Below are 72,089 nucleotides of genomic sequence, written 5' to 3'. Positions count from 1 at the left end.
ATGGACAATCCATCATTTAACCTTGGTAAGACTATGTTAAATGCAGTGCTTGAATCATAAACACAGATTGTTGAAATGCATGCTGTTGGCACTGAACTCCCTGTGACCAGAGCAGCTCGAATTAAAATCTGTCTTTTATAATTCATGATTTGTGAATTATTTTTTATTGATTAGCTGACATGCGCTTTCACCTCCACTTGGTATGTTATTTCCCCCCCACATCCTGGGATATAGCCTGAAGGCTAGCTAAGGAACTGTTTTACATAAAAATAACTTTTTATTTTGGCAACTCATTTCCTGACTTTCTTGTTCATGCAGTTCCTACATCTTCCGTTCCTCTTCTCTGAAGCTCTTACAAAAGGCAGATACATCTCACATTATGAAAAGAGACAAGTGACAGGCAGCTGCCCCCAAAACATCTCAGTTCAGTTTCTCCTGTCCCCACCTTGGGTTTGGGATGGGGCAATCAGCATCAAACACACAGCTTTGTCTTAAGCCAGCCTTCCCCAATTTAGTGCTCCCCAGATGTTTTTGCTGGGAGTGGTTGTAATTGTAGTCCAAAAACATCTGCAGAGGACTACATAAGGGAAGGTTGTCTTAAATCACAAGCATTTGCTAATGTATGTATATAACACCCTCTGGCATAATATCAGGGCTGCACATAGCAATATGGTGGTATTTTATTAATGCACAGTGTTTTACCAACACTCCCTGGGAAGAGGGATTGATTGTTAAACCATGCTGGGAATTGTAGCTCCGTGAGGGGAACTCTCAGCACCCTTAACAAACTACAACTCCCAGGATTCTTAGAGGGAAGCCATAACTGTTTAAAGTGATATCATAGTGTTTTAAATGTAAGGTGTGAATGTGGCCTCTGGCTACAACTGGCGGGGGTAGGAATTCAAATCCGTTCGTGTTTAAAGCCGAATCTACCAAATTTGCAGCTTATGAAAAGATGAAAAGACAGCCGTCGTTTGAAATTCGCACTGCTCCAGATTTTGCAAAGCACTTCTCCTGTCAACTAATGTGTACAAAAAAATAAAAAAATAAAATCACAGAGTGAGGCAAATTTTCTAGCATACAGGGCTAGATTGCCCACTAGGCAGTCTAAGCACGGTGCTTAGGGCAGTAGCAAAGCAGGGGAACCCAAAGGAGAGAGAGGGAGAGAAAGCGAGAAAGAGATTTGAAAACTTTTTTAAAAGAAAAAATTGGGATTTGATATTTCAAAAAAAGAAAAAAATCACCAAAGTAGCCATCAGGGGAGGAATCAGAACCTTGTTACACTTCACACTCTTCCCCAGTTTTTTTGTTCTCTTTTTATTACTTATCTCCACTCTTTATTACTTATCCCCACCTAAACTAGGGGCATCCTACTGACATAGGTCAAAATAATGCAAGGAAATCAGATCCTGACATGTTGCACATGACACACATGCCCATATGTTTCATCATACATTTAAGTTTTGTGTCATTTTGGATTTTTTTAATTTTATAGTTTAACTTGGTTTTTATTTTGAACTACATGGGGGAAGGGCACCCTAATTTTTCCAGTGCTTTGGGCCCCTAAGGGCCTTGATCCAACCCTGCTGGCATGCATGTGGCTCCCAGGTCCAATCCCGGCATCTCTCTTACATCTCTTGCAGGTACCAAGGATGGGAGAGAGACCTATATATGACTTCGCTTCAAGGCAAGAATGAACATAACCACAACTAGCTGGTCCATTGATCTGATTCAGTATTAGAGGACAGTGGCAGCTGTGAAAAATGATGCAGATAGTTTCTGAAACAATAAACAATTGCATAGTCTTACATAACCAGAACAGTAGAGGGCAGCTCCACCCAAAGAATAATTGTTTATGGAACAGCAGCTGCTTGCAGCAGATCCAGAGACCTGTTAACCGGGCAAGATTCAGTTTCAGGCTCTTTAATCCTACTGCAATCAATGGGATCAAACAGATCTAGTTTATCAGGACTCATCCAGAGATACTGTGATAGCCTGGGAATCTGATTCAGAGGCTGAACCTGAGGAATCCCAGCCTGCGCAGGAGTCCCCGCCTCCAGGACCGGCTGTGCCGGGGCAGGGGCTTGAATCTGAAGGGCCCTCACCTGTGCCGGATCCTCAGGAGCAGACACCAGCTGAATCCGCTCTGGCTCTGGAGGTGATCGAGGACCCATTGCCTGCAGGTGCTCCTCTCCCAGCCCTGTCAGGGGAAGGTGAGGTTGCTTCTGGGTCCAGTAACCCTCCAGCCTCTCCTGAGCTGCAGAGGCTCAGGGCAGAGAGGCGGAGGGAACTTCTCTCAGGAGGAGTGTTCGCCTCCAGGCCAGGGGAGGCGAGGCACCTGTGGACCGGGGCCACCCTATTCCTTGGAGGAGATAAAGGCCAGCCCGCCCAGTCCCAGGTTGCCGGAGCAGCATCGTTGGTACCCTGTTCCTGCTGGCACCCTGACCTGCTCTCCCAAGTTCCTGACCACGCCCGACTCCTCGCTTTGGACCTCGCTTCGCCCCTGACGGACAGCCTCCTTACCCTCGACCTAGGACCAGACTTAGACCACACCGCACAGTAAACCCCCCCCCCTCCGGGACCAGCACAGCTGCTAACAGCCAACAGTCAACATTTCACATTCATTTTTTTACATACATAAAGCGCAATAGGAAAAACTTCCAAACAACCACCGTGATTCTCGTTGCCAGCCCCTTTCCCAGTGCTGTGGTTTACATAGACAGACACTAAAGAGTATTGTTGGCGCAATCGCATTGTGTTACAGTCTCTGCATTGCCCCAGAAGGAGACCTAGGACTCAGCTATACAGCTGCAAAGAGAACGTTTCAAATGTGCAATATACAAATGTGACACTAGATGGCGAAAGTGAGCTATGCCAAATTCAATGTATTTTTTAAAACTTTTTTTTAAAAGCATTTTCACAGCATTTTTAAATATGTGTGTAGATTATACCCTGTACTGCTGGAGGTGAAGCTTGTGAAGTTTCCTCAGCTACTATATATTTCAGAAAGTATTTTTCAGAGCCCTGTTGGAGAAGAGGTGGTGTGATCCAACTGAGTCTAGGAATCTAACTCTGTGGTCTTATCCCCTTCATGAATTAACTAGTACTCGTGAATATTTATGATTGACTCCAGTTCCCCACAGATATATAGTCATTCTTATATAATCAGATATATAGTCATTCTTGAGACTGCCAGGTGGTCATGGAACCCACTAAATTTCTCTGTAAAGAGCATGGATGTAGTTTGGGAGTGCTCTTAGATCCATTGCTGTCACTAGAGGCCCAGGTGAGCTCAGTGGCTCAGAGCATCCATTATCAGCTTTGTTTGGCACACCAAATCCACTTTAATCGTGCATCCTAAATTTGCCAGCATATGATTGAATCATACCTGCAAGATTAGTCTGGAAGCAGCCTAAATCTTTATGCACAGGGGAATTCCGAGAATCTTTAACGACAGATAACAAGGCCATGGGTGAATCAATAGTTTAAATTGAGAGCTCACTGACAAGCCTGCTGAGTAGATGCTTTGTGTGTGAGCCACTCAGGCACAACTCTCCTTTTCCTGATGCTGTCTCCTTTACACAGTAAAATATCTTGAATTGTCATGACAACCCGGAGGGAGAGATAGAGAGAGAGAGAGAGAGAGAGAGAGAGAGAGAGAGAGAATGTGTGTGTGTGTGTGTGTGCCAAGAGAACCTAGAATATCAACAGGGAGAGGAAAAAATTTATCAGGGGACAAAGACAAGGACTTTCTGTTTATTTGAGATTTCAAGGGAAGAGCTCTGCAGCCTGAGATTAAAGGTGCTTCCAGGTGGGTGTTTATAGTGGGATTGATGCTCCTGGAGCATTGAGAGCCCCTTTAATGCTTTGTTATCTTAATGGACCAACACTTGAGTCTTATCACCTCAAGAGGAAGCTAGCCTGGCTTAATTAGCTGTAAACAGTTGCTAGATCCAGCGATTACAGTAGTCTGGCACACATCTTAACACCCCCAAATTTGATTACATTCTAACACTTACTAAATCCAGGAATTTACAAATGTCTAGCACCCACAAACTCATAACAAGACTCTTGGGCTGGGGTATTGTTGGGGGGGGTGTGCTGCGGTTGATAATGTTAATTTTTTATCTTTATTTTGGCTCCTCTTATGATTTATGTGGAAATTGATCAATTCGGTTGCTTACTTTTGGATGCTTTATTAATTGTTTATGTCTGCTTTTGTTTGTAATTATGTTTTTTTTTTAGTATGTGGTAAGCCCAGTTCGAATCCCCACGACGGGATGAGCTCCCGTTGCTCAGTCCCTTCTCCTGCCAACCTAGCAGTTCAAAAGCACGTCAAAGTGCAAGTAGATAAATAGGTACCGCTCCAGCAGGAAGGTAAACGGTGTTTCCATGTGCTGCTCTGGTTCTCCAGAAGTGGCTTAGTCATGATGGCCATATGACCCGGAAGCAGTACACCGACTCCCTCGGCCAATAAAGCGAGATGAGCGCCGCAACCCCAGAGACAGTCACGACTGAACCTAATGGTCAGGGGTCCCTTTACCTTTAAGCCCAGCTGAGCATGGTTTTAACGTTGGAAAGGTGGCATACACCTCAGTCTTACTCTCAATCATTTAATGAGAGGCGCTCACAGCTACTGGCCAGAGAATTGCAGTTTGGTCAGGGGCACGGCCGGCCCTCCCATGTGGTAAGGTGAGGTGACCGCCTCAGGTGGCAGGACCAACGGGGCAGAAGATCTGACCTCCAAGGAACACATCCCATGTAGAGCTTTACTCCTCCCCTGTTCCTGATGTAGAGCTTCACTTCTCCTTTCTTCCCTGATGGCTTGAGACGGGCACCATTTTGTGGCTTGCTTCAGGTGCCAACATTTTTTGGTCTGGCCCCTGGTCAGTGGATTGCTCAAGAAACTTCTAGAATGTGCCGTAAAGTAAGCTGACTGAGGCCTGGTGCACACAGGCTGTGCAAAGAGGCACTTGAGGAGTCAGAGTGGAGCATTTCACTTCAGACTATAGGTGTGACATATCGCTGCCAATTGTTGTGCTGGGTTAAAAACCAAAACATTGTGAAAGGCAAGAACCAGCACACCACAGAAAAGGTGCCAGCCCTCTCCCTATTATGCTAGTTTTCCACTTGCAAGGAATTACTAGACACAACCAACCATGCAGAACTGTGACCTGCAGTCTGAAGTTCTATAGTCCTCTCCCTTCCTTGCTCAAGCCCAAGTCGCACTGATGTGCTTGTTATGTACGGCAAAATGTGCCTGCAATTCCCAGCTCTACGAAAGCTGTGGTTGCTGCATTTTCCACAAAACTGTCTACTCTGTGTTTGCCGGCTGCCACCCCACAGCTCAGCACTTTTTCAGGAGCCGGCACTAGGAAATGAGGAACATAATATTGCAAGGCCTGAGCTTCATGGAAGAAAGAGCCAAGATAATTAGAGCAAACGGATATTTGCACGTAGCTCTTTAGCAGCAACACACACACACACACACACACACACAACATATCACATCAGAAGAAGCCAAGCGATGGTGCCATATGCTGATAATGTGTTAATCTTCATTGCCTTTAATCTTCGCATGCTGGAAATAGATTCTTCAAAGTCCCCTCCAGAGGGCTGCATGTGCCAAGCTGAACCAAACAAGCTGGCAAAGAACACTTCCAGCCTGGTGCTATTTTGGGGTGGGATTCAATCACAGACCAGCAAATTCAGGTGGCACAATTGATGTTGATTTGGAGGTCTTGTGTAACAGTCATGATCCACCTCCCCCATCAGACTTTTTGTAACAAGGAAAGTGATGGAGAAACATACAAGAAAGTATGGCATGACCCTTGCTCTGATGCAACGTCCCTGCAGGGGAGTGTTCCGCATTCAGATCACCTGGAAGCAACCAGAACTATAAATTAACAGGGCAGCCATTTTGGAGTTTTCAATGTTGAACATAGCCCAATCTGAAGTATATTAAACTTCAATATGTCCTGTGGTTAAAGACCAATGGAAGGGTCTCCAGACAGTCTCTTTCTTGTGCATTCATAGCATTGGGGTGGTCTATGGGTTAATGGTCAGGCAGTCCCTGGTTCCCTATAGGGCTGGGCAGTTCTTTCTTTCAGTTGCCACAACCAGGGGGCATAGGATTCCCACTGCCTTAGGGTGGTCTCCTTGAGAGTTAGGGGAACAGGGACTTCCGGCTCGAGCAGTCATGGTGAACAGCAGCTCCCATGATAGCGGAGGCTGGGCATGCAACCAATTAAGGATAATCTGAGAGTAATTATCTTTGCAAGCCCCCCACCCTGGTCAGGGGGGTGAGGTCTCACTCACAGATCATCCAATACCTGCTTCTCGCTTCTACGATGCGGGGGCAGGAATCACTGAGTGCATAGCACTGCACCTATTGGTAACTCTCCAACGCAGTCACTATGAGCGGCGGTTCCTGTATTTTAAGATAGATATGAATTTGAACTTAAGAAACAGACATGTTTTGGAGATAAGATAACCTGCTAAATGAATCAGCCACTGAGTGCCAAGGTCTCGATCTGGAGAGGACTATGTCATAACTGGATTGGAAGGTGGGTGGAGGGAAACCTTTGTTTCTTCTCTATATATGCACTACATTGTTTTATGATTTGGCAACCCTTCACGGAAGAAAGAAAGAAAAATTCTAATGGAATATAATTATCAATGGATTGCAGCTATTAATGGAATGAGAGAGGGAATCAACAAAAGCTTCATAATTTTTATGGACTAATTGAAAGAGTAGAACTGTGTGGAATATGGGATGTTTTGTATACCACCCTAATGAGGACCCTGACTTTAATTTATTACAGCTTGGGAGAGATACCAGCTTGTTAACGGACGGTAAGAGATCAAAGAGAAATGCTGGAAGTCTGCCCAGAGCAAAGGCTAGAAAGAAAGATGGTGGAGAGGATTGTGCAGTAAGAATTAAGTTCTCGGAGCGGGGGGCAGGGAATGCCAGAAATAACGGATTGCAACAGGAAAGGAAAGACAAACATTAGAATATAGAAAGTTATAAGATGTAAACCCCTCTGGCAAATTAACAGATATGGAACAGTTAAATACGAACGGAAGTCATTACGTCAGTGGCTGCTTAGATAAAGGATTAACATTGGAATTGTATTATTTGGATTAAATAAGAATGGAAGTAGGAAGAAGGAATAACAATAGCATCTCTCCAAAATCAGAACATGGGAAGTCACCCAAACCTGTTTAATTTGGAATGGAATAATTGGCTCATTTAATTGTATTATGATTTGGTGTTTTATCAATGCAGCTGATATTGGATTATTATTAATAGAAAATTAATAAAAAATATTACCGTATATTAAAAAAGAGAGTTAGGGGAACAGGAAACTGAATCCAAGTCTCCAGTTTGGCAGCTTCAGCATCACACACACACACACACACACACACACACACACACACACGTACGTTTAACATCTAGGACAGTGTTTCCCAACCGGTGTTCCGCGGCACACTAGTGTGCCGCCGGACGTTGCCTAGTGTGCCGTGGGAGGGAGGCGGGCGAGGCGGGCTAATCCTCCGGCCCCGCTCCCCCGGGGAACGTGCCCCGTCATCCGCTTCTGCCTTGCTCCCTGTGACAGGAATTCCCCAAACTGCATCAGCATCTGCCGCTTGCCCAGCAGCCCCGGCGCTGCCTTGCGCCCGGCGCCCCCGCCATCCTCGGCGCAGGGAGCGAGGGGCGCGCAGGCAGGCGCTGCCCGGCGGAGCGACGGCTCCTTCCGAGCGGCTGGCAGTGTCTGGGCATGACTGGCCTCCCGCCTGGTCCCGCGGCGGCTGCAGACGCGGCCGAAGCAGTGCAGGGAAGGAGACGCCCGGCCGCCCAGCCCCGCCCCGCACGCTCCCACTCTCTCTCGGCGGCCGGGGAGCGGGGCCAAAGCGGGCCCCCACCTGAGTGGCGGCTGCGTGAGCCAATAGGCGAGCTGGGGCAGAGGGGGAGGCGGGGCTCCGGAGAACAAAGGAGGGAGGGGGCACCCGGGAGAAGGGGGCGGGGCGGGAGGAGCGGGGAGCGCGGCGCTGCGCCCGGGACGCCCCAGTTCCGCCGGGTTAGAAGCCGGCGGCCTACCTCTGCTGGCCGTGGAAGGCAGCCGGGTCTGGGTCGCGCCCCGAGAGTGGCGGGGTCCGTGCACAGCCTGCCCTCCAGGCTGGGAAGTGGCTCCTAGGCTCCGCCTGAAGCCACGCAGAGCCCGCAAGGCGCCCTCGGCGCAACTTGGCCGGGGCAAAAGGCGAAGCTCTGGAGGGAAAGGCGGCCGGATTCCCCTCCTCGGCGGGTCCGGTGGTCTCCCGCCTCCTCTGAGGAAGGGTCTCTTCTTCAGCTTTTCTGATCCTTCGTGGCCCCGTTGGGAGAAGCCGAAATAAATAATGGCCGTGCCATTAAAGTTCTCTCTTTTATAAAAGGGATCCTAATAGAATCGTAGAGTTGGAAGGGATCCCCAGGGCTATCCAGTACTGTACAACCCCTGCAGTGCAGGAATCTCAGCCATAGCATCCATGGCAGACAGACATCCCACCTCTGCTTAAAAACCTCCAAGAAGGGAAAAACCTCCCGAGGGAGACCATTCCCCTGTTGAACAGCCCTTACCAGCAGAAAGTTCTTTCCCATGTTTAGTCAAAATCTTTATTGTAACGTGAATCCACTGGTTCGAGTCCTACCTTCTCTACCTTCTATGCTGTTACTATTTTTTTATATTTTTTTACATAAGTAAAAAGTGACCTTTCCCCATCTGGCATGGTGGTGTGCCTCGAGATTTTTTTCATGAAACAAGTGTGCCTTTGCCCAAAAAAGGTTGGGAAACACTGATCTAGGAGCACAGTCACAGCAGGATAACGAGCCCTACAATGCAACCAGTACAGCCTAGTAATCCAATTAAGCAGTTCATTGATAGGAGTGAGGCAGCAGTAAATGACACCAAGCAAGCTTGAGTTTATTAGCAAAATAGGATCTACACAGGAGTGCCATACCTGAGGAGCACAGCAACCCATCTCCAGTAGGTCTTTCGTCCCTGCAACTGTCTAGGTCTCTTCCTCTCCAGTCCCTCCCCCCCCCCCAAGCAATCAGAGACTGCGCCTGCATGCCTGTCTCTACCCCTCCTGCTTCATGCCTCTCCTGGTTCTGGGAGGCCAGTGGGGTGGGAAGCTTGTCGCTGGTTCCTCCCACCATCCTCTGCATCCAACCAGTCCATGTCATCCATTCAAAGGAGCATGGGCAAAAAAGCAGGCGAGCGGTAGTAACTATGGATCATCTCTTTTTTTGCTCTCTAAGCCAGCTTAGAGAACAGGCAAGGAAGAGGCGACATAATAGAAGTTTATGAAATTATGCATGGCATAGAGAAAGTAGAGAAAGTTTTTCTCCCTCTCTCATAACACTAGAACTCGTGGGCACCCAGCAAAGCTGAATGTTGCAAGACACAGGACAGAAAAAAGCAGGGGAGGGTGGCGCTGTGGTCTAAACCACTGAGGCTAGGGCTTGCTGATCGGAAGGTCAGCGGTTCAAATCCCTGCCATGGGGTGAGCTCCCGTTGCTCGGTCCCAGCTCCTGCCAACCTAGCAGTTCAAAAGCATGAAGTGCAAGCAGATAAATAGGTACTGCTCTGGCAGGAAGGTACACAGCATTTCCGTGCACTGCTCTGGTTTGCCAGAAGCGGCTTAGTCATGCTGGCCACATGATCCGTAAAAACTGTCTGCAGACAAACTCCCTCAGCCAGTAAAGCAAGATGAGCGCCGCAAGCCCATAGTCATTAACTGTCAGGGGTCCTTTACATTTAACTTTATTTTTGTTAATGAAGGGGAGAGTGCTCTTGTGCTCAGATCCCGTTTGCAGGTTTTTCCCACGGGCATCTGGTTGGCCACTGTGAGAACAGAATGCTGGACCAGAGGGGCCACTGGTCTGATCCACCATTTGGTAACACCACATCTTCCCGGCTGGCACTCCTGTATGTTGCACTCATTTTCTCTGTCCGGGTCCTGAAGTGTTACCTGCAAATCCTTGGAGTAATTCACTTAGCCTGTGTGATATGGTATTTATAAACCTCTCTTGGAGTTGCTATGGTTTCCATTACATGCAGCCCATTTGGCATACAGCTCATTTCCTCTCACTTTCATCATCACAATGACTCCCGCCCACCCCCCTCACTCAGCTCTTGCATGCAATTGTCAGTTCAGGTATAATCGTTGCCACAGACTATACAAGCGCACCCGCAGTTAAGAAAATATTAGACACCCCCCCCCAATAGGTAAGAGAAGGAACATTGGTGATGAGAAATAGAAATTTTCAGTAATTTCAGACAAACAAGTGACTCATGAAGGACAACACTTTGGCCTATTAAGTTACATAACCTAGAAGTGATTTTGACTTCCTCCTAGAGAAAAGTATTGATACTTTTTCGTACTTCTATGCGGACAAGACAGAGACTTGGATGTAGTCCTGGCCCACGCTTGAGGCAAGGTGAGGCAACCACCTCAGGCGGCAGGGACAGCAGATCCTGATGTCAATCTTTCTCGCCCGCCCCTGCTCCTGATGTAGATCTTCCCTGATCCCATTTTTTCTTGGTGGGGAGCATTTTAGGGTCTGCCTCAGGTGCCAAAATGTCTTGGGCAAACCCTCCCTTGAAAGGAGCCATACAGATCAGATCATCCAACTCCATCTGGTGCAGAAACAGAGGACCCCCAACCAGCCTCTGTTTGAAGAACTCCAGCAAGGGAGAGTTCACCACCCCTCTAAGTAGTTAGTTCAATTAATAACAGTGCCTGCTGTCAGGTGTGCATGCAGGAGCCAGGCCCTGTGACCAATAGGACTTTGCAGGACTGGGGCCTTCCTAAGTTTGTTCTGAAGAGGCAAGGTGCGGCTGTTGGAAATCTAGCCCGTCTTGAGGTATGTGCCTATCTTTTCAGGCACCGGCTGAATTCCTTAGACCTCCCTCCGGCGACTCCCGGCAGGAATAAACATACTCGAGGTCCGTTCCGGCGATTTTCCTCAGGCTGTGAGGAAAACACACCAACTGCTCCTCTCTCCCCTTTGGTGTCCCCAGGGAGGGGAAAGAAGCAGACAGAAATCTATTTACATCTTTTATTCCTGTCTTTTACTTCAGTACAGAGAAAACATGTCTGCACTCATCAGCAGTTAGAATACACTCCACACCCATGTACATCCTGTACAGGTCATATGACTAACCCACTGAGCTAACATCCGGTGCTCAGTACAGAATGGACTGCCCCTTTGTTCCCATGGCAACAGTCACAAACTTCCTGTTTGGCTTTCCAGCCACAAGCAGCAGTCTTGGCTGCTATAGCCTTTGCTTGCTGCCGCATTGCTGCTTTAGAATAACATACTCCCCCTAAAGTATCAATGCGTGCTGCGAGCAAAGCGTCATCCAGAGAAGAAAACAAACAGTTGTTATACTTATAACATTCCCCTGTTGTTTCAGTTCCACCCTTGGAACTACCCGCCACTGGTTTTACCAATGTACCTCTCTGGTTGTGTGACTTCCAAGGAATGAGTGCTTCTGCATTGCCTTGGTTAGCAACTCTCTGTTGTGCCTTTGTCTCTGAATCAGACACAGCTTCAATCTGACCTTGGTCGTTTACAACAACAACACATAAGTTAGCAAACTCTTGTGAATACCTCTTGGGTGGTACACCCTTCGTTGCTCTCTCAGACCTACGTAAGAGGTGCTGCTCTTCTTTGATTTCTGGTTCAGCCTCTGAACTCTCTGGAGAACCAGTACTAAGCTTAATCAGTGGTTCATCCTCCTCTTCTGAGGATCTAGACATTATGTGAGATTTCCTCTCAATGACTGTGACAACTGAGCTGTCTGAGCTATCGCTGTCATCATCAGTACCACTGAACTCAATAAGATCAAACTCATCATCATCATCATCAGAATCATCATCACCTGTGGGAAATGTGTGAACAATCACTCTCTCCTGTTCAGGAGCACGCTCTAGAAATTTTGTGAGAATCACCTTTCCAGATTCAGACAAAATTACTCTGTAGAGACCCTTTTCATAACCCACAAAAATGCCTCTGGCATTCTTTACCCCATCTGGAGTTTCTGTTCTCACATGAGACCCAAAAACCTTGAAATGGGCAACAGAAGGTTTTCTGTGGAACAGTTTCTCAAAAGGAGAACTTCCCAACTGCTTTGAAAACTTTCTCAACCACGTGTAACAGAATGACATTAGCGACTCAGCCCAGTACTCATGTGGCAGATGTGAACTTAGCAATTGCGCATGCATTCCCTTTTGCAATTCTTTGTTCACCCTAACACAAACACATTTCTTCCAAGCTTCTTCAGAACTAGCAGTTTTGTGTCTTATCCCTTTCTTCTTCAGGAACCTCTGGAACTCCTGTAAAAGAAAAATTGGCTTCTCATCTGTGCAAAGACAATCTATGTCAGCATCATGCATGTTTTTAACCTTGTCACAAAACTCTTTAAACCTTTCTAAGGCTTCTTTCGGTCTCTCCAAAAGATAAATCCAGACAAAACCTGTGAAAGAATCAACACATATTAGGTAATACGTTGCATTGCCTCTAGATGGTGCTAAAGGACCAATCACATCAGCATACACCCGCTGAAATGCCTTGTCGACCCTCGAGGTGACCTGCTTGGTGTTCTTCTTGGCTACACCTGTAAAAGAGATCATGTTAGAATCACAAGAATTACATTCCATGTAATCACTTTGATCAAAAGTCAACAAATACAGTCCATCTTTCTCTTTGGCAGAAAGATACAACTCTCCATCTTTGTAGATCTCGCAGTTCTGATCATCATAGGACAGTTTTAGTCCCTTCTTGGCAATCTGCGAAACGCTGAGCAGATTATACTTCAACTCTGGAACCAAATAAACATTGCTTATAGTCAAGTTCAGACTTTTAAGATACACAGTTCCAATTCCGGTCGCTTCCAGCTCTTGACCGTTGGCTAGTTGCACAGCGAAGCTTTGCTTCTCAAACGTAGAAAATAGTCCTCTGTGTCCTGTCATGTGAACCGTCGCGCCCGTGTCTAGGACAAAGAAGTTTCCCACCTCTGGTGTGGCTTTTAGCGACATCAAAGCCTTTGCAGTCTTTGCCTTTGGCTTGGTGTGACCTTTGTCTGACGCCTCAGACTTTGCGGAGCTCGCCTTAGCTCCTCTGTTCTTACGTGGCTTCTTGCAGTACCGCTGAAGATGCCCAGTTTGGTCACAATTGTAGCATCGGACAACGTTCAAAACTTCGGCGTTTTCTCCAGTAGCAACAGCAGTAGGGGCGTTAGAACTCCGTTCTTTGCTCCCCTTGTCCTTCACTTCCAGGGCGTTGCTTCTTTCCTGTTCATTCAGAACCACGGCAAAGACCCTCTCCGAAGTCAAATCCGCTGCTGGGAGAGACCCCAGCTGACTGGCAACCGTTTTGTAAGTCCGATTCAGGCTGTTGATCACCATGAAGCAAAACACTTCCTCCTGCAGACGGAAATTGCGTTCCACCATCTGTTGACGCAGAAATTTTATTTCCGTCAGGTGCGCTTGAACATCTCCATCAGGCGCAAGCCTCAGGTTGGTCAGCTTCTCAAAATACAGCAACGCTGAAGAACCTGCATCTCTCTGATGTGTCCTTCTCAGCGTGTCCCAAACATCTCTCGCGTGGTCTAAATCTTGTATGTGGATCAACTGCGAATCTGACACGCACAGAATTATAGCAGTTCTGGCCTTCACATCCTGTGACTCCCAAGCACGCGTTGGTGCTGCTGGAACGGGATTTTCAATCACCCCAAACAGTCTCTGATTCTGCAGCAGGGCCTTCATCTTGATAGACCAAGATGCATAATTGTCACTGGTCAGAAGGGGCGGAGAAGGCAAAGCTCCCTTCTTTGCATCCATCTTGAGTCCTTGCATTGACTCTCAAACACAAGCCTCTAAAATCCAATAGCTGGCTTGTTTACACTCTGTGCCACCTGGCAGCTCTCAACGCTAGCTGCGTTGGAATTTTCCAAGAGCTCTTCAGACTGTGTAGTCAAAACATTCCATTTTAACTTTCACTTCTCCTCTCTGAGGCATGGCCTTCGTTGAAGGGCGTCGCTTAGCAACAGTGCATTCCATCCCTTGGACAGGATTAACCACAGGAATGTTTGGAATGCGGTTTCTCTTTTGACTGGTGCTGTTTTACCCAAACGCTGCTCCCCGTGAAGCAGAGAATAACTCAATCTGCATTCACTCTTCTAAGCCCGAAAACACATACCTGGGCTCCGTTGCTTGGCTTTCAGATTCTTCTGGTCAGCTTCTGGCTGCAGAGAATCAGCCTTCTCACCTCAGGCTTCCATGGAGGCCACTTCTTGATGCAGAGGTCGATGAAAACAGCAACCATCCTCTGCTACCACTGTTGGAAATCTAGCCCGTCTTGAGGTATGTGCCTATCTTTTCAGGCACCGGCTGAATTCCTTAGACCTCCCTCCGGCGACTCCCGGCAGGAATAAACATACTCGAGGTCCGTTCCGGCGATTTTCCTCAGGCTGTGAGGAAAACACACCAACTGCTCCTCTCTCCCCTTTGGTGTCCCCAGGGAGGGGAAAGAAGCAGACAGAAATCTATTTACATCTTTTATTCCTGTCTTTTACTTCAGTACAGAGAAAACATGTCTGCACTCATCAGCAGTTAGAATACACTCCACACCCATGTACATCCTGTACAGGTCATATGACTAACCCACTGAGCTAACATCCGGTGCTCAGTACAGAATGGACTGCCCCTTTGTTCCCATGGCAACAGTCACAAACTTCCTGTTTGGCTTTCCAGCCACAAGCAGCAGTCTTGGCTGCTATAGCCTTTGCTTGCTGCCGCATTGCTGCTTTAGAATAACAGCGGCCTCACAGCTGAGGCTGATTGGTAACTCACAGCACCTGGTGGCAAGAGCTGGGAAGAGATATAAGGTCAGCATTTCCCTTTGGCACTGCCACAGCAACACGCTCCCTGCCTTGCTGCGTTTGGCTTCTTGCTTCCTGATCCTTGAACCTCGGCTTCTTGACTCCCTCCTTCTTGATCCTCGGACCCCTGACTTCGTGCCTCCCAGCTCTCTGACCCTCGGACTCTTGGCTTCCTGACTCCTGGCTTCTGGACCCCCGTTCCTGCTCCCACCCTGCCATCTTGCTCCCGGTCCTGATGTCCCCTGCCAGGACTTCATGAACCTGCTGAATCAGGCCCAACTAGTCCTGTTCTCACTGGGAACCCAGCAAGCAGGATCTGAGCACAAGTGTGCTCTCCCCTCCTTTGGTGTCCAGCAACAAGAGTTCAGAAGGACTGCTTCCTCAAACAGAGGAGGCTTAACATATCCTTCCTGGCTAGCAGCCATCAACAACCCTCCCCTCCATGAATTTATCCAATCCTCCTTTAAAGCTATCCAAGTCGGTGGCTATCACTGCCTCATGTGGAAGCAACTAACTAATCACTGCATGAAGAAATTGTTTTAGCTGTTGTGAATCTTCCAAAATTCAGCTTCGTTGCATGTTCTAGTGCTTGGGGAGGGGGGGGAAACTTTTCTCTATCCACTTTCTCTATGCCGTGAACAATTTGATCATGTCACAGCTTACACACCTTTTCTCTAAATTAAAACACTCCAGACACGGCAACTTTTCATCACAGGGGAGTCTGCCATGGTCAAACTGCTGTTCCTACTCACATCATATATTTCAAGCATATCTTCCTCCGAAGAATCCTGAGAACTAGTGTGTTAAGGATGCCAGGAATTGTAGTTTGGTGATGGGCAAGCTGCAGTTCACAAGATTTGGGGGGTGGAGACTAATGTGTTTTGTATGTATGGTGTGAATGTGACCAATCAACCAGTGCCTCCCCCCAAAAAAATCCTACTTTGCAGGGGTGGTTGGACTAGAAGACCCTTGGGGTCCCTTCCAAGCCTGGGCAGTGTGTATGGAGGTCCTGGGATGCCCAGATGACAAGACCCCCCGCCTTGGCCTTGCTGATGTGGTCCAAAGGAAAGCAGAGCAAGACATTTGACACCAGCTTAGCTGCAGGAACAGCCAGGAGGTATACAAGGCATCATCCACCCCAAATTTGTGTAGGGTTTACTCCTTTGCCTTTTCTTCTCCCAAATATATTTTGCAAGGCAGCAGAAGTTTAGGATCAGAGTTTTCCTTCTCCTAGATGGGCTACCTTCCCAAGTTGATAAGACTCATCTGCCCCTCACTTCCCTCTACTGCCTTCTTGACCACTGAACCCACTGGTCTCATCCGCTCAATCCACCAGAGCCTGTCTTTGCATGCAGGGGGAAGTTCCTAACTCACCAAGGATTTGAGACCCATCAGATACCCTCACCTGGTTTAGCCGGCCAATCAAAGCTGTTTCTCAGGGCGTGACCACTGTCACATGTTGACAGCTTCCAGGAGCCACAGGTGAGAGCTGAGTGCAGGATGGAGACCAAAGGCAGACAAACTAGCCCAGGAGGAGCATGACATGTCCCCCACCAGAGGTACTACCCCTCCCTTCACACCCCATACACACACCCATTTTAACTTATTCACAAATACATTCTATTAAACCTAGTCACAGGTAGCCATATCTTTGCAATGTCCAACGTATTACATCCTATTTGTGCACACAATCGACACCAGATACAACAAGATCAAAACCATCCTGCATTTATATTCACCAAGTTCTGCCATTTCCGAAGTACACAAATTGCTACTGGCATGAATCAGACAGCTCCTACTGCGAGAGGGAAAGCGGTGGGTCCCAAGAGAGTGTTGCCTTTTCCATGACAGCCCTTTCATTCCTCAAGTACTTTGATGATGTTGCCAGCTACCTTCCCAAAGGGAGACAGCGAGAAGAACTACTGGAGATAATGCTGGCAAAACAGGGGGAAAGCTCTATAAGGTGTCATGCTCCTCTTACGCTCCCAAAGCAGGAAATCCAACTCAGCCACACCAGGAACACAACAGAATATGTACACAGAACACACAGCACCACATAAAAAGAAAAAAGCGAGTCACCATTAGGACATTTATTATTATTTTCCCCAAAGTAGAGCTGCCTTTTGTTGGAGATGAACACAGTGCATCATTCACAGTCTTGACCCAATACATCTTCTTCTATGTTAAAACAAAGTAAAGAAACCCAACACAACCTTTATAGCTGGCTGCATACAGTATGATGGGACTCTGCTAGGTAAACACTCTTGCTTCTCTTATGGAACCAAGTCACACCTGTAGTTCTGGATGTGTCTAGCAAGTGCTATGCTGACGAGGTGGCTATTACAATGAGTAAGTAACAATGCAGGGAGCCCTTGTAAGGAAAAGCTCCCTGTTAGTAGTTTGGAGATCTAGGTGGAAACTAAACTAAGGCCGGGGCTAGGCGGAAGTTTTCCTGATAGCTGATTTAGCACTGCAGTACTGAACTGGGGGAAAGACACCTCCAGGAAAAGACACCAGGTAATGCAATGTCTTGACCACTCTTTCTTTTTTACTGTGCCACACACAAAGCATAGAACATACTTCTCCTTGGTCTAACACAGCTGGTGGTGGCAAGACCAGTAGAGATCTATACAGGGAGTAGCTCTACTCCCAGGTGACTCACTGGTGTCAGAGAGCAATATCCAACTGAACACTTCTGCCAGTGCAAGAACTCTTATCTACACCATAGAACTTCTCTGTGTGACCCCTAAATCTGTTCTGGTTTTTTTCCCTACCTTAATCTAGAGCAAATTTAGGAGATGTGCGGGGATAAGGGACGGAGGGAAATTTCCAAGCACAACTAAACATCCTTGCACCAGCATGCTTGACATCTGAAAACCCCTACATCTTGCAATGCCTTAAAGGGCAGAAATGCAAATTATTTTAGATGAGTTGCCAAATGAACAGGTGGCTTGGAAATGCCTATTGATCATTTCAAGATGTCTAAGACCGATTTACATGACATTCCTGTTTTGTTTTGTTTTCTAAACTTGAAACCTTGCCTTGGGTTTAGGTATTCATGTAACTCTCCTACAGCCAGATTCAATTGCAGTTCTGATCATATACATTCATTTCCAAATACATAACTTTTGATAACGAGTTCCACACACATACACCCAAAACAAGTTCAAGAAGTGAGCTATACATTATTTTTGAAGGGCCCCAAAGAACAAGCCATTGTTGTGTGCCTCTTTTCATGTCCGTGGACCCTTGGTAATATTATGCAGAGATGAGAAGCAATTTGTCATATCTGAAAAAACAGATGAAATATGCAAAAGTAAGTTTAAATGCTAGAAAGCACCAGAAATAAGGGTGGGGTGAGGGAGGAGGAGAGATTATTCCTGGATGTCAAGGATGACGGCTCTATATCTTCAAGTTTAGTTTCCACAAGTGTTCAACCTTGGTATCTTATACTGCAAAGGTGCAACTGGCACTAACAAAGCATGAAAAAGTGCAAGATGTACACACATTTATCATGACCTACTCTGGAGAGTTAAGCCACTATAACCTCTGGAATTTATCTGCCCTTAGCAAACTTTTGCTTACAGTGCTATACAATGAGAAATCAAAGACAGCAGTAGATCCAGCGAAATCCATAGATCAACACAACTGTAAAACTGCAATGAGAGCAGCCCAGAGATTTCAAACATCAAGGTTGTGATACATGATTTCTATGACGGGCTGCTCCACGCTTTAAACAGCGATTGCATTCACTGCACTTCTCCTGGTGCCAGCTGCAGCGAACACAAGAGGAGAGAAAAGTACATGTGCTTTTCTTCAGAGCTGGGAGCAAAAGATGGCAAAGAGCTGTAACTGGCCACACTGTATATTTTGGAGGTATGCACCTCCCTTTCACATTTTATATGATTATTAGTGTTCTAGCAAATACGACTGTAGCCATGACAACGTGACTGCAGTGTAAAGTGATCTTGGTATTTTCAACTTAGATCATACTGATGAGCTCTCTAAACAGAGGGGGAGAGGCAAAGAATAAAAATGCCAGTCCTACGCTCAAGGAATCAGGTTCTAACTAGACAAACAATATGATCCAACAACAAGAGTACAGAACAGTAAGTTTTGTCAACTTTTTCCTGCAGAGTCCTATATCTGATTGGCAGATAAAAGCCAGGAAAGACTAGAACGTGAAAATCAGGACACTGAGAACTAGTGTTAAAAAAAAGTGCAGACAACCAAAAACACATAGGATTCCCTTGCTACATTTACAGCTTTTAGTATTCATCCATGAAATACCATGATTTCATTGTGTAACATTTTATTTTGTTCCCTTTAAAGTGCAAAAAAAGTTTAAAAGGGTCCTTGTCCGTAGGAAAAACTCAAGTCTTAAAAGATTTCTAAGTCTTTGTAATATTTTATAACTGAAAAGCTAAAATCCTTTGTGAGATAATGTCTGTTAAGCAGATCCAAATTCTGACATCCACTTTTCATATTTCTCTAGGTCTGCCGCTGAAACAGACTTTGAGATTTTCTTCAGAGCCAGGTCAAAGTCTCCCTTGGTAACAGGCATCTGAAGCTCTTCTTTAGATAACGCACGGATCTCTTCTGGGGATAAGCCATTAATGCGCCGCCTCATTGCCATCAAAGAAGCATCCCTGCAAAGGAAAATTCGCAAGAACTAATTACTAACACCGTGTGCTAGGAACTATATGGATTTTGATTACCTCTCTTGTGTTGCAGGCCTCTAGCAGAAATGCAGAAGCATTTATTCTTAGCTATCTCAGCGTTCCCCTGTGGCGAAACAAGCTTGCACATCTCCAACACCCCCAACATTAATGTAACATAAAACAACACTTTGGAACGGAAATCCACTAAGGCATCTGGTAAATGTGCAGAGGATAATTAAAACGATAAAAAAGACCCACCCGCCCCTTTTTGCAAGGATTTATGGAGATGCTGAGGCAATTGTTCAGTTCATGAACTACTCTTTTGCATGTGCCAAATCTCCCAACATCCAGCTTTATTGAATGTCCATGAGTGCTAGTGTTATGAGAGGGAGAAAACCTTTTCTCTATCGGCTTCCTCCATGCCCTGTATAATTTTATTAACTTCTATCATGTCACCTGTTACTTGTCTTTTCTCTAAACTAAAAAGCCCCCAATGCTGCAGCCCTTACAGGGTTGCACCGTACGTAGTGATGCTGCACATGCACTGTATAGCGGTTTGCCGCCAGCACCACTCCAGCGCTGTATGGACGGTGCCAGGATCTCTCTGGCACCGCTACAGTCGCAAACTGAGGATCCCAACACCATCCGTATGGCGCTGGCGGCAAACCGCTATACAGTGCATGTGCAGCGTCACTACGTACAGCGCATATGCATGCGATGCTGCACATGCGCTGTACTTAGCGGTTTGCTGCCAGTGCCAGGATCCTCTGCTCGTGGCTCCAGCCGCAAACGGAGGATCCTCCAAAAGCGGCTGCAGTGGTGCGATAGCTGCAGTGTTGTGATAGCTGCAGTGTTGCGATAGCTGCTCGTGCCGCCACGAGCCCCCGGAGGGTGACTTCTTGTCACCCCCACAGGCATGGAACCTGGGGTTTACCGCCCCGCCCCCATTATGATGCCACTGGTTGCTCCATTCCCTTGATCATTGGAAATACCCTGAGTTCTAGTGCTAGGAGAAACTTACATTCCTCAGACACCTATTAAGGGTCCTTCAATGAGAAGATCCATAGTGGCAAACAAGCTTCCCCTTATCAGTTCACAAGGAACAACGGTAAGACCTAAGAAACCTAATCTGCCTTCTGTGTGAACGGAGTGTATGGCCCGCCAAACGGTTCCAAGATCTTATGCAACACTCTGGGCTTTGTGCTGGTTCCTCAGCAAACTATTTGATGCAGAAAGGGTTTCCAGGGAAGGAGAATTTTGAAAGCACTGACGTAAAGGCAAAAGATTGAGTCGTCAGCAATGTACTCAAAAAAGCATTCAGTATGTGTAGTTTGCCTAGCAATTCCATTTTTCTTTAGCTTGCAAACCCAGGAAATAGGATACCTGCAAACATTAGTGATGTCAGCACCAGAGTAGCCTTCGATCTTCTCAGCAATTTCTTCCAGGCTGATGTCAGGATCCAGTTCTACTTCCCGAAGATTAATCTTAAGCAGCTCTGCTCGGCCTTTTGCTGCAAAAATAAAAGTTGTTTGATCAGAGCAGGGCTTGCAAACATGTAGATATTCAATAACACTTAACCCTGTAATTTGGTTTTATGGCGGGGGGGGGGGGATTACTAAGCAAAATCAGCCTGGAAGAACTCTTGAATGTTAAAGACACTGGCACTGTATTAACTGCAAAAAGTGCATTTGAAGAATCAATTATATAATTTTAGTGACTTCTGTATGAAGCAGTGTGTGTGTGTGTGTGTGTGTGTACACACACAGAGAGAGAGAGAGAGAGAGAGAGAGAGCGCAATTTCCAATAGCCATTTTGCCATTAGCTATGAAAACATCCATAGATATGCATACATCCATAAACATGCACTCTCTATCCTATCCTACCCAAGTTTTTTCAGCAAACCTTGTATCAAGTGTCAACAATTTCTCAAAACCACCTTTTCTGTGAAGCCTTTGCTAATGCCTAGCTGAAACCAAACTTTAGCGTAGTTTGGGGGGAGTTGCTGGAGACTGACGTTTTGTTGGGCCCTCTCCCCCACACCCTGCTGACCCCCCTTCTTCCCCCAGGTATGAAAGGGCAAGGCCACCTAGGGCAGCACCTTGGCCCATGCCTTGCCAACATGAAAAGTGTGATGCTAAGTGCATACTTGGTGTTGCACTAAGCATCTCACAGGAGACCGTGGAAGCACATTGTTCTATTGGTCTACAAGACAACAGGACAATAAGAAGCTGTAGAAAGAGACAGCTCAGCTGTCAACACCCTAAATTTTAGTCCTATTTAGCTAACAGCATTTGTTAAAGCAATCGGCATTAAATGAATTATTTGGTTAAGGTATTAAGTTACTGTTAAACCACGTTGATCCTTTTTCATTTTCTTTCTAGACAAACAGAAAAATAAGAAGGGAAGGATCATTTTAATTATGAGAAAAAGGAAGTGGTTACACAATGGGGGAAGCCAAGTGGAAAGGATACACTCTAAATAAGGATGGGTGGATTCTTTCCCTCTCCCCTGTCAAACACACAGAGATCCCTCCTTTCCCTCTGTCCAATAATAATAATAATAATAATAATATCTTTATTGTCATTGCCCCCTCTCAGGGACAACGAAATTACTTGGCTGCTCCATCCACCCAGATAGATTTTGCTGTATTCAGTTTCTGAATTTAACACCCTCCCTATTAAAGAGTGTTTGCCCCAGCTGCTGAGGAGGGACCCCTGAACATGTTTTAGATAATGAAAATGATTGCCCTGGTGATATAAGTGACCCAGGGGTTTCAGTTGAACAATGTTTCTTTTTAATTTAATTTAATTAAGTACATGCGTTGGCCTTTGCCCACATTCTTCTCTCCTTTCCCTTTCCCCTCGTTGTTAGTTTTCGAGTGCAAGCTCTTTCTGAGCAGAGAGATGCCCAATTTGCCCGTATGGTGCTGTAAGGCACAATGAACACTGATGGCATAGTATAAACATCAAAAATATAAAATACACAAGCTTCCCATCCATCACAATGTGCCTTTGGCAAGCTATACTGTACTGGTATGAAAACATTCCATGTACACATTGTAGCTGGGAGATCTGTACTGTGTTGACTGTTAAAAATAATGGTCTCAAAAAACACAGAATAAAACTGATCTTTTAGTAAGATTCTCCATACATGTCTCACCATGGGTAACTTTGCAGAGTACCTAAAACGGCTACAATGGAAATTAGTTTTCCATGTTTTTTTTCAACACTAGTCTCTTCCAGATGGCCTGTTTATTGAACATTCTTCATGATCTGTTTGCAAAAGGTGGGGATGCTGTAAGATGTCAGATCAAGCCGTTGTTATCCTACACTTTTCAGTGCAATTTTTCATCAATTAGCTTCCTACAAAAAGTCTTATTTTTAAAAGTGTGTTCATTATGCAAGAGAGGCAAACCCACTTTAACTGCACAACCTAAATTTGCTGGTGCGACTGAATCCCACTCACAAAATAGTGGCAATCTAGAAGGGGCACTGTATCCTTGTCTCTGCGGAGAAGAGAAGTAGACACACCTTAGCAAGGTGCCCATTCTGCACTGCACAGATAGAAGCCAGAACCAATAATGTGGTAGAACTTCAGGTGAGGTACTTCCCCCACCCCACCAACAGGGCTGAAAGCAATTATGGCTTCAAATGATTAAAACCATAAATGCAAACAAATGCCTGCCTTTCATCTTCTCTTTTGCATTAGCAATAAGTTTAGATCAATAACATGATAGAGATCTGCAAGGCAATTTAAATCATATGTAATACCCCAATCAGCCATAAAGTCAGGGCTCCCATTATAAGCTGGAACTATTAGTATTTATTGAATGTGTGTAGTCAGTCTTTTCTCCAACGAGCTCAAGGTAGCATGCATGGTTCTCCCCCAACCATTGTCAGCTATTTTATCCTGACAACAGCCTTGGAAAGTAAAGCCGAGGTGAATTAATAATAATAATAATAAAAATAATGAATTCATGGCTATGTGAGGATGTGAACCAGAGACTCCCTGATGACAGTCCAACACTCTAGACATCACACCACACATTACATACAACATGAAGTTGACACAGCAAAATTAAATCTCTAGGTTAAGCATTTTCCCTCTCTGTAACCTTTTGGATCACTTCTCATGTATCAAGACATCACACGGTGGTGATTCTGCCACCCTACCAGCAGGAACTGAAGGTGTGGAGTAGGGAAGGTGTGGAGTAGGAAAACTCACACCAATGTCATCATGATATATATTAAGTTAACCTCAACCTTACAAGGGGAGAGGGGAAGAATGTATGCTAGAGATGCTATTATTGCCAGCAGGCCCATGCTGTGCTCCAATATGTTGTTTCAACCCTTAAAGAGTTTACAACCACACTGTACTTCTATTCTGTTATCTTGAGGGGTCATGGAGGCAAGCAGGCACGCCAGTGTATCAAGAGAAGACGCCACTTTATAAAGCTAAAATGATAAAGGATCTTGAAATTAATAGCATATATGACTGACAGCCAAGGAGAAGCAATATATGATATGGCATCCTCAGGCAGGGGAACAATCAGCATGCTACGATCTGAACGGCTGGAAATCTAGTCGTAAAGGTCAGGCGAGAGTTGATTTACAGCAGCGCCAGCCTGAGAGTGAAAATTCATGGATCCGCTTCTCTGCATTAATCGGCAAGTGCATGGAAATGCACTGGCAATATTTCTTTAAAAGATGTCTGAAGACGGCCTTTGATGCTCAATCAAGGACTGTTAAACATTCAAATTTAGTCCAAGCTCATTAGCATCTCTCTCACTGGGTCTGCAATGGAATACTGCAACCCTTTCATTCTCCAATCTCAACCCTTAAGGGGAAAGGGAGGGAGGGAGAGAGCACTGGCAAGTTATTAGCTGCTGAAAATGCAACCAAATGTTTGCAACCGAAGTGTCAAATGAATTCTTCAAATAACAAAATGTAAGAAAAGTGCATCTGGACAGAAAATATTACAGCCTTCCCACCTGTTGGCAATGGTATATAGATCCTTTTCTCCAGCCTCCTTCTCAAAGCTTCGTCAATGTCCCAGGGAAAATTTGTAGCAGCCAGCACCAGCACCATTCTCGAAGGGTCGTCGTTTTCCAGAGCCCCGCCTACTCCTACATCAACAAAAGACATAGCAGACAACAGGGTACTATTTCTATTATTTATTAGATTGTTCAGACATCCAAGAGCTGAGCTTATTCCATACTTCAAAGAAACAAAACAACCAAGCAATTAAAATCACAGTTCCAATAAAGCTAGTTTATATAACACAGAGATCCTATAAAACTAGTGTAACGAAAGCTAAGCAGAGATTCCAGCTCAGAATACATTACACAGGGGAGCCACTAAATCCTCCTCAACTAAAGAACACCAGCCTAAAACCATGAAATGAAGAGGTTAAGGCCCCAAGCTTTTTGGAGCCCAGGGGTGCACAGAGAAATCTAAGAACCTATTGTGGGCAGCACCATAACACAGGTGACTGGGGGAGGGAGGACTTGCCTAGGCACAATATGATGAGTACAGAACAGAGGCAGTGTATGAGGCCCAATACCAAACCATGTTCAGTGGAACCTCAGTTTTTGAACGTAATCCGTTCTGGAAGACCATTTGACTTCCGAAACGTTCAAAAACCAAAAACAGTAGCATCAATATAATAGGGAAACTCAAAACAGAAGTCATGTGGCACGTTCGGCTTCCGAACATTGTTCAAAAACTGAAGCAGTTTTTCGCGTTCAAAAGCCGAAATGCTGGTCAACAGAGACGTTTAACAACCGAGGTTCCACTGTATTTGTTTCCACAAAGCACAACAAAGTACAGTGGTGCCTCGCAAGACGAAATTAATTCGTTCCGCAAGTCTTTTCGTCTTGCGAGTTTTTCTTCTTGCGAAGCACAGTTTCCCATAGGAATGCACTGAAAATCAATCAATGCGTTCCTATGGAAACCGCCTTCAGACCAGGTCCGGGGACAGTCTGTCCCCCGACCTCTTCTGAAGGCTGGCGGGGGGGCGAAAGTCTTTGCTTCCCCCCCGCCTGCCTTCCCGGGACAGCGGAGGACTTCTCCGCTGTCCGGGGCGATCTTAAAATGCTGGCGGGCGGCAGCGCTGTTCTGAATGTTGGCGGTGGGGAGGAAAAACCCTCCTCCCACCGCAAGGCCCGGGAACAGAGGAGAAGCGCTGCGCACCTTCCCCTCTGTTCCCGGACCTGTCCTGAAGGCTTGCGGTGGGAGGAGGGCTTTCCTCCCCACCGCCAACATTCAGAATGCTGTTCTGAATGTTGGCGGTGGGGAGGAAAAACCCTCCTCCCACCGCAAGCCCCGGGAACAGAGGAGAAGCCCTTCGCGCCTTGTCCTCTGTTCCCGGACCTCCCACCGCAAGCCTTAGGACAGGTCCGGGAACAGAGGAGAAGGCGCGCTGCGCTTCCCCGCTGTCCCCGGAGATTTCCCTATGGGCTTTCGTCTTGCGAAGCAAGCCATAGGGAAATCCGTCTTGCGAAGCCGCTAAAAAATCGGAAAACCCTTTCGTCTTGCGGGTTTTTCGTTTAGCGAGGCATTCGTCTTGCGGGGCACCACTGTAACCCAGTCCACAGAAGGAAACTGATGATGCTCAGAAAAACACATCCAAACAGCATTGGAGGGTAAGCAGGCATTTAGATGGCCAGGAAATGAAGTGGGCAGAAGGGTTAATTTCCCCCAGTAACTCTTTACCAGTTTTCAAAGCAGCTACACAGGGCTGCTAATTACTATAAAACAAAACCAAAAAATGGTGATTATTAATCTCCCATGTCTTGTGTATTGTAATGTATTTTTTTTTATTCTTATATTTAATCATCTTTATTAAGTACTCTAGGAACAGCCATAAGAACGGCATATAAAACTTTTTACATAATCAAACACACACATACACACATAATATTTGCCACTTAATTGGGGAAATGCATCTTAAGTGATCTTTGTAAAGAAAAATGAGCATAAAACTTGAGTAATTATGCCATGCTCTTCATTTGTACAGTCATACCTCAGGTTACAGATGCTTCAGGTTGCGGTTTTTCGGATTACGGACCACCGAAACCCGGAAGTACCAGAACGGGTTACTTCCGAGTTTTGGCAGTCGCGCATGTGCAGAAGCGCTGAATTGCACTTTGCACATGTGCAGACATGCCAAATCGCAACCCGCGTGCGTGCAGACGCACCGCGAACGTGCATCCCGGACAGATCACGTTTGCAACCCAAGCGTCCACTGTATTACATTTACATTTCACATTTCTTCTATGATAGAACTCCAAGCAGCTTTCGTGGTCCCCCATGCAGACGCAGAACAGCTTAGCTTCAGCAAGATGGCTGCATCATGTGGCCATGCCCAAAATACTTATGTCAGCAAAAGGTGGACAGCTTAAAACGAGAACATTTCAGGACATGTTGGTAAATATGGCTGCATGCCTTCTCCAAAACAAGCCTACAAGCAATTTATAAAAAGGGAAGGGAAGCTCCAGTGCAGATATCAAACATTACCATCCATCTGAACAAGCAACTCAGATTTGACCCGACGGCTTGCCTCATGTTCATCAGAGGTGCCTCTGCGGCTACAGATGGAGTCTATTTCATCAATGAAAATGGTTGTGGGTGCATAAAATCGGGCCTTGAAACAAAGAAAACATTTACTAAACACAACATTTCAGTTTTTGTGAGATTCTATCATATACAAGATGTACCTTAAGTGATGTTCATTCATTTCATTGAGTTTACTCAGAGCAAAGCTTGGTTGACTATGCCCCTTTGACAAAGATGTGCTGTCCAGCTTACCTTACAACATCTGCCTTAGGAACAGCATCTATGTAGCTAATGCTAAATCAAAGCTGGTTTGGGATATTCTTTTAGAACCACTTGCATGATTGCAGAAAGGCAAATAATATATCTGATTAAATCACACAGATATAGAAAAATAAAGTTTTTGTCAATTTATCTCCATAAACAAGAGGGGGAGGGAATCAACAAGAGGGGGAAATGTTAGGTTAGCAGTTTTCTTAACACTTTGTAGCTAGAGACAGCAGGTGGCCAACATGGTGTCCTCCAAATGTTATAGGACCACTGGCCATGCTGAACCGGGCGAATGGGAGTTGGAGTCCCACAACATCTGGAGGACACCAAAGTAGATGCCCCTATTACAGATTATGAGGGCTTCAGTGGAGTAAATGAGCCCTCCCTAGCCACTGGCTCAGCTGGTAAGGTGCTATTGAATGTTTATTAATATTCTAGGTGCTTAGACACTTGCTTGTTTTTTAATTGTCAGCACAAAAGACACAGGGCTGCATTGTTGGTAGGAAAGTTTCAGCAGAGCAGATGTAGAGATCACTACTGTGGTGTTGGCCAACTGTTACGTCTCTGTGTGTGTCAGAGAGAAGGGGGGCATGGACATAAAAATGGCACATGTACAAAAAAACCCCCTCAATTTTTCATTATTATTATTTTTTGCAAATCTCTTGAAAAGATTACAGTATTGTGGCACCTTATAAAACTTGACAGATTTGGCCCTGTTTGTGTGCCTGCAAAGTCAGTTCTAGCTACTGTTGGAGTCATTTCTAAAACATTGCAAACTGTGAATCAGTCAGATGTGTGACATAGCTCTAACACAACCTTCTAAGGAGTAGAAGACAAAAACAATTTCCTTTTGTTATGGGGCTGTGGTGATTGAATCATTATATTTTACATATGCATGTTCATCAACGAGCCTCTTTTGTAAAGCAGGGATCAAAGCAGCCTACCTCGCAAGAATTGTGTAAAGATGAGTAACATGCTGTTTAGAAAGCATTCTGCACATTACAAGTGCTATGAAAATGAACGGGGGAAATGCAAAAGATGAAATAGAAAGAAGAAAACATTTTGAGTAAGAAACAAAAAGAAATTAAAAACCAACCTCAAAAGGCAGAAAGTTAAAGAAATATCAGGCCTTGACTCTGATAAATTCAAAACATTAAAGGAAGCTGTGAAAGGAAGCTGTGTTTACTACAGGTAAACAACACACACATAATGAGTCATTTTGAAAACAGATGCCATTAGTTCTAAAAGCTGGGGATATTACAGGCACTTTGTAGCACAATGTTGCTGGTTGGTATAACATGGTTGGCAAATGTGGCTAAAAAGCCTTACCCCAATTTGTAATGATAGTTCTAGGACTTCTAAGTACACCCATTGGGCACAACAAACTTAGGTTCATTCATTTCAATGGGTCTGGCTCTGAATAAAACTGAGTTGGATACTATCCAATGTGTTGGAATGACTTAGATGCCCACTATGACAACAAGAAACTGTGAGACTTGAGCATCAGTAATGCTTACCATTTCAAACAACAAGCGAACTAACTTTTCAGACTCGCCTCGATACTTCGACGTCAGAGTGGAGGAAGAAACGTTGAAGAAAGTCGTTCCACATTCTGTAGCGACAGCCTTCGCTAGCATAGTTTTACCAGTCCCGGGAGGGCCAACCATCAGCACTCCCTAAAATTAAACGAGGGCAACTGAATAAGCACAAGCAGGTACAAGTGCACAACGGTGCAGAATAATAAAATTAAATGAACTTGTCTAAACACAGCCTAGCATTGTCAAAGCCAGTTGGGCTATTGCAATAATCTGCGGCTGTTGATTCATAAAAACCGTAATTGATTTCATTAACGCAAAGCTGACTGCTACTTGACACCTGAAAAGTAACGGAAGATTAGAGAGTATCTCCTATAGTTCAACCCTTTTGTAGTTACTATTGTAGAAATATTGAGCTAAATTGAGCCTAGAAGTCTTGCCGCAGGATAAACTGATAAGACATGGGTTGTTGTTTTTTAAAATTGGAAGTATACTAAGATGGTGCACATCAGTTTACAATGAGCAAGCAGTGTGCTAGTTGTGGTCCAAGGGTCAGAGTCCCAGCAGATAAGTGCCTCTCAGCAAAACACTCACCCTAGTGGGCTCTCCAGAGCAATACATTTTGAACCAGCACTGTTGGTTCTTGGCAGAGTGCCCAGGAAAGGAAGAGGAGTTTGTAGGCACTAATGAGAGACTGCGGAAGAGGGAATGAGAACAACCTGCTCTTCCAGCTTCCACAGGTTGAGTTTACCTGGAGGCTTTTCCCTTTCAGCAGCACAGATCAGAAAAGTGCCAAGATCCGGGCGCCAGCAGAATGTATTTGGCTCTCATCTGTGGGATGTAGTAACTTTCTAATCAGACTTTGGGCTGATTAAACTATCTATCAACTTTGTAAATGTGTTTGTGAGAAGGGATTGTTGGTTTTTGTTGTTATGTATTTTGTGTTTTCCTTTTGTGTTTTTATTCTGTAAACTACCCTGTGACCTTCGGATGAAGGGTGGTATATAAATTTAATAAATAATGATAATAAACACCACTGTAGCAGGTTCCCCTCCCCACCACAAATTTAGTTTGCCACTTTATGGAGAAAACACCTTGCACTGAAATTAATAGATGACTGTGTACAATGAACAACCCGCCACAACTCAGATTCAATACTGCCTTGCCCCATACAAACCAACCTGAACCCTGTGACCAGCATCTGAGGCCCTTCTTCATGTGCCTCCTCCGCAAGAGGTCTGGAGGGCAACAAGAACAGGCCTTTTTTGCTGTGCTTCCTCATTTGTGGAATGCTCTCCCCAGAGAGCAGGGGTAGGCAACCTAAGGCGCGTGGGCCAGATGTGGCCCGATTGCCTTCTAAATCCGGCCCACAGATGGTCCAGGAATCAGCGTGTTTTTACATGAGTAGAATGTGTCCTTTTATTTAAAATGCATCTCTGGGTTATTTAAAATGCATCTCTGGGCACAGGAATTCGTTCATTTATTTATTTTTCTTTTTGGTTTTAAAGTATCTCTGTGAGGTTTTTTCTCAATCTGTTTGGTTGGTTTTATGCTGCTTTGGGTTGTCCTGGTAAGATAAAGCAACTAACAAATTTAATAAATAAATAAATAAATAAATAAATAAATCAGGTGACCTTTCTACAATACAAAGGTCCTCCCTGCTTTAAAAATTAGGGCTTCATCAAGCACGCATGCAATATGAATTGGCTTCCTGAACATCCTGCATGTTGTCGCTCACAAGCACCCATCAGCATGGACACAATTTAGCTTCTGCTAAGTGTTCGGGGCAAAACAATGTTTCTTCTATAAATCCTATGCACAGATGCAATTGCCTGCTTTGGACAATCATTCCACAATTTATGAAGCCAGAAATAAGCATCAGGGCCAAGCGTTCCTCCCCTCAATCCCATCATGCACCAGCTTCTGGCTTGTATTAAGCCAGAGTTCCCTATTGCACTTGAACCAGGAAGTCTGGCTTAATGTTGGTTAACAAACCAGGAAAATAAGTCAGGATCACATTATGGTTTATGAAGCCTGGAACCATCGTTCAAACCATCCAATATTTTCAAGCACTTCTGCAGTAAGATACTGCACACCTGCACACCTAAAGAAAATACAAGTCACCTCTTAGTGTGCAATGAAAGTTGAAAGGAATACAGTGGTACCTTGCGTTAAGAACTCAATTCATTCTGGAGGTCTGTTCTTAACCTGAAACTGTTCTTAAACTGAGGTACCACTTTAGCCAATGAGGCCTCCCGCGGCTGCTGCACCGCCACCATGCAATTTCTGTTCTTTCTTTCATTTTCCTGAGGTAAAGTTCTTAACCCAAGATACTATTTCTGAGTTAGCGGAGTCTGTAACCCGAGGTACCACTGCATATCAGCATAGTACAAAGTAAAAAGGAATATCCAAAGTGTTTCAACTGACAGACAGGAGCAGGGGGAATATAAGCCATTCTGATAAACTAGTAAGCGTCTGTGTTTCACAAACTCTGTCTTCAGGGACAGAGCTTATCTAATAGTAGAAATATCAACTTAAAAGTACTCTGAAAGAAGATAGATATTAAAGCTTTTTCACCTTTGGATGATGAGGACCCAGAGCTCTATTTTAAAAATATATATCTCGAAGAGGTACTGGATAATAGTCTCAACTGCCACCATGTCCTTTCTTTCTAAAACCCTAACCCCACTTCACTTCTTCTTCACCCTACCCAAGTTAGCCTGAAGCTAAAAATTTGCCCCTACCTAACCCTGCCCTTTGATTCTCAAGGTTTCACTATCCTGTCCTACCAAACTAATCCTTCATCTGCTGGGAAGATGGGGATTAGAAAGGTGGGAAGAATGTCAACCTTGTTCACATGCGGGTCCCCGCCCCCTTTTCACCCATTTACGTTGTTGAACTGTTGACAACGTTCAGATCTTTTAAAGAGCCCCCAAAGAGCTCAGGAGCTAGAACTTGGCCACCACTGGGAAAGGCTGGGGTCTTACTGCAGAGGATTTTCACCATCAGAAATGCACAGCAATAATTTAAGGAGAACAGTTGCCACCATGCTCTCTCATCAGACACTCTGCTGTTACTGCACATATTTCATTCCCCTGCAAACATAAGATCAGATTCAATTCTAACAAGAATTTCTTTTTTTCAGGGTAATAAAATTAGCCGAAATTAGAGTTGCACATCACAATAGACTTTATGCAATTAATATCTTACATAAAACACCACCACAATAAAATAACCGGTTAAAAGCTATCCACTCTGCAAATTAAAAATTGCCTGCTCCTCAGAGTGGGGTGGAGATTACTTTGAAAGAATGGCATGGAGAAGACTTATAAAAACAAATCAACCGAAAATGCAATTATTCAAAATTGTTTTCCCCTCCCCGATTCTTTGGGCATAATGGACTCACTGTGTCTAGATTTTCCATTAACTCTCACTACCTCTATAGCCATTTAAGGACTCTCCTAATGGAGGCTCCAACGTACGTTTATGGGTAATTAAATCACAAGTGTTCATATTATTTCTATACAGCTGGTATTTAAATGGCATTTCTGTGGCTGCAGACATTCTCCTGAAATCAAAGGTAAAAGCTGCAGAAGATAAAATAGTATTTTGTAATATCGTTAAATACTTGGCCATAGCAATAAAATGGGCTCTGATCCACACACACAAAAATATATTTCGTTTTGGGGAAAAATTAAATACTCTCTTTAGCAACAAAGGCGAAAAAGAAAACAAACACAGATAGATTAAAAAACCCACCAGAAAGTACAGAAGAACAAAAATGGGGCAGTATCTGATGAAGTGCTTTCACGAGTGCAAGAATTTCTGCTTGCACAATGGAACACTTCCTCCCCCTTTTCTTATTTAATAAATAAATAAGAGACCATTTAGGGTATTTCCATGGTGGTTGTAGTAGTCATGAAGTCATAAACAACCCTAGATAAATTAAAGTGAAAGTGCTATGAGATCCAATCATGTTTTGACTCTTTAAATTCATACCTATATAGCAGGAGAAACTCTGCCCCACCCTGATTTCGCCGCGCCACAACTCCAATCATTTCTGGCCATACCTGCTGTTGGCTGATGGGAATCTATCTCCATCTGGGGAGCCATGGATTCCCAATCTCTGCTTTATAGGAACCCAGATGCTAATCTGCACTGTATTCCATTCCGCACAGTTGGCCTATTTTTCAAAGCTCAGCAGTTGCACAAAGTGAATTTATGAAACGCCTTGCTATGTTTCTTTATGAGAATTAGATTCCAGCAATGAATGGCTAGTTAAAATCCTTTACACAAAACTTATCTTTTCGTTCTGGCTCAGTCAAATCTAGGAATTTTCCACATGTGCTCCAGTGCGCTGCAAGGGGTGGGTGTTTTGATGGGAGCATAGCGGGGTTTGCCTTGCTGTTGTAACCATCGCTAGTTGAACAGTGGGAAGCACAACTGGCGCCTGCCCTTCTTAGCTCAAAGTACAATTCAAAGGAAGCAAAACCGGAATCTCTCTGATGTCCACACAAATATATCTACCCATGCCTGTGCTTAGCTAGGAGGGGAGCTGTCTGTTTCATACAGAGGGCCTACTCTGGAAATAAAAACAGCTGTCCTGAGAATTGTTCTCGAGAGAGCCTGAGCACACAAGAGCTGGCTGGTTGCTATCTGAGTTATTACTCAGAATGACTGACACCAAATGCTGCTTATTTTGGCCAATAACGGTGAAAAATCACCCTCTTCTCACTCCATAATGCAAACAAAGGTCAAGAAGGGATGGAGGAGGAAAAAAACCATACTGTCTGTCGTGGAAGAACTGTTCCCTGTCTTGCAGGCCTTTCCCCACCTGGCCTGGGACAGCAGGGCCCTAACTGACTGAAGCTACAAAAGCTGAGGCTGCTGAACAGACAGTTGGATTGCGGTGTTGTTCTAGGGGATGAGGAGGTTGTTGATGCTGTGGTTTTAAGTATCTTTGTTTTGGATCTTATGAGATACATGGAAATTGTTCTGTTCGGTTGTGTATTTTAAATGCTTCATTAATTGACTACTTTTGTCATGTTTCAGTTATATATTTTTCCATGTTGTAAGCCTTGAGCATGGTTTGAACTGTGGAAAGGTGGCATAGAAACAAAAGTATGCATGTATGTATGTATGTATGGAAAGAGAGAGAGAGCGCATCATTCCATATTTTTCCCAGCATCTGTATTTATTGCTTAGCAAACATTCTGCACTTTTCAGTTTCCCAAACACCTGTTAGGTCCTTTGATCATGATATACATGGCAGAAGAAAGGTCTATCAGGATCTACAGGCTGCAATTTGCACATTGGTTTCTAATGTGTGATTGTTGATCAAAACAATAAGCTATATCTTAATATCCAAATTGAAAATGAGATCAGCAGAAATCCAGGAATATTTATATACCACCCTTGCCTTATGGTCACAGGGTAGCACACAGAAATTAAACAAGTACAACCCTAATTAAAATGACAACAACATAAAAAGCAACACATAAAATGGTACAATGGGGGAATATGTCTCAAAGTCTCTCCTTTTCCCTTTGTTACTATGTATTTGTATATATTTTTTCTTTATTGTAATTCTCTTTGAGACCTTCGGGTAACAAGTGACCAAAAAGTTAAATAAATAAACAAATCCATCCAAAACATCCCACCCTTCTCCAAAAGCTTGGCAGGGACAGATGCATCTTGACCCATCATCTAAAAGAATGGAGTGACTGAACCTGATCCACTTAAAAAGAACTAAGCCTCAAATATCCCCAAAGTTTCAACTGCGTCCACAGTTGTGACTCCCAAATAAAATGAGGTCATCTGCCAGTGACAACAGTATCATCTCAAAACACACCCAATAACCAGCTTAACTGTTTGTAAACCAATACAAATGATCAAACTTAACATGCAGCCCTGCAATTTTGGGCAGCCAATTATAGGAGGAAACGTCTAAATACACAATGCAGTATTACGCATATACACATCTTTTGAACTTACAACTGCACAGACATGAATACAATACTTTGATGGTTCTCACCTTCCAAGGTCGCCTGATCCCCTTGAAAAAATCCGGCATCCACATTGGAAGAACAACTGCTTCCCTTAATAATTTTTTGGCTTCTTCCAAGTCTGCTATATCATCCCTGTGAAAGATCAACCGAGATTAGAAGATTCATGCACAATATATTCTGCTTCAAAAAAACTAACATCTTTCATTTATTTTAAAATAAGTAACAGCGTTTTCTTAAGCAGGATGCTAGTAAAAGCCAGCCTCCTGAAAATGGCTTTCTACATGAAAGACGTGGGTGGGGGAGAATGACTTTCAACTAACCCTGCCACAAGATGTTGAATAATAAGAATAGTAATAATAAAGGCTCCCTGAAAGCATGATCACCAAGGAAACATTTTTAAATGTGAGAAAATGCTCAAGGGCATTTTAATGAGTGCCTGTAATGAAGCTTTTGCTCATGGTTCTAAGAATGAAAATCTTGCTTTATGTCCTGAACAGTACACCATTAGCAAAAGAAGCTCTCTTAATAAAACAGAAACACAAATGAACCACTTCAACCAGGTGGGAGGTGAGGCTGTCAAGCCTGAAGAGGCTAGTTACATGTCTGCTTACAATAGTGGACCAGGTGGTCCCAATAAAGGAGAAATATCCACTGTCTAAATCATGACACATGACTCTATGAGTCTATGAAATATATGAGATCCACTGAGTGACTGAGACAACTGTACCAGATGCCCCAAATATTTTAGACTTCCAACAATCTCCTTTAGTTCAATCTCAGGCTGAAATGGTAGCCTGGACCCAGCAAAAAAGGGAGGCTGCCAACAGTCCTGCAGGTTGGAGAGGATTAGGCTAGTACTGCTCTTTTGGGAGGGGGTGTGAAGTTGAACAAGTTCAGAGAGCCCTAACAGCAAGGAATATCACTGAACACCTTTCAGGAGGTAGGATCCTAAAAGAAACTTAGGGCACACTATTTGGGCTGGGTAAGACAGCATCATGCAGGACCTCAGTTAAAGTTAGCTGAGAACTTTGGATCCTCTGTTTCTAGGTGGATTGAATGCCCTATCCATTACTGGCTATATGGCCATAGGTGGGAAAAGGGAGGCTTCAGAAATTGTCTTTGCAGTCCCTCATCTTCTTTACTCTTGCACCCACACACTATGCTGAGCTAAGCCTAGGTTCATGGGATAAGCTCTCTTCTCACTAACCGCAAGCCAAGTGGAAGCAAAAAAAGACCAAGGAGGTGAAAATCACCTGTGAGCTGCTTTCCAACAGCCAGACAAAGCTTGGATTACCATGTCACGTGAACCAGACTTGATGCCAATTTGAGCTTAGTTTGAGCCTTGGCTCACCGGAACTTAACTCTGAATATTGGGGATCATAACTATGAAACCAGTTTTTACCTTGCACTTTTGGGGCAGGAACATGCCTTTGAATATATCCAGAGCACTCAATGTGTAGAGAATGGCTGGAGTGTAGGAAGAAAATGCACTCACAATACAAGTTGCAGAAAGGTAGCTGTGCATTCTGTTTTTGCAACTAAGCTCTAGTCCACCACAGCTTGTCTGTTTTTTAAGGGGCCACAAGCCACTTTTCCTGTTTTTCCCTTGAGTTTTACTTACTATGCAGTAACCAGCACCTCAGGATGAAGGTACGGCTAAGGAACGGCTAAGGGAGCTGGGCATGTTTAGCCTGGAGAAGAGGAGGTTAAGGGGTGATATGATAGCCATGTTCAAATATATAAAAGGATGTCACATAGAGGAGGGAGAAAGGTTGTTTTCTGCTGCTCCAGAGAAGCGGACACGGAGCAATGGATCCAAACTACAAGAAAGAAGATTCCACCTAAACATTAGGAAGAACTTCCTGACAGTAAGAGCTGTTTGCCAGTGGAATTTGCTGCCAAGGAGTGTGGTGGAGTCTCCTTCTTTGGAGGTCTTTAAGCAGAGGCTTGACAACCATATGTCAGGAGTGCTCTGGTGGTGTTTCCTGCTTGGCAGGGGGTTGGACTCGATGGCTCTTGTGGTCTCTTCCAACTCTATGATTCTATGATTCTATGTATCTGGTTTCTTGGGCAGATAAGAATTCTAGCATTTCTCACTTTACAAAGCAAGCACTGTACCAATGAATACTTAGATTCCTTGACACGATGTCTCTTTCGAGAGCTTCAACCAGATCTTTGTCATATCCTGCTCCATCAAACTTCTGAATTTCACCATCACCGGCACCATCCTGGGGGATCTTCTTTCCCTAGATCAAGATGTTGAAAGCTAATCAACTGAAAGTTAAAAGAATTCTACAGCTACGTTTCTTTTTCTTCTTTTGAGCTGTTCTCTGTGCCATACTCCCTTCATCATCATACCTCAACAAGACATGAAAGCAAAAGACTAAAAAAAGCCCCCCCCAACACACACACACACACACACACACACACACAGGGGGAGCACAAGCACATTTCAAGAAAATGCCAAGGGGGGGTTAAAAGCAGGTACATCAGATCAATATACATTGTGGGGGGAATTGGGATCACTAACTGAGAATTGCTAGCACTATGTCCCCTGCTTCCACTGTTTTGTTTCAAAGGGAATTATGAACACTGAAAATAGGGAAAGGTTGCATTTAACTAAAAGCAAGGGGCAAATTAAAAGGTTAATGACAACAACTTAGGATTTCCAGGGAAGTCCTAGAACTGGCAGCAGTGATGCAAGTTGGAAAGGATTTTGAGGGTGCTGTTTTCAGGGACGAATGAGATTCTGAGCTCAGCTCCACCTAGGGTAGCTATGCTTCAGTTTTTGTATTTTGATTTTCAAATGTGCAAATCAGATAAATCCACCTTTAAATATGAACTGAATCAAATCTCATCCTCATCCCTACATGCCAACGATCTCTTCATTTTGTTTTTAAACCAACACAGTTCAGTGAGAGCCAGTGTGGTGTAGTGGTTAAGAGCGGTAGTCTCGTAATCTGGGGAACTGGGTTCGCGTCTCTGCTCCTCCACATGCAGCTGCTGGGTGACCTTGGGCCAGTCACACTTCTTTGAAGTCTCTCAGCCCCACTCACCTCACAGAGTGTTTGTTGTGGGGGAGGAAGAGAAAGGAGAATGTTAGCCGCTGTGAGACTCCTTAAAGGGAGTGAAAGGCGGGATATCAAATCCAAACACTTCTTCTTCTTCTTCTAAATACTTTAGGTTTATGAAGTTTATGAGACAGCAGCTGCTCCATACTGCACTACAAATAGTTCAGAAAGAACCTTTTAGCTGCCTTGCAAGTTTACAGTACCCAGCAATGCAGAAAAACCCCTGCATGTTGGTTGTTTTTAGCCAAGCTAGACAGAATTAAGAAACAATTTGTTCTCTACATACTTCAAATCAAATCAGAAAGTGTCATTAGCTGCTTGGGATAAGTGGCTAGAACAGATGCAGCTGGGGAATTGGGCGGCACAGGTAAGCAAGATGGCAGAGGAATAGGAGGGTACGGAAGTGGTAATTCATGGGGTTCCCTTTGTAGCGATTTCTTCCCAAGTCCCTTTGGAAGCAGAATACTCCTGTCTGGTTCCTTCCCAAGCCCACTTTTTAAAAAAGAGAGTAAGTAGAGCTATTCATAAATCTCTGACCAACCTTTCCTTTTGCACAGAAAAGAAACATTGAAAATCTCATTTAAATCAGAAGATTGTAGCCAAAGGGTGCAGAATCTCAGAAGGAAAGGAAAGAAGACCGTTAAACTTGTGCAAGGCTGCCCGCAGCTTTGTCCTCTGGGTGCTGGCTCCTTCGCACAAAGCCCACCGATCATCTGTGCCCTACAGCAGCTCAGCAGGTAGGAAACAATATAGTACTGTAACCCACAACAGTACTTCTTCATGCAGCTGCCCAGGCTATGCATCTTCACATTTTGTGCTCCATTTTGCAATATAAAGTATAAACTATTTCCTTTCTGCCACCTAGTGACCAGATTCTTTGCATTAAAAATCCCCGGCTGAGAGGTAAGCAGAACTGCTTTGTACAATAAAGGGTCCTTTGCACAATGCCACTGCTTTAGGATTACTATTCCCAGCAATAGCTGCATATCAGTGGAGGTATAACCCATGTACAAGTTCTGTAATGCATCTCACCAAAACCTCCAGAATGCATCATTTTGTGCTGGTTACAAGTAGTGCTCGGAGGGTGATATATAATCCTGGTGCATTTCACATTACGGTAATATTAGGCCCCTAGATATTCTGCAAACAACTCCTACATGACATCAATGTGATGTCAGATAAATTGCTCTGACTAGGGAAGGCACACTCTAAAGTCTTCTGACAACTGGAACCAGCCAGATGCTTACTGGGAAGTGGAAGAAAAATGCTGTTCATTCTGGCCCCACCCTCAGCTTGGGACCACACTTCCCAGCGGAAAGAGGAAGGGAACAACATGACTTCAAACTGTCTGAAAACAACTAGACTGAGAAACAAACAGTTTGGCTGAGGATAAAAAACATATTGAGGGTGGGCTACTGGAAAACACATTCCTGTTGCTTTAAAAATCAAGACCTACACCCTGACCACAGCTGGACCAGGCACCCCCCAACTTGGCCCTCCAGATGTTTTGGGACTACAACTCCCATCATCCCTAGCTAACAGGACCAGTGGTCAGGGATGATGGGAGTTGTAGTCCCAAAACATCTGGAGGGCAGAGTTGGGGGTGTGTGCCTGAGCTAGACCTACACCCAAAGGGAGAAGGCTTTTCTTATCTTACGCAAAGTGAACACTGATGGGTTAACTCTAAGAGCTCTCAGCTGCAGGATCCCTTTGCCCCAAGGCATCTACCAGTGTTTCCCAAACTTGGGTCCCCAGCTGCTGTTGGACTATAACTCCATCATCCCTAGCTAGCAGGACCGGTGGTGAGGGATGATAGTAGTTGTATTCAAATAACAGCTGGGGACCCGGGATTGAGAAACACGGCAGGCAAAGGGTCTCTCTGTCCTATCTAGTTATCCTGTCCAAGAGCACTCGGGATGTGGCAAGGAGCCTCCCTGGATCCAGAAAATCCAGCAAATCTTGCTGGCAGCCACTGAAAAGAAGTAGGAATAGGAGACACTGCGGGGAGAGCAGAGGGAGGAAGAAGAAGAATGAGTGGGAAAGCGGCAGCAAGGAAGATGAATGGGGAAATAATGCATGGGGGGGGGTTGAGAAAGAACAAAGGCATGTGTGTAAACTTCCATGTATGTAAATTAAGAGAGAAAGAGGATGTGTATCTGCATGCTTATAAGAGAATGTAGGTGTATGAAAGAGAAAATGGGTGTGCATGAACATGTGGAGAGGGTGGACAAAAAGAAAAAGGAAATCTTCCTCCCCTCTTTGCCCTAGCTCTCCCCTAGTAGAATATAAAGGTTTTATGACAAGTGCCATCTATGCAAATGGCAGGTATGCATTTAACTTTCATGAAGCATTTTCATTTTTCCATTCTAACCATAACCTTTAATTTCACCTTGGCACTGTTGATCCATTCAGCATAAGAATCTGTCACACTGCTATTAATGGCTGCTTCATACAGCGTCTTCCTATACAGAGGTCACTTCCATTTAAGCAAAAGCACGCACACATCATGTATGATTAACTACGCCATTTATTCTATTTCATTTGTATACTTCTCCACCTTCAATGAGCCCAGAATGACATTCCGGGGGCTAGCCAATTTTATCCTCACAGCAATCCAAAGGGACAGATTGCTAGCCCAAAGTCCTGCAATTAACTCCATGGATGAGAATGAATTGAAACTCAGATTGCCCTACTGCAACTCTGATCCTCTACCTTCTACAACATCACACTGGAATCAGATCTGTGGAGAAACCATTTCCTACTATTTATATAAGTTTGGAAAAACAGCTAATGACAACAATAATAAAGAACACTGCCATCATTGGCATAAAAGCAGAAATAGAGACAGGCACTTCCTACTTCTGCAAGCTGACCGCAAAGATATTATCTAAAATCTTAGTACAGAGAACATTGTGTGCGTTCCTTTACACACCCTGTAAGCTAAAATGTGAATCTAAATTCCAGATGCTAAATCAAATTGTCACAAAGAACAATACTTTACAAAGTAAAGCTATCTACCATAGAATTTTTACAAACCTGAGACTGTGGCAGAGATATAATCTCCTAATCATATTAACAAAAGGCATTTCCCTCAACCTATAAAGGATGTAGCAAAGTAAAACAGTTTGCCAATACAAAAATATTGTTCTGTATTTAGATAGCCTGAAAAAACCTGTAATTACCTTACATTCATTACAATTCAAGAAAATCATTATTGCTTTTCCTTCCTTGAGCCAATTTCACTTTATCTTTAAAGTCTTTCCAAAATAAAAATCTGTCAGGTTTAATTTGCCACTGTTGGTGCAGAGCAAAACTTCCAATTTTATGAATAGTTGGTGTTAAAATCCTCTGCTTGTACCCAAAAAGCTGTAGCTTTTATCAGTATCTACTTCTCAACCTAAAATTAGATTAATTTGGTTATATATGTCAAGGTAATAATGAACTCAAGGACAAAACCATAAGACATGCAGAGAACTGCTATCTGAGAATACGCTCCCCCCATGGACTACATTTGTATTATACAACTTAATAGTTTCAGAGTAATTTTTAAAATGCAGTTATCTTGTGTTGACACAGCAAAACAGATTCATATCTTCCCCTCTTCTTTTTGGGGGGGCAGTTCAGTCTCTCAGACATATTTTGGTTTGGGAAGCAAAGAATATAATACCAAACTTTTCAACATTCTAAATTTCATCGATTTAAAAATGGTATATTGTATCAGCTGTTCAAAGGAGATGGTAACTCTCACAATCTGTTCCTTTATCTCTCTTAATATCTGAACGAGCTGTAAATATTGGGATGGAAATTATATTTTTGTAAGCATGCATTCATTACACATTCATGCTTTTTTGCCATCAGAAAATATACATTTTATTATTATTATTATTATTTGCACAAAAGAAAGGTACCTGCCAGCTGCCCCCTAAATTCTTACCTTTTCATCTTTTCCTTTTGCTCTAGATTCCCTTTCTCGGCTGCTGGCAGGTTTTTCATTTTTTGAGATTGGTTGAGCTCTGCCCACAGGTCCACGCTGCAATCCTGGCGATTCTCTCCTCAGAGGTTTCACTTCTCGATTGGGTCGTTTTATTTGAGGTGGGGCTCTGTCAAGCAAAGGAAACATGATGCAGCTAGCATTGGAGAGAAACAAAACGCTTTACTACTGTGATTTGCTACCCAATTCGGTGGGGGAAACGTGATGTTCAGATCATGCAAGTTGATCTGTGAGAAGCCGGTGGGTGGGTGGCCATGCTTTGGGGCAGAGAGTGGAATTAAAATACACTGTAACCCCATACTACCTTGTCATCCCTTCTACGGCTATGAAAATCCTAATGGTTGTATTTCTGTAAAGTAGAGAGGGGGAACCTCTGCCCCAGAAGCCAAATTAGACTCAACACGGATCCCAATATTGTTGTCAGGCATGGGACAAGTAGAGGTATGGCTGCAAAGGAAAAAATGTGAGCCTTAAAGCACATGCCCAATTGTTACTTGGCAAGCAAGCCTTGCTGTCAGCCCCAATTAGCTGATCAGCACTGACAACATGCCACAGTAGGACTGGCTACACTATGGAGTTCCCAAGTGGGAACTCTGAAGAACAGCCAATCCCTACCCCAAAGCAAGACTCACTGTAAATCATAGTTTTTCTCTATCTTTATATGTTCCAGCCATACTTAGTGTTATGAACAATGGTTCACACAGGCCACAGCTGTTTGCTGTTTTCTGAACCGATCCGGCAACAAGTAAAGTTGAAGCCCCTACCAGAAAACAGTCTAAAGAAGCCAGAACGGGGAAAGAAGTAATACAAGGTTTGAAATTAACCTAATTTCTTAGTCACTACACTACATACACTCTCAAATATTAAGTACAGGAAATTAATCCACCAATAAAAACTGCAAACTTATTTTAAATCCAATTACCTGTGCTCAGCTGGAACAGGAGGTGGCCAAACAGTTGGATCCCTAAAATTTTCATCTTGATAAGATATAGGAATATCTGTAGGTTTGTCTATTTTAAAACTCTCTAAAGTGTTGACAATGCTCTTTACTTGTTCATATTCTTCCAATAGTTCTTGCCGAACCTTGAAAATAAGCAGAGTTTATTACACTGACTAAAGCATTCCTAGTTAAGTTACAAAAGAATTAAGCTCATCATCAGGATAAGTCAGGAATGATATACTGCACAGCTGGCAGTAGGCAGAGTCTATCTCTCCAACACCTATTTGCCCCATTTTCTGTATGAGATCATATTATTTATTATTTAAAAAATGTATTTATGTTACCACCATTAAATTTATTACCTGCCCTTCATCAGCAAAACTCCTGATGGCACCTCCCAGTCGTTTCATATGGATTTCAAATAGCATGGGAAACACCACAGGAAGGCTCCCATGGCTGCCCAGTAGCCTCCCAAAACTACTTTCTGGAAATAGCCCTGAAGGTAGGAACAGAACCGTTGAACTATAGAGTGCCTCCAGCCCCACCTCCCTGAGCTACTCCAGAAAGATAGCATGCATGGTCAATGGTTTTGGAAAGCCACCAAGAGGCTAAAAAGAATGAAGAGAGTCATACTCCCTGTTATGTAGTGTAGTTTCACCCTGGGCCAACAGGGGGATACTGTATATAGTTTTCACTCAGGTCTGTAGATAGTTTTCACTCAGGTCCGCAGCAGTTATTTTAGGCGGGAACTCTGGGCTGTGGTTGTTACAATGTTGACAGCCGGCTGCCTATAAAAGCAGGCCGGCTGAGCTGTTTGCAGTCAGTTCTATTCCAGCTTACAAAATAAAGAGCTACTTGAAGAAATCGCTGTGCCGGCTGCTATGTCAACCCACAACTTAATACTGGCGACGAGGATGGGATGGATGGACATCAGAGCACAGCCAGATGCGGCCAGCCTCTGAACTGAGCTGAATCACAGAGCGAAATCACTGAGCGAAATCACTGGGCAGAACCAATTCAGAGCTGACTGTTCTGGCTAGAGCACTGTGTTCCATCCATCGCCCTTCACGCCGGCATCGGAATCATGGCTTCACTTGTGCCTCTACTGCCGTTTGCGCCAGCCTCTGAATCATGGGACTCCTACCTCGCTCGGTTCGACTGCTACCTCCAAGCCAACGAGCTGACAGCAGTATCAAAGGATCGGAAGCGGGGCCTATTCCTCAGCCTCTGTGGGCCTGAGGTGTTTGAGACGGCCCGAGCATTGGTTGCGCCTGAAGCAGTCCAGGCAACACCATGGGACACGATCCAAGAGAAGCTCCGCAACCACTATGCACCAAAGCCGTCCAAGATTGCTGCCCGCCATGCGTTCTACCACCGGAACCAGGCAGAGGGGGAGTCAATCAACAACTACACCACCGCCCTGCGACAGGCTGCAATGCACTGTGAGTTCCAAGACTTAGACGATGCCCTGATGGATCGAATCGTCTGCGGGGTCCGGGACATCCATCTGCAACGGCGTCTCCTAGCCAAGCCAGACCTCACGCTACAGAAAGCCATTGAGGAGGCTGTGGCCTCAGAAGCTGCTGAACGCTCCGCCCAGGAGATCCGCAAGTCCAGCAGCCCGCGTCTTGCTAGGGAGCCAGTTCCGGTGCATCATGAAGAGGCCAGCAGTGATGAGGCATCCTCCAGTGAAGACGATGACGTGCACCAGACAAAGCGGGAGCGCAGGAAGTTCCAACAGAAGTCCAAGGGCCAACCGGAATGTGCCGGCTGCGGAGGCAACCATTCCCGTGCCAAGTGTCGATTCAGAGACGCCATCTGTAGGAAGTGTTCCAGAAGGGGCCACATCGCTAAGGTCTGCCGATCGGCTCCGTCTGACACTCCCCCTTCATTGACTCGCAAGTCCAAGTCTTCACTCCAGTCTGCCAAGGAAAGTTGTTTCGCTCTCACCAACTGCCGCTGCCCGTCTGGAACCACGATTGGCCAAACCGACTCGCCTACGCGACGCAAGCTGAACGTCACGGTGCTCATTGAAGGAGCTCCATGTGACATGGAGATCGACACCGGGTCTGCCCTGTCCATCGTGTCATGGAGCACCATCAAAAGACTGGTACCCAGAGTGTCCAAGAGGCAACTCAACTCCCACCGCGTACACCTGAGAGACTACCAGGGAAACGACATTCCCGTGGTAGGCGTTGGCCGGTTCCGGATCGCCTTCAAGGATTTTTCGGGCCTGCTCCGGTTGGTGGTGGTCGAAGGTCAGCGGCCAAGCCTCCTAGGGCTAGACTGGTTTGATGCCCTCGGCCTGGAAGTCACCGGCATCAACTGCATCTCTAACGCAGAGACTGAGGGTCTGGTCAAAGACTTTGCCGAGGTTTTTGACGGCACCTTGGGGCAATATACAGGTACGCCCATCTCCTTTAGCCTTGATCCACAAGTCGCCCCCATCAAGCTAAAGCCACACCGGGTTCCCTTTGCTCTCAAGGCTAAGGTGGACGAACAACTGGACAAACTGATTGCCCAAGGAGTTTTGGAGCCGGTTGACCACGCCAAGTGGGAAACCCCCATCGTCACGCCTGTCAAGCCAGATGGGTCGGTGAGAATCTGCGCTGACTACAAGTGCACGATCAACAAGGCACTTCAGCAGCACGCTTATCCGGTTCCTGTTGTCCAACACCTGCTGCATTCCCTGGGTGAGGGTAAGGTCTTCGCTAAGCTGGACCTTGCCCAAGCATATCAACAACTGCCAGTTGATGATGCCACTGCTGAAGCCCAGACGATCGTCACCCACCGGGGGGCATTCCGTTGCCGCCGGTTGCAGTTCGGGGTGAGTGTGGCTCCTGGAATCTTCCAAAGCCTTATGGAGCGTCTCCTGCAAGGGCTTCCGGGCGTGGTACCATATTTTGATGACGTCTTGGTGTCTGCAGACTCACACCAGCAGCTGTTCGAGCGCCTCCGTGCCGTGCTGACCAGGTTCCAAGAGGCCGGGCTCAAGGTAAAGAGGGAGAAGTGCCAGATCGCCGTTCCACAGGTAGAGTTCCTGGGCTATCTTATCGATGCCTCCGGCCTTCACCCAACCACATCCAAGATCCGCGCTATCCAGCAGGCCCCCACCCCAAAGAACAAAACGGAGTTGCAGGCATTCCTGGGGCTGCTGAACTTTTATAACATGTTCCTGCCCCACAAAGCCACAGTGGCTGAGCCTCTTCACCGACTCCTTAGCACTAAGACGCCTTGGGCCTGGGGTCATCGGGAGACGGCGGCCTTCAACGCGGTCAAGGCTCTCCTTTCTTCAGACAGTGTGCTGGTACAGTACAGTGAATCCAGGCCGCTGGTCCTTGCCTGCGACGCCTCACCTTTTGGCATCGGTGCTGTCCTTAGTCACCGTTTTCCAGATGGAAGAGAAGCACCGCTCGCCTACTTTTCCAGGACACTATCTCCGACGGAACGGAATTACAGCCAGCTCGACAAGGAGGCATTGGCACTTGTGGCTGGAGTGAAGAGGTTCCATGAATACCTCTATGGCAGGACTTTTGACCTCATCACTGACCACAAGCCACTCCTGGGCCTCCTCGCCGGTGATCGTCCAACTCCACCGGTCCTCTCGCCACGCATGCTGCGATGGACTTTTCCTGGCTGCCTACCACTACCGGCTCATCCATCGCCCGGGGAAATCGATGGGCCATGCCAACGCCCTCAGCCGTTGCCCTCTTCCAGCATTTGTGGAAGACCCGGCTCGAGCTTCGTCGCTCCTTCTGATTGAGGATCTTCCGGCAGCGCCTGTATCAGCTACCACTGTGGCCTCCGCGTCTGCCCAGGATCGCACCATCAGCCGGGTGCTCAACTGGGTGTGGAGGGGGTGGCCACAAGGGCCTTTTGCATCGGAGTTCCAGCCCTTCGCAACCAGACAACATGAACTCTCAGCTCATCGCGGCTGTCTGCTGTGGGGAGACCGCGTCGTGATTCCCCAGGGACTCCGTCAGCGCGTCCTGGAGGCTCTGCACGTTGGCCACCCGGGAATTGTCAAAATGAAGGCATTGGCTCGGTGTTACGTCTGGTGGCCTAATATGGACGATGCCATCACTGCCTGGGTGTCCGCCTGTCAAGCGTGCCAAGAGTCGAGGCCTGCACCACCGGCAGCTAAGGGACACACCTGGGAGACGCCAAAGACACCCTGGTCGAGGGTGCACATCGATCTGGCTGGCCCCTTTCACGGCCGGACCTTTATGGTAGTGGTGGACGCCTATTCCAAATGGCTGGAGGTCGCCCTGATGCCCTCCACCACTACCGAAGCTGTCATCCGGGTGCTGTGAGGCCTGTTTGCAACACATGGGTGTCCTGATGTCCTTGTCTCTGACAACGGACCGCAGTTCACGTCAGGCACCTTTGAGCGGTATCTTTTGGGACTGGGCATCCGCCATGCCCTAACGGCACCCTTTCATCCATCCAGCAACGGGCAAGCGGAAAGAATGGTGCGCTCGGCAAAAGAGGCACTGGCGCGCCTGGACCGGGGAGACTGGCATGAGCGGGTCGCCGAATACTTGTTCGTGCAACACATCACCCCTCATGCGGCCACAGGGAGGAGTCCTGCTGAACTGCTTATGGGCCGCCGCCTCAGGTCACCACTCGACCGGCTACACCCGGACTTTGCCGTGGCTGAACCCCCAGGCTGTGCCAACGCGCCACGGTCATTTGTCCCAGGAAACCAGGTCTTTGCCCGGAACTATGTGGGGGACATTTCTTGGGTGCCAGCCACAGTAGTGGGAGTCACTGGACCTTGCTCGTACCAGGTGGCACTCGAAGATGGACGCTTGTGGCGACGGCACATAGACCAGCTTAGGCGCAGGGTTGGGAACTTGGACACTACCGAGGTGCCCCCAACTGCGCTTGCAGCTCCAGAAGAGACACGTACAGATGGCGAGGCCCCACCTACACCTCCCTCGCAAACTGCCAGCGTGGAGCCGAACCAAGCCGCTTCAGAACAGACTCAGACCACTCCACTTGCGGAGGCTCCACCCACAGCAGCGGATCCAGGGGAGTTGGTTCCAACGCCACCTAGGGTCGCACCACAGCCTCAGCAAGAACTGTGTGGCCCTCCGGACTTGGCTACCAGTCCCCGGCGGTCTGGCAGAGTTTCCAAGCGCCCAACTTATTTAAAGGACTATGTTGTTGGACATGTATCACTGTTGGTCTAAGTATGGGAAATGTAACCGATATGCTTTTGTGCCTAATTGAACCATTACGCGTAGTGCTGTATATAAGGAAACCATTACGATTGTAACTAACACCTTATCTCGGTGGGGAGGGGTGTTATGTAGTGTAGTTTCACCCTGGGCCAACAGGGGGATACTGTATATAGTTTTCACTCAGGTCTGTAGATAGTTTTCACTCAGGTCCGCAGCAGTTATTTTAGGCGGGAACTCTGGGCTGTGGTTGTTACAATGTTGACAGCCGGCTGCCTATAAAAGCAGGCCGGCTGAGCTGTTTGCAGTCAGTTCTATTCCAGCTTACAAAATAAAGAGCTACTTGAAGAAATCGCTGTGCCGGCTGCTATGTCAACCCACAACTTAATACTCCCCCCATCTCTTTCCTGACAAATGACAGGGCAACCAAGGCTCTTTCAGTGCCATGACCAGGCCTAAAGCCAGACTGAAATGGATCCAGATATTCAGTCTCAATCCAAGCATGCCTGAAACTGGACCGCTGCCACCCTCTGGAGCACCTTGCCTGAAAAGAGGATATGAGTCGCTGGGTATTTCTCCAGTGAACCACTGATCATTTCCTGGAGCCACCCAATCAATAGCCTAACACTAGCTTTAAGAAGCCAAGATGGAAAAGTATTAAGGGGACAGGTGGTCGGACACACTTCTTCAAGCAGCTTGTCTACAACCTCAGGACACAGTAATCAAAACTGATCCAGTACAGATGGAAGAGACAGTGCACCGGAAACCTCCAATGAACTTGCTCACAACAGCAAACATATGGCCTATTTCCGCTCCTGTTGCGATCAAAGGATGTGTGGCCTTTGAAACGCTCAATTCCACACACACCTCAAACAAAATCAAAGCACCACACACAGAAAGCCAATAGTATGATTCCATGAGTTTAACAAATAAGAAAGACTTCAATGTGTCACACCACAAAAACCTTTAAATATGTGTAATGGCATTGGGCAATATCCAAGGAAGTGACAATTCAGTATAGACCCACTGAAATCACTGGACTTTCTAGTTTTGGCAGGGAGAATTAACCTGCTGAATCAGAGAGATATTATTTTTCAAGCTCTGATTTTATCAAGGACACTTAACAACAGATACTTTCATGACTGCACATTTGTAGGGCCAAAGTAACATGAAAAGTAGGCATTCATGGACCCAGCAGGCAGCAATGCCCATCATCAGTGCTCCTGGAAAGTGCTGATGCAGTCATGTGCACTGCTGCTGACTGTATCCATGATTGCATGACTTACAAGTTACATTTGTCCCTATGTATGTATACGGATTATTAGGACTGCTTGCATGTACAGCAAGATGGCATTTGTGAATGCACCCCTAAATTAAACGGGCCAATTGTATTTTGCACAGTCACAGAGTCATGACAATATGTCAGGAGAAATTAAGGCTCTTATTAATGACAAGGCAATGAGCAACTGCCATAATGGACCCAACAAATATGAAGGCTAAATGAGTCAAAACAAAAATCTATTTTGAAATAGTGAGATGAAATCCTGCTAAGGTTTTTTTTATTATATGAAAAGAGGATTCATGTAAAATGCCAGTTTAAATAAAAAGACACAGTAACAATGAAATTATCCTTGTTCTAGTTTACACCCTTGTGTACATCATACACAAGGGTGCAATTCTGCCCCCCTCCAAGAAAGCAATATTCTCTATCAGAATTGCGATTGAAGATGTGACTTGTAGCCCAACTCTAAATATGTTTCCTTATATATAGTCTCACCAAGTTCAAAGACTCTTATTTGCTTTGTTCTGAATTATCTGGAACTGACACCAACCAAAAAGTAATTGTAGAAAATTTAACATCTCTGACATCAACGCAAAACATATGCCACAAAATTTTTGATGGCACTGTATAAGTGTCCAGACTAAGTTAATGCTTTTAGCAAATCAGGCTTATCTGTCTAAGCTTCCTGCACATTAAGTGATACAGGAAAGAAGAAGAACTTGCAAAATAGCACCTACACTATCTTTATTAAGGAGGGATCAAAGCAAAACACAGGAAAGAGGGTTAGGGGGAGAAGGATGGGAAAGGGAAAGCGGGGGCAGCAGAGGAAGTAGGAAGAGTTAACCATACTTGTGAACAGGGGTGTTTCTTTGGAATACAATGATGAATATGAGAAGAGACTGAATAAAATATTATTAATAAAAAGAAAACAGATTCCATTAGATGCAAAAACCACTGTTTAAGAAAAAAAACCTAAACTGCAAATGTCAAGTAAATGTTTATTAACTTCAATTTAGCAGAATTCATACATAACCATCAAGATGTTTAAAATTTGCTGAAAGATATTCCCATTTTCTTGTGGTGCACTTACTAGGTGTGCCTAACCTAGCCAGATCAACTAATGGATTTCAGGAAAAGAGTAAAATAATTTGTTAAGGTTGGGACTTTAATGTGACTGATAGCTGAGGGCATTTCATAGATGATGCAGCCTGTTCTGCTCCTAATTTGTTGATGTTATGAAGTTCTGTATTGTTTATTTTAATGTTTTCAATCTTTTTGTTCTATTTCCGGCCATCACATGAGCCACCACCAGCAGCATATATATTTCCCAATAAATAAAAAATCTAGTCATGCAAGTATTGTTTTTTCATACCTGCTGCCATTTGCCCTTCAGTGCTGGGTCTCTGATGGATTGACAGTGCCTTTGAATTTGCTGGATGACACCCTGGTAATAAACCATGGAGGAGTCATAGTTTCCGAGAAGTGCATATTCCCTTCCTTTTTTAGCATTATCACAGATCTCGGCCAAATTCATTTTCTTTGAGAAACCTATAACACAGCATGGAAACATAAAAAGAAAATAATTACATGTGGTCCAACAAATCCTTAAGCAGTAACTTGAGATTATTCTCATAGACTGGATGAGACCAAAAAAAGGAGGTGTTGTTAGACCAGATGAGTGGGGCTCAGTCTGCTCTGAATACTGCTAAACTCCTCCTGAAGGAACTGGTGCATAGCTTGGGGGTACTTGTGAATCCATTATGTACTGTTGATCAAGGCACAAACAACCTTTGTAGCATAGTGTTTCTTCCACCACCTATGACTCTATATAGACAGTGATAACCGAACTTCTCTTGTCTATGCTATGGTAGCTTCAATGTTAGATTACAGAAACACATAATACATGGATGGATCTGCCATTGAAGATGGCTCAGAAACTTCAGCTGGAACAGACTTCAGTAGAAAAATTGCTGAGAATAGGAGTCCAATTCTTGCACAAATGCATTGGCCATTGATAAGTTCTTAAGCTCAGTTCAAAGTCCTGTTTGGACCTTGAACAGCTCTATGTGGCTCCTCATCTGAATCTATCTACCTTGTGGTAGCCATTGGAGGCTCTTCTCAACATGCTTTCTCAACATGCAGAGAGCCACAACATGTAAGCAAGCCTTCTCAGTGGTAACTCCCTGTTTGCAGCAAGGTTAAACATCTATTAGGTGCAAGGTTAAACATCTATTTACCCACACCTCATTAACTGGGAGGGTAGTGAGGTGTGGTTTTTTTGGCCTTTTCAGTGTTCATCCTTTAGTGAGGTGGGTAGAATTTGTCCTTCTATGAATATTCTTGGATGAACACAATTAGGATCTGCATATTATTATTTTTTACAGTTTTAATGTATTTTATGCTGTAATGTCACTTTGGGACATTATTCTGAGTGTGAAAAACATCAAATCTAAAGAATTGCAATTTAGACCTATAATATCACCTTTTACTGTTTTGCACAATTTATTGGTGGTTTGCTAACTATGGAGCCTCCAACCACCACCAGAAATCTTATCTTATTCAAGCTCTCTGATATATATATATCTTGTGGTACACTTATTCACATATTACCTTTAAAAATAAATTCACTGAAAAGGTGTCATTTGTGAATAAGACCGAAATATACAGAGCAATGTTTTACCCAATGAAGACCCAACAGCAGTATTCATGATGTGAGGCCCAATAATGGCAAGCATACAGGTTTCTGCTACAAAAGTACTGCATCTCATCAATAAAAATAGTCTCCAACCCTCTGCTCATCCATACGGGAGCAGGTTTTTCAGACCTTTCAAAAAAAAAATCAACCCACACAGCAAGCTGGCTCTATGTTGTTTTTTATTCATTCTAGTCGTCACAAAAGATGCCTTGCTGAATGACAGTTGCAAAGCAGTCAAAACATTAGGCTACACTGCAGGTTCTGGCCAAGCAATGCTCTTTTGCTTCAATGTACAGAATTGCTGATTACTTGAAGATGGCCTCTTTCCAGACGACAACCCAAACAAATTAATGCACTTGAGATACAGTAAAGCCCTCCAGGACGCTTCCGAAAACATGGTTGAAGAGAAGGTGATGTCACCTAGTTATTTTTGGCACAAGGAAGACACAATTTGTTTATTAAATTTGTATACCGGCCTTCATCCAAAGATCACAGGGAGGTTCACAATAGAAAACTGCAAAATGAGGACACAAAATACATAATACACACTAAAACAGAAACAAACCAATAAATCCAGGGAGGGTTTCTAGAGAAGTGGTTTTACCATTGCCTCCTTCAAGCAGGCAGGGACCACAAGAAAACATTAATCACCTCCCAGGCCCAGCCAACTGTCCCCTCCTTTATCAGTCAAGATGGCAAGGGTCCAGAGCACAAGCGGCCGCCCTGACTGATCCAAGCACCCTGTCCACATCCTTGAGCCTTCCAAACCGAAACTCATCCAACACAACAGGAATAGACAGTATTCTGGACACACCTTGAGATTATGTTCTGGGGATCGTGCCTAAAGCCAAAATCACATGTGGTCAAAACTCACTGGGTTCAATGGCAGATGGGATTGCCAAAATCATTTTTCCATAACTCTGCCCCCTTCTGCCTCTTTTTATTCTTATTTTTAAATTGTCATGCATGGAAAGCTGAATGTGCACAACTAAAATGTGCCTAAATTGCAGGCTTACTGTATCCTACTAATAACAAACACAACAGGAAACCTGTCTTAAAAGTCAGGCCCAGACATTTCTAAGTCTTAAGTATTCACAAATCAAGAGCACGAATCTCAAAAGGAGTGCTGTCCATCTCCAAAAAGGCTGTATAAAATGTTCTTCAGTTTGAAATGAACACAATAAAACCTCTGCTATGTAAAGCAAACAGTCCCCATACCATTGGGGCACTGCTTGCAATGCTTTCCCAACTCATGTTGTTGGGGGACCCTCTGGAGTAATTTGAGGGGCACATGGAAAAGAGGAAAGTCCTACTGCATGAGTTGAATGCCGCTCATATAGCACAGGACATTTTCCTGTTTTTTCCTGCCTGCAGAACCTGGCTCTTTAAAACTGTAGCATTTTGGCTACTTACATTTAAGCCAACAGCCTGCCCCCCCTTTTTTTTTACAGTTTTGTCATGATTTGCAAAAACTATAATTTGACTCCTGTATTAGTCCATCACAAAATCCCAGGTAGCTTTTGAGTCTCCTTCAGTTATGTATCATGCATAAGAGAGTTAATATATGCATGTCAAAAAGCTCCTGCCCAAGGTTTAGAAATCTTACACTAGATAAGATAAGGAGGTCACAAAAAATATTAACCTTCCCTCTTAACAGCATAAGCTGAGCTGATCCCTAACCAAGGTTAGAAAGAAAGTTCTCTCTATGGGTTATAAACAAGACACCAATGATCTAATACATTCTGAAAGGCTTTTCCTTTTTTTTGGAATCACCTGTATACAAGTTTGTTTCAAATTTAATTACCGTATTTTGCGCCCCATAGGACGCACCTAGTTTTTTGGGGGGGAAATAAAGGGGGCAAAATTATTTTTCCCCCCCAGGTGCGGGGCTGGAAGAACCAGGTCGGGGAACAGCGGGAAGGCGCGCTCTGCCTACCCGCTGTCCCCCGAGCTTGTGGGGCTGGTGATGGGGAGAAGTGCGCTGAGCCCGGGACTGCAGGCAGCTCTGCGCAGCCATCGGGAGCCGGGCGGGACTTCGCGCCCCGCTCCCGATGGCCGCGCAGAGCTGCGCTGAGCCCGGGACTGCAGGCAGCTCTGAGCGGCCATCGGGAGTCGGGTGGGACTTCGTGCCCCGCTCTCGATGGCCGCGCAGAGCTGCACTGAGCCCGGGACTGCAGGCAGCTTTGCGCGGCCATCGGGAGCTGGGCGGGACTTCGCACCCGGCTCCCGATGGCCGCGCAGAGCTGTGCTGAGCCTGGGACTGCAGGCAGCTCTGCGCATCCCTCAGAGCCGGCCTCCCGAGGGTTGCACGGAGCTTCTTGAAGCCTGGAGAGCGAGAGGGGTAGGTGCGCACTGACCCCTCTCACTCTCCAGGCTTCAGCGAAAGCCTGCATTCGCCCCATAGGACGCACAAACATTTCCCCTTCATTTTTGGAGGGGAAAAAGTGCGTCCTATAGGGCAAAAAATACGGTACATTTCAGAAAGAGAGAGTCCCAACATTTTTGCAGACTCTGTTTTCTGCCATTCTACTAGACCCGTTTCCTCGATTTGTCTTTGCTCCACAATACAGATGCACATGCTAATAGGCATGGGTTTTGTTAGGGAGTGACTCAGGGGGGGTTTAAGGATGAATCCCAGATCTGCCCCTTTTCTCTTTTTAACTACCTATAGAGCAGCTGGAAGTGATCTTCCAGGTTAAGTATTAAATTATCCCTACATGCTGCCCTGAACAATATTTTGGCAGTAGCATTCCCCACTGTGACTTCTGGGTTGTTCTTAAGGGCAGCCATACATACAGTGCATTACAGTAATCCAAACATGAGATTAACAGAGGATGTGTCATTCTGGCCTGGTTCTCTCTAACCAGGAATGGTCAGAGCTGATGAATCAGCCAGAGCTGGAAAAGGGCACTCTGTGCCACTGAGGCTACCTGTGCCTCAAGTAACAATGCTGGGTACAGAAACTGCCCCAGGCTGCACAATCATATGGGGGGGGTTGCAACCCTTTCCAGGCTACCTACGCAGCTTCTCAAATCAATACCCATTTGCCCATAGGACCTCAGTCTTGCCAGGATTCTGCATGTTTATTTGGCCACATCAAGCCCATTGATGCGGTCTTGTCTTCTGGGTCCTCCATGGAAACAGAGATAATAATATTTTTAAAGCGAACATGAAAGTATGCTGAGCACACCTTGCTAACTTGGAGGCCACTCATAGCTGCTTCACGAGCATCACACAAGGACTTTAGGCTGATTGTGTGAAATGCCTCTATTGGAACGTATTGTGTTTTAAAGACTCCAAGTGTTCTACCTGTGGCATTCAACTAATGGTGGCAGTTTCAAACATGCAAAGCATCACATCCAGGTGAGAACCCACATCACTGCAACTGCAGAAGAGCTCTGAAAGGGCACAGCTCTAGAAAAGGGTGAGATTGCAATTAGCTTTCACCCAACTTAATGCTTCATCCAATGCAGACCTGAACAGATTTTCTTTTAGAACGCCTAAAATGTTGCCAATAAAATCTTAAGTGTTTCAAGGAAAACAAACTGAAATACAAAATGAATCCATTGCTACATCATGTTTGACATCCTATGCCCTTTTAAAATGTGTTGTGGGGGTGGGTTATTATTGGGTTCTTTTTGTTTCTATTTTGATTATGCATTTTGTGCATAATCTGAGACCTGCAGAGATAGGGCAGTATTATTAATAATAAAGCCTGAAATATTAAATTCATCCTATCATGAATTGTGGAGCAATCTCCACAATTAAAGCTGCAAGGAATTATCTGATTTTATTGTCCTTTGCACTGAAATCTATACAGGAGACATGACTACAGAGCCCTAAGTACAGCCTCCTCTCTCTTTTGGTTCTGCAGCCATGGCAATATATCTCATTAATTTCCCAGCTCCTTCTTGTCGCGTAAACCTATGGCATCATGATCTAGCTGCCTAACGTTGCCACCCCAACCTTGGCTGGGAGCCCGAAATCTTAAGGCCTCCTACAGGCAAAAGAGGAGGGGAGGGGCCTCTCGACACCGTTATATGGGCGACGCCCCACATTGCGGTCGCTTCCCCCCCACCTTCCCCTCCACATAACTGCCTTTCTCTCCCCCCCCCCTCTTGCCGACCCTCAAAATGAAGCGGGGAGGGGGCGCTGAAAGAGACTCACAGGCAAAAAGAAGCGGCACGAAGCCCGAGACAAGAACTTCGCTGGGATTTGTAGTCCTTTTGTCAGCTTCGCGTCTCCTTGGGCTACCAGGCAAAGGCGAGACTACAACTCCCATCATGCCTCGCGAAGGAGTGAGAGGGAGGGGGGAGAAAGAAAAAAATAAATCTCCCCCCCCCCCGCGGACCCCTTTGGACTTGGCTTACCTGCGGAGGGACGCCTAACTACGAAACACTGCGGCTGGCGGCTGGCGGCGAGGGGGTTGGCTTCGCATCCTCCTGACTCTGGGCTGACGATCCGGTGAGAACGCGCGGGGCGGGGGGGGGGAGGATGGAAAGGCCGGCCTGAGAGAGAGAGAGAGCGCTCGCGCGTGTCTCTTCGCGCACGCGGAGAGGAGGGGGCTCAGCCCTCCGGCTCGTTGGTGCGAGCGCGCGGTAGCGGCGGCGATTGGTTACCATGGAGGCAGAGAGGGGAGGGGGATGGCGCACGCGCGTGTATGCAGAGCTCCTGCCGCTCCTCCCCCTGCTGGAGGGAGACTTGAATCTTCGAGGTCGAACCAACGGGCGGTTTCTGCTGCCCCCTCCCCGACCCAACCCAATAAACTTTTCCTCAGTTCAGAGCTTTCTGCTCACGTCAGCATTTTTTTTAAAAAAAACATTTTAAAATCTATTCACCGATATTTTTTGGGGGGGGGGAATGTTACTATGCTGCCCCCTTTCCCCCTTCATATGTCATTTTTCTTTTCAATTACAAGCAAGCTTGGTTGATGTATAACGATCATGGCTACAAAGTGTAATAATATAATAATATATATATTATACTATTATATTATTACTTTGTGTAGCCATGATACACACACACACACACACACACACACACACACAAATAAATAAATAAAATAGGCATTCAGGCTTGTAGCCAGACAGTCATGCCGCTGAAATCAATGGGAATTAAGGTAGTCATGACTACCTTGTTCCATTAGTGTCAATGGGTCAGCTATGGGTCTGGATGCAGCCCTACCTCTTCTAAATAACCCACCCTTTATCCCACCAAGGTCCTTAATGTAGTCATGGGAAAACAGTAACCGCTTTGAGTTTTTTTCCTACAATCAAGTTGTATATAAATTTTTTGAAGTAAAGAAATACAAATAAAATCATATTGAGCTTTTACCAAGTCTCTGACTATATAGTAAGATGTGTTCTATTAAACTTTACAAATCATGGTAAAATTAAATTGTGGACACGGTACCTATCTTTATTTCCTCATCATAAAACTGAAGTGTTATGTACATTATTAAAGCTGTATAGAGTCATCATTACCGTACAATGCGTTTTTATACAAAAAATGCATTTACAGTACCTTGCAGCCTCTGAGGATAAATCCCATTGAACTCACTGGGATTTTACTTCAGAGTAGACGGGCCTAGGATTGTGCTGTTAATTATTATAAATAAAATTAGCAGTAATGAAAGAAAACAGTACAATACTAAACATATTTAAGCAGAAGCAGGGTGTTTAAAATACCTTCCTCCTCTTGCAGCCCTTTGAAATTGAGTCAATAAATAAAAAATACAACTAAATTTAACAAAATTGGCTCAGATCCAATTAAATCTAGTCATGTTTAAGTCTCTAGGTGGGTGGGTGACAAAACAGTTTTGTCACTAGTAACATAAATCCTATCGGTTTCCACTTAAGTGCTGCTCACTGCTGTGTTTGAAGAAACACTGATTTTCATTTTGAAGAGGAAAGAAAGCTGGTGTTTCTGTCTTCATTCATCATATCAGTTGCCTGCAAATCACAGCCTTGCATTGTGTGTGAAGGGAGCAACTGTACAAGGTGCTTTGGGGTTACTTAGAGAACTGCAGCTCCAATTTCAATAATAAGGCTTAACGGCAGCCTGAGAAGAATTTATTGTCCACAATGATAGTCTAAAGCCAAATCCACTCACTCCCGAGACTCTGCAAAGGCAGCAATTAGGCAGCATTTTATTGGGCTGCATGGAACACACGGAAGATGCTGTCAAACTAATCTCGAGAGTTTAGACACAAAATTGGTTTCCTGGATAGAGAACATAAGAAATCTGGCAACCTGAAGATATTTAAAGAACTTAAAGCTCTCTGGAGAGAAGCTCAAGTTATTGAGCTGGAGACGGCTGAACATCTGCAAAGAGGAGAAAAAAAGGAGTTTTCAATGAACAGCACCAAAGTGCGCCATAATTTTGGTGCAGCATCTAAAATAGCAATGAAAACCTTAGCATTAATTTGCAGTCGTAACTTGCAGCTAAGGACTCAATTCAAGGCTCCAGGCCTAAAATGGCAATTTCCCTGGTAGGTATCAGATCAGCATTATTAGGCACTGGAAATGTCTTAAAAATGTAATAGCCATTATTCATTGCTGCACAGCACTCCTAAGGGTGTCATCTTCCAATGAAAGGCTGCCCCTTAAGGCCAAGTAAGATGTAATGCAGGCAATGCATTATTGGATCTCTTGATAATTTCTTTAAATCTTAAAAGCCACTGTGGGTGGATATGGGAAAGAATGACTTTGCTCCATACCTCCCCGTCCTTCGCCTCAGCTCAAAGCTGCTGTTGACTACACTCAGGGCGGAAGATACCGTTCTTTTGCATCTCTGAAGCACACACAGCATATTCTTATATGCAAGGTGGTTGGTTTTTTTTGGGGGGGGGGAGAGGAGGGTGTTGAGCAGATGGTCCTTCCTGGTTGGGAGCGCTGATGAGCAAAATGTTACACAATAAACAGACATGGGTTGATAGATGAGCTGGCAAAAATCCTGTGTATTCCTATTTAGAAGAAAGCTCCGCTGAGTTAAGTGTCTGTCTTTTCCTCCTTAGTGAGTCTATTAGCGACTTCTGGGTATTTAACTCATTCCTTAGAGAGGTTCTATCCCAAGACAAGTCACAAATACATAGAGACTGCATATATACCATACATTTGAAGAACATTCCCCTCCCCCAAAGAAAAGAAACGTGGGAACTGTAGTTTACCACCATCCCAGAGTTCCAGTTCCCAGCATGCTTAGCAAACTACAGCTTACAGGATTCCTTGGGGAGGTGTGATTTAAATGTATGGTGTGGATGTAGCCAAAAGGTCACCAGGAGATCTGGTCACAGCACATGTAGTTGGATTCTTAGGTGTTATTTCCTAAAGAAAATGGGGCTTCTCAAATCTCTACTTCCATTCAGTACACAGGCCCCTTTGTAAGACAGAATAAAGCAAAAAAAAAAGCCATGTGCATCAGGTACCTGTGTGGTGCATACCACCATCAGCTGGTGAAAAACAATGTTCAGTTTGGCCCACTCCCATGCAGCTGTTGACCCTGTTGGTGGAAAAACACGAACACACTACAAGTACCTGTGTCTGTGGTTTTTCCCCATTGATGGATGTCATAGCAGATTCATAATGGCACATAAGCAGGGTTAACATTCCCTTCTCCCAGGCTGCTTTGACATAAATTTAAATCCCTCTGAGGCTGGTTTTAAATGGGGGGGGATTGAGGTTGGTGTCACATCTGTTTCAGTCCTAAGCAACTTATGTGCCAAATGCCACTCTGTTTGTTTATATTTATAAACAGTCTCTCCAAATGTAGCTGCAATGATCTACTGTACAATAAAACACATAAAAGCAATGCAATAAAACATCCTCAACAATAGAATATCTTAAGGTAAGAACACTATAAAATTCATGTCCACAGCATTGGCAACTATCTCTGTAGGAGTGGCAGAAGAAATCATATTTTACCAAAAACTTCATAAGTCTGTTGCTTGGCAAGCCTCTCTGTGGTGGGCATGCCAGACAGCTCATTTTTCAGTTTTCCCAATGTTTCCTTTAATTTCTGCTTTTTGAGTTTTCTTTCACACAACATAAAAGCCACTTCTGTTTTGACTAATGTACACATTTTTGCAAATGAAAATTCCCAATACAATGCATTTTTGTCTGTTATTTTCACTAATATATTCCTTTTTATTCACTTTTACCTAATACATTGGTTTTTGTACACATTGGTCGGCTGCTGAACTCCATCACAACATTCAGATCGGTGTGAATCTGGAAGGCTGGCTATGTTTCAGTTCTCCTACGGTTTCAGAAAGTGCTAATTTGATAAATTCAGCTATAAATGTGAACTGAATCAAATTCCTCCCCGGTCCTTCGTCTCAGATGATAAGACTGAGAGGGGGGAAGCTGAGCAAGTGACTCTCACCACCTGCCTGAGTCTCTGCCACCACACTGCTTGAATTCCCACTCTTGCCTTGCTGGATCATTACTGCCATGAGGCATCACTACTGCACCACTGGAACCTCTGCCTGCCAGCTAGGCCATGGGGAGCTGCTGCTGGGCCCCTTTCTCATTTGACCGAAGGGCAGCAACTGCCCCACTTCCAGCAGAGGACTGGTCTGGTCAGCAGCCCTCCTACAGGTTCCTTCAAGTCTCGCCTGGCCAAGCCTCAAAAGGCTTGGCAAGTCTTTCACCACCGACTTGATGAAGCTATATTAGACTTGTGGCTGCTGGTGGTGTGGAAGAACAGAGGAAGGGCTTGAGTCCCATCTCAGGCAGCAAAAACTGCTTTGCACTTTTGTACAAAAAGATACAAGAATTTCGGGCTGCTCATCCACTTTCCAAGACCTGGATTTTAATGTTATTCGGTTTTTATTCGTTTATTGTTATCTATACTGATGTAAGCACTATGCTGTTATGCAACTAGGTTTGTATACAGTGGTACCTTGGGTTACATACGCTTCAGGTTACAGACTCCGCTAACCCAGAAATAGTACCTCGGGTTAAGAACTTTGCTTCAGGATGAGAACAGAAATTGTGCGGCATCGGGTGGCCCCATTAGCTAAAGTGGTGCTTCAGGTTAAGAATAGTTTCAGGTTAAGAACAGACCTCAGGAACGAATTAAGTACCTACTTAACCCAAGGTACCACTGTATTCTGAAAACTAGAAGCCCATTAAAAAAATAATAAAAAAGAAGAATTTAGGTATGCTCCACACGGCGCTAACTTGCACGCTAGGATTTCTTATCAGAGTCAGGAAACTCGAACAAATGGCTGAGTGGGAGAACGAGCTGATGGACAGGATTTGCTTTTTCCTGCTGTAAGGCTGCTGCTATGTTTGTGAAAACCCTCCTGCTCACAGAGTGTGGGGGCTGCCTTGTCCTTGCTTCTCTCTCCTTTCCCCCTCAGTTTGTCAATGTGGATTGTCAGCTGGTTCCCTCTGGGAGTGGAAAAAGGCAGAGTGTTTGCAAGAGAACAGATGGGCAGGAGACGAGGGGGATGGGCCTGCAAGCCTCTATGTATGAGAGGCAGCAGCTAATACGTCTGGGTCATTGAAAGAAAGAGAATGGCAATATGAGGCAACAGTCTGAATAAACTAAACAAAAATGAAACATGAGGATTTGAGACAGCATGTTCTAAATGGGTAATCTGGCAATGCTGCCTAACATTCATCACCTCCTGGGCTCCGGCACATGCCTTGAAAGCAAGCGGCGTCCATCTGAAGTATGTTTGCTGTGTTTGCCTGACTTAGGACCTGATGGATTATTTTGGAACATTGAGGTATCAATAATAAAATGAGGACAACAAGCGAGTGGCTGATTTATACAAGTGCAGATGAGAGCAGAGTTGGGTTTTTATAGCCTACATTTTCCAGTATTGATTATGAATAACTTGGATTATGAATAACCGCAATTAAAATTCTCTTTCCCCACTGAAAATCATACATGCTTTATGGTGGACAGACACACACAGAGACACAGAGTTACCCAAAGATAGGCTCTCACAGCACCTGTTTTCCCTTGCAGTGCAAAGAACAGTGGTATTTCTTATCACATTCTCCTGATGAGTCCATATGGCCATATGAGTCCAGTGAATGTACTCTATAGGCCAAGAAAAGACATCAGCTGTTCTTGGTGATCAGTGGGTGGTCTCTGCTTTTCCCAGTGACAAAAGTGGATTGCATGCTTTGCTGTAACTCACATCATGTCATTTCAGAGCACTGAGCTCAGAAATCTATGTGGATGTAGTGTTTCAGAGGTATGATACTCTGTTACTCTCTCTTCAAACTCAGTTTCCCTGCTGGTTTTTCGTAGCCACCCAAAATGATGTTATTTCTTTTAATGTCAGTAAACAGCTGTTTGTGCCAGTAGGTATTAATTAATTAACTAATTAAGAAAGAATGTGTTATGTTGAGCCATATATCCTTACCACCAGGGGGGGTCACCAAACTTTTGGGACCTGTGGGCATATCTGGAATTTTGAGATGGTGCCATAGGTAACAAATACAAAATGGCTGCCGGGGGGCGGTGCGTGTCTGTGGCATAACACAAAATGGCTGCCACATCTAAAAGAGCAGGAAAAGAGGCAGGACCACAGAATGGTGTTGACATGTTCCCCAAGCCCATCAATGTGGGGAAAGGAACCTGCATCGGCCACTGCCACACACACTCATGGAGAAATGCTCTTTGCCATTCTCCAAAAGTCCTGGCATCCAAGAAATATGGACATATTTAAGGATGCATGTTCCATGTCAGAGAGGCCAAGCCAATGCAAACCTCTCATGTAGTGTGGATTTTTGAGAGGATATTTACGGAGACCTTTTGTGGGTGCCATAAGAATTACTGGCAGATATATTGGTGCCTGTTGATGCCAAGCTGGTGATCTGTGCTTAACATGTCAAAGTGGACATTGTTCAGCAACAACAGAAGTGGAGGTTCATTCAGGACATGGAAAGAGCCATTCTCTCATCAGCCAATCTCAGAAACCAGTGGGGAATTTGTTGCAATCACAAAAATGACTCGTGATTATACAATAAATGCATCCTTACCCTAAATCTAATCACTTGGAAGTCACTTTGAAATAAATGGGACCAAGGGCCAAGTTAGATGTGAACTTAACTGAATTCTCCCTTTAAAAAAAATAAAATATAACTACTGTGGAAATGTGAGCAACAGATTTCACGGGCATTTGAAGATACACTTGTTGCTATTCCCTTTATTTCCTGACATTTGTTTTTTATTTCTGTATTATTTTAATGATGCTGTTTTATTGTGTATTTGAATTAAGGATATTTATATTTCAATGGTTTGTGTAACTTGCTTTTTATACTTCATAAATTGCTTAGAAGCTTATTTTGACATTTAAGTGGCATATAAAATAAGTAAATAATCTGGCTGGCCACTGTGAGAACAGGATACTGTATTGGACCAAATGGGCCTTTGGTCTAATGCAGTAGAGCTCTTCTTATGTCTCTTTATCCATTTGAGTTGCATTTATGCATTTCTCACATCTAGTTACTTTAGCCCTAGCTCCCATCTAAAAAGGGTAGGATAGGGTGTTAGTCGAATTTTTCAACCAAGTGTCATAGTCAAACGCCACCTAGTGACTTCAAGAAGACATACAATCTGTGAAGAATAAATTACCGTATACATAGCAAGTTGTGTAGAGATTCAAGTTGCAGCATGAGAAGATCTACTTTCCTTTCATACATAAGGGGTTACTCTGCTTCAGAGGTTCTTCATTCCAGTGGATTTCTCTTTGACTGGCCTCTTGGAATCTCTTTTTCTCCCTCCCTTGTTCCACAGCTTATAACGTATTTGCAGCCCATACCACACATACAAAAGAGCTGTGAGGTAAATGAGGCAAATGTGCTATGGATGTGCCACATGAAGCAACAAGCTGGGGCACCTTCTCATGGGAAAATCTATTTTTGAATAGGTGTGGAGCCTGCATCTTTGAATGATTGGCTGGCGTGCCTATTTGGAAATACTGCTGAGCAAATCTAAGACATGATTTTAAACTGTCAGCTGCCTGGGTAATAAATAGAGGTTGTAAAAGAAGAGGCTACATAAAGGTTTAAAAGGGGCCATTTATGGGAAGCACATAGCTCAGTGGGAAAGCATCTACAGGGTTGGTTCCTCAGGATGGGCTTGGAATGTGCCGTTTGAAAACCTGACAATCAGCAAAGATAATATTAAGCTATGAGGTCCAATAATCTGACTTGGTATAATTCTGCTTCCTATGTTCCTAGTTTGATATGGTTGCCCAAACAATCTTTTTGCGTTTCTTTTCCACTTGTGTTAAATAGAAATCAACCAAGATATTTCAGGACGGAGAATCCTTAATGGTTCATTAAAAACATCTTTTTTATTTGACATGCTATTAAGTTTTTCTCCTATTTTAACTCAGCTGAACAGCCCACTAAACCTCCTGTTCTATAGATAAGCTTGTAAAGAGGCTTTATTGAGAAATTAATTGACTCACCCCACTTTTAAAATATCTGATAGTTGAATGCTGTATTGTATTCTCAGTTGTTTTTAGGTTTTCCTCCCCATTGTATCTTCATTTTATTTTTTCTATCTCTGCATGCATTTGTTTTGGTTACGCTTATTACTTTTACTGTTTTCTGTATGTATATATATATATATATATATATATATATATGTCAGGGAACTGACATCTAAAGCGCCGCAGGTGCAAAGGCTCCCTGAGGTTGAGAGAGCAGTAGCAGCGGAAGAGGGAACCAGTAGAGGGCGAGCAAGAACTCCAAGGGAAAGTGAGTCGGAGGGATGGCTCAGAGACGCTTCAAGCGAAACCAGTGGGGAGGTCTCAGGACCTCCTATAGGGACACCCACACCTCGACGGAAACTGTCACGCCGAGAGGCCAGACGACGTGTTTCCGTTAAGGAGCTTTTATGTTGGAAACGTTTCCGAAAGCAGCCACTTTCGGATTCTACTAGTGATTGACGCAGCCATGCTGGAGGGGCTCCGTCACAGGCAGAGGTTTGAAAACCTGATCAAACTCTGAGGGACTTGCATTTTACGCACAAGCAGCTCATCGTCCCATCACAGCAATCCGAAAGTCACCGAAAGCCAGCTTGTGCAGAGAGAAGCATCATGAGCAACCCAGCCGGAACCGGGGGTGCAGGAGCAGCTGGAGGGGGTCCAAGCCTGGAAGAAAGGTACAGAGCGTTGGAGATCCAGTTGGCGCTGCAAACGGCGAGGCTTGAGGAGAGGAGGGCTCAGGATGCAGAAAAGGGAAAGGAGAAAACCACCCCGCTCGCCAGAAAGGTACCAGGATTGGTGCAGAAATTCGGGGGGGATCCCAGGAACTATCATGCCTTTAGAACAGAGATGCAATACGCTCTAAACTTGCAGTTTGATGACTTCCCCGACGAGGAATCGCGAGTGGCGTATGTGATTGGCCATCTCGAATCCGGGGCGAAAGATTGGGTTAGACCCCTGATGGCAGCGAATAATGAGATCTTAAAGGACACGAGGAAGTTTTTTCGTGCCATGGACCTGATGTTTTCCAGCGATATTGAGCAGGGGGTGGTGCGAAGGCAGTTAATGGCTTGCCAGCAAGGAAGCAGATCTGTCCGTGAGTACTGGACTGAATTTACTATGCTGATTCATAAATTGGGGTGGGACCTATCGGCGGAGCCCATCCAAATGCTTTTCGAAGAGGGGCTTTCTTCAACCGTCAAAGATGAGCTTTCCCGGGGGCCCAGGGCGGAGTCTATGGACCAATTAACCAAAGCTGCGCTGGCCATAGGAGCGCGCCAGGAGGCGAGGGCTTTGGAAAGGCGGGAAGGGAAAGGAGACCGTTGGAGGGAGTTCCGCATTCCAAACATTCCAGAGCCATCTTTCCCGCCGGCAGAGCCGATGGAAGTTGGAACAGCGCGGGCGCGCGCAGTTTCAAATCCCAGTGAAGGGCGGAAGAAGGAGGGAAAGAGCGCCAAGAGATGTTATCTCTGCCAACAGCCAGGGCACTTTGCCAGAGTCTGCCCACAAAGAAAGGAATGGCAAGGGATGGCAGGAGCTGTTGGGGGAAAGGAAGAGGAAAGCAAGGAGCAAGTAAAAGCCAACGCCTGGCTGCCACCGTCGGGGCACAGCAGCCAGGCCAAAGAGCAATGAAAGTGCCCATGCCAGAACCTCCCAGACCTGCTTTAGTGATAGAGGTGTTACTAGAACTGCCAAACGGACACCCACTAAAGGTCAAGGCGCTTTTGGATTCAGGCAGCTCCTGTAATTTCATGAGTAAGGAGTTTGCAGCTGAGCACCAGATACAGACCATCCCTTTAAGTAACCCCTTGCAGGTGACTACGATTGACGGCAGAGAGCTGTTGGGGGGAGAAGTTAGCCAACAGACTGTCCCGATGATAATGAGAGTGGCAAGGCACACCGAACAGATAGCGTTTAATGTGGCCATCCTGGGAGGAGCGCCCATCATTTTGGGGATGAGCTGGCTGGCGCTACACGATCCGCTAGTGGGCTGGCATCAGAGGGTGGTCTCCTTTGGGTCAGCGCATTGCCTAGAACACTGCAAGGAGGGGAAGGTCTCGGGAGGAGACAGAGTCACCCTAGCGGGGATGGAAGTGATGGGCAAAGGGAAGGTGCCCCCGCAATACGCAGATCTGAGCAACGTATTCAGCGAAAGGGAAGCAGACAAACTGCCACCGCATAGACCCTTTGACTGTCAAATCAACCTACTCCCAGGGGCCCAACTCCCAGTAGGCAAGCTGTACGCCATGTCAGACAGGGAGATGCAGGAGCTGAGGGAGTTCATTGACAAAAACTTGAAGCGAGGTTTCATCAGAGAGTCCCGAGCGGTGGGGGGCAGCCCAGTGTTTTTTGTGGACAAAAAGAACACAGACAAACCGAGACTGGTGTGTGACTTCAGGGCCCTCAATGCAGTGTCGGAGCCCCTGGCTTTCCCTATGCCCCGAATTGACGACATTTTGACCAGAGTAAGGAAGGGAAAGATTTTTACAAAACTGGACCTGCGGGGGGCGTACAATCTGATACGCATAAGGAAGGGAGATGAATGGAAGACCACCATGTTTACCCCTTTGGGAGCCTTTGAATACCTCGTTATGCCCTTCGGTCTACAAGGGGGCTCCGCCTGTTTTCAAGCTTTTATAAACCACGTTCTGGGACCTTTGCTCTACAAGAACTGTGTGGCCTTTTTAGACGACGTGTTGGTGTATTCGGAAGATGAGGAACAGCATGTGAGGGACGTTCGAGAAGTGTTGGGCAGGCTGCAAGCCAACCAGCTGTGGGTGAAACTGGAGAAGTGCCAGTTTCATACCAAGGAGGTGGAATTCCTGGGGTACCGCTTGTCAGACAAGGGATTGGCCATGGATCCAGGCAAGGTTCAAGCGGTACTGGAATGGAAGACACCGAAGACCAAGAAGGACGTGCAAAGATTCTTGGGGTTTGGGAACTTTTATCGGAAGTTCATCAAGAACTTTGCCCACTTGACGGCGCCCATCACCGACTGCCTCAGCAGCAAGAAGAAATTTGTTTGGACGGTGGAGGCGGATCGAGCCTTTGAAGAACTGAAAAGGGCTTTCGCCTCGGAAGAACAACTTCTGCATGTGGATTTACAAAAACCCATGAGAGTGGAAACAGATGCATCCGACCGGGCTATAGGGGCGGTCCTTCTTCAACCGGGGAGGAGTGCGTCGGAGTGGAGACCGTGTGCATTCTTCTCGCGGAAACTGAATAAGTCCGAGAGGAATTACACGGTGTATGACAGGGAACTACTTGCCATTCACGAAGCATTCCGGAGGTGGAGACATTTATTAATTGGGGCACAACACAAGGTGCAAGTGTGCACCGACCACAAAAATTTAGAGTATTGGAGAACAGCTCGAGTGCTCAACCAACGACAAGTGAGATGGGCACAGGAATTCTCCAAATTTAACTTTGAGATTTGTTATGTGCCAGGCCCAGAAAACGTCAGGGCGGATGCGCTCTCACGCAAACCAGAATATTGGGAAGGGGAGGAGGTGATCGAAGAGAGACATGTCATCCCGGAGGACCGCTGGGTGTGTGGGGCGGCGCTGGTGGGGCAACGGGAACTGGTGGAGGAAACGGAAAATGATGAATATGCCCAGGATAAGCTCAGAGGTCTCAGGGGGGAGGGCGAGAGCCCCGGAGGTTTTGAGGAAAGAAATGGGGCATTGTATTACAAAGGGGCACTGTATATACCCGAAGGTGAATTGAGGGGGAGAGTACTCAAGCAGTTGCATGATAGCCCCACGGCGGGACATTTTGGGCAACACAAAACCATGTGGTTGGTTACCAGGGAATTTTGGTGGCCTAAGGTGAGGGAAGATGTAAGGGAGTATGTAAGAGGGTGTGACCAATGTCAGCGAGCCAAAGGGGAAAGAAGGGCGCCGGCAGGGTTATTAGAACCTTTACCCACACCAGAACGGCCTTGGGAAGCGATATCAATAGATTTTATGACGGATCTGCCAAGGTCCAAGGGGAAAACAGCCATCATGGTAGTAGTAGACCTGTTAACTAAGATGTGCCATTTTGTAGCATGCTCACATGCAGTCACAGCGGAAGAAACGGCGAAGTTGTTTGTGGAACATATCTTTAGGTTGCACGGGGCTCCCTCGAGGGTGATCTCAGATCGAGGCAAACAATTTACTTCCAGGTTCTGGAGGAAGCTCATGAGCTTGCTACACGTGGAAGTTAATTTTTCAACTGCCCGGCACCCTGAAACCAACGGGCAGGCGGAAAGGGCAAATGGCATTCTTCAACAATATCTTAGGTGTTATGTCAATGACAGAGAGAACGATTGGGTCGAAAAGTTGGCGTTGGCAGAATTTGCCTACAATAATGCGGAGAATGTGTCCACAGGGATGAGTCCCTTTTTGGCTAATTACGGGTGTCACCCCAGGGCATTTCCAGGGGAAGGAGGGGAGAGATGGAGCGTTCCAGCGGCTGAACATTTTGTAGAAGAGATGGAAGCCATCCATCAGCAGCTCCAGCTCAACTTAGAAAGGGCCAAGGCACAATATAAGAAGCAGGCAGACAAGAACAGAAGGGAAGGTGAAACCATAAGGGTGGGGGATCAAGTGTGGTTGTCAACCCAAGGGTTGCCGTTCAAAGGGGGTTGTAAGAAACTGAGGCCCAGAAGATTGGGACCCTTTGAGGTGATTCAGCAGGTCAACCCGGTAGCTTTCAAACTCCGATTACCCAACCACATGAAATTGCACCCAGTGTTCCACAGGTCGTTACTGTCACCATACAGGGGGGGACGTGAAGGGGAGCACGTCAGGGGACCAGCCTTGGAAGAGAGGGAACGCCGCAACCATGTAGCGGAAATCCTCGATTCCAGGTGGAAGGGTAATCAGGTGGAGTATTTGGTGGCGTGGGAAGGGGAACCGGAGTCAGAAAACACCTGGGTAAGTGCAGAGGAAGTCAATGACGAGGTTTTAACAGAAACGTTCCACCAAAGGTTCCCGAGGAAACCTCAGCCTATAGCAAGGTTTAGGAGGGAGTATTTCAGCACCACCGATGAGGAAGAGGAAATGGAAGGGTTCGCGGAGTCGGAGTTGGAAGATGGAGTGGACTCTGATGACGAAGAGTACCTAGAGAGTAGGAACAGCAACAAGTGGAAGGAAGTGTTCGCGACGTCGGAAGATGAGGGAGGTTCTTTCAGGGGTTTTACCTCCTCACCGCCAGTAGGAGAGGAGACGGGAGGGGGTGAAGGGGGCCCTGGAGGGGAGGTGGATGTCAGGGAACTGACATCTAAAGCGCCGCAGGTGCAAAGGCTCCCTGAGGTTGAGAGAGCAGTAGCAGCGGAAGAGGGAACCAGTAGAGGGCGAGCAAGAACTCCAAGGGAAAGTGAGTCGGAGGGATGGCTCAGAGACGCTTCAAGCGAAACCAGCGGGGAGGTCTCAGGACCTCCTATAGGGACACCCACACCTCGACGGAAACTGTCACGCCGAGAGGCCAGACGACGTGTTTCCGTTAAGGAGCTTTTATGTTGGAAACGTTTCCGAAAGCAGCCACTTTCGGATTCTACTAGTGATTGACGCAGCCATGCTGGAGGGGCTCCGTCACAGGCAGAGGTTTGAAAACCTGATCAAACTCTGAGGGACTTGCATTTTACGCACAAGCAGCTCATCGTCCCATCACAATATATATATAGACATAGCAACAATTTTCATCATATTGCGTGTTCAGCTGTTTTGCTATTACTTTCTGCAAAATGCTTTTAATGGAGTCCTACATTACAGGCGCAACATCTTCAACATCTGACATCGTCTTTGGTAATCCAAGGTAATCCTTCTAGCCCCTTAAGGCAAACTGTAATTATTAAGCCAATTTTACTGCACTATACCAAACTGTACCTGTATCCTAAAAAAAAAAGAAAAAAGATAACAGCCTTCACAAAGACCACATTCACACCATACATGTAAAACATTATGATACCTCTTTAAATATTCACGGCTTCCCCCAATGCACAGGGAACTCTGGGAATTGTAGCTCTGGGGCCTCCTAACCACTCCCAGCACCTTTAACAAACTATAGCTCCCAGAATTTTTTAGGGAAAGCCATGACTGTTTAAAGTTGTATCATAAAGCTTTAAAGTATGGTGTGAATGTGATCAAAGTTTTCCCAGCTTATGGGTTTTTTTACACCAGTTTTGTGCAGTAACTAAAGTCTGGCTGTTCTGTAGAACAATAACAGCTGCATTAAACAGTTATTGGTCTAAAAGGAAGTCGTCCTCATCCTTGGTAACCCCCCTTTACAAGCATGACAGTGCAAAGTCTCAATGTGCAAGCTTGAGTGAAATTGCAGCATGAGTGCATCTCTTCTACAGGAACCTCGATGTCTGTAAAAACAGTAAGAAAAGGGGAAGGGAAGGGAGCAGAGGCAGGCTTTCTGCTTTCATGCACTGGTTCCGAGCTACCACTAAAACAGATGTTTGCCTGAAAAGGGTTGCACCTGCCAAGCCACCAACCTCAAGCTTCCTTCCTTTTTTTTTCTTTTTAAGGCTACTGAAGCAATGGGGGTGGCGCATTTGAGCAATGTGTAAAGCACTGGTTGTCGTTATTTGTATTTCCCCCAAGACACTAATCTCCTCAGAGCAAGAAATCAGACAGGGAGTCTTCTGAGATACAAGAGAGTTGAAAAGAGAGGGAAATGTCTGTCAGTGGGTGCCCAAGCCTTGCAGGAGAGAAGCTCATAGTATACTCCAAACGAGGCTGTTCCTTAGCATTTCCTGAAGGGTCATGTTGATGCCTGTTACTGGGCCAAAGTATTTGCTTATGCGAGATTTTGATCCTTTATTTATAAAATTTATATCCCCACCACCACCAATCTTCCCAAGGGAGCCCCTGGAGGCAAACAACTAGTGATAGAATGGTAAAAACACTTTTAACGGCATCTTTAAAAACAATTCCAATACAGCTGCAGACTTGGAAAGATCTCAACTTAAACATCTTGTTGAAAAGAGGAAGGTATTGCCCAAAAGACGGCACCTGTCTAATATTCAAGCGAGGGCATTCAAGGGGAGAGAATTATATAGAGCACTTCCTCAGGCAGGCAGGATGGAAAACAACTAACCATCAGGACAGCAAGGACATGTACAAAAGCAGGTGGAACTGGGTTGCGCTGGTCACTGTGCTGCAGGCAGTGCCACAACAATGCTGTGGACAGAATGCAGCATGAGACGCAGGGGGTGCCAAATTTTAGCGTCTCGCAGGGCGCCACTGAAATTTAAGAGCCCAAAGTCTGCCACTGCTCCAAATTTTATGAGACAACATCTCCCAACGTTCCTGACCATTGGCTGTGCTAGGTGGCAGAGACTGATGATGGGAGCTAGAGTCCCACATTGGGAGCGAGGGTGCCACTAAAGTGAATATTTGGGTATCATTAGGCAGGAGGCTTTAATTATGAATACAGTGGTACCTCGGATTAAGAACTTAATTCGTTCTGGAGGTCCGTTCTTAACCTGAATCGTCTTAAACTGAGGTACCACTTTACCTAA

The 72,089-nt window shown here is 45.3% G+C and overlaps 1 protein-coding gene across 2 annotated transcripts; it reads right to left on the bottom strand.

The window, feature by feature from the left end:
- Nucleotides 1-17,002: 17,002 nt before the first annotated feature.
- KATNAL1 (katanin catalytic subunit A1 like 1) lies at nucleotides 17,003-56,676 on the bottom strand. 2 transcript variants are annotated; one of them, XM_081909385.1, is made up of 12 exons: nucleotides 56,487-56,676; nucleotides 55,426-55,530; nucleotides 50,794-50,969; nucleotides 42,939-43,099; nucleotides 41,960-42,125; nucleotides 37,073-37,200; nucleotides 34,981-35,086; nucleotides 28,929-29,087; nucleotides 27,106-27,232; nucleotides 24,579-24,713; nucleotides 20,972-21,098; nucleotides 17,003-19,576 (listed from the first exon to the last, which is right to left on the bottom strand). In XM_081909385.1, the coding sequence occupies exons 3-12, from the start codon at nucleotides 50,953-50,955 to the stop codon at nucleotides 19,378-19,380; spliced, it is 1,470 nt and encodes a 489-aa protein (XP_081765511.1). In that variant the 5' UTR covers nucleotides 50,956-50,969; nucleotides 55,426-55,530; nucleotides 56,487-56,676; the 3' UTR covers nucleotides 17,003-19,377. The 2 variants fall into 2 exon arrangements, with proteins under 2 accessions (XP_081765511.1, XP_081765510.1); XM_081909384.1 differs by lacking the exon at nucleotides 55,426-55,530 and having other exon boundaries at nucleotides 56,487-56,569.
- Nucleotides 56,677-72,089: the final 15,413 nt, after the last annotated feature.

Source organism: Podarcis melisellensis (genome assembly GCF_964234715.1).
Source record: "Podarcis melisellensis genome assembly, chromosome: 4".
NCBI lineage: Eukaryota > Metazoa > Chordata > Lepidosauria > Squamata > Lacertidae > Podarcis > Podarcis melisellensis.
Note: the sequence above shows the minus strand (reverse complement) of the source record. Positions and strands in the feature narration are given on the sequence as shown.

Coding starts and splice junctions, on each gene's coding strand:
- KATNAL1 (XM_081909385.1), bottom strand. CDS start 50,955: ATGAATTTGGCCGAGATCTGTGATAATGCTAAAAAAGGAAGGGAATAT. Junction 42,126..42,938: donor CCTGTTCCAGCTGAGCACAG/GTAATTGGATTT, acceptor TTTGCTTGACAG/AGCCCCACCTCAAATAAAAC. Junction 37,201..41,959: donor CAAAAGGAAAAGATGAAAAG/GTAAGAATTTAG, acceptor ATCTTGATCTAG/GGAAAGAAGATCCCCCAGGA.